Source organism: Megascapheus bottae, chromosome 9, assembly GCF_031878675.1.
Source record: "Megascapheus bottae isolate mThoBot1 chromosome 9, mThoBot2.hap1, whole genome shotgun sequence".
NCBI classification, from domain to species: Eukaryota; Metazoa; Chordata; class Mammalia; order Rodentia; family Geomyidae; genus Megascapheus; species Megascapheus bottae.
In genome coordinates, this window is record NC_143517.1 from 30,413,605 (window position 1) to 30,485,693 (window position 72,089).

Below are 72,089 nucleotides of genomic sequence, written 5' to 3' on the forward strand. Positions count from 1 at the left end.
CTCAAAAGTATGCATTGAAAAAAAGTATGCATTGTATATCTGCTATGAATTTTACTGATATTTAACCCTCTTGCATCAAGCAATTCACAAACATCAAAAATATCTACTGCAGATTTTACACTATCAATTGATTTTCAAAATGTGTTTTATTGGGGTTTTTGTTGTCTTAAATCAATAGTCAGTCTGTTGCTATATTTGAGGAGTGAATGTACTTCCTGGTACATGCTTCCCACACTCTCCATTTACATTCATAACAGTATGAAAGCGAATCCACGAAATTAGTGAAGGCCTAGCTCAGAACTTCACTCATTCCACATAAAGCTCTTTATGACTTAGATACTGAAAGAAGATTTCTTCAAAAATTTTGCAGCTTATGATGTAATTGATAGACAGCTCTTTGTTTCTTTCCTTCTTTCTTTCTCTCTGTCACTTCCTTCCTTCTTTCCTTCCTTTTTTCCTTCCTTCCTTCTTTCCTTTTTTCCTTGCATTGTTTCTGAGCTTTTTTTGTTCAAGGCTAGCCCTCTACCACTTGAGCCATATTTTCACTTTCAGCTTTTTGGTGGTTAATTGGAGATAAGAGTCTCATAAACTTTCCTGCCAGACTGGCTTTAAACCTCAATCCTCAGGTCTCAGGCTAGCCTGGGTAGCTGGGATTAATTGTGTGCCCACTGGTGCCTGGCAACACCACACACTTATTTTATATTTATTTCATTTCATGTATTTATTTGTTATTATAATATAATTTTGTGGTTATTATTGAGGTATTGTACTGAGTCATCATTTGACACCACATATTTCTAAATTTAATTTATTCTATTAACATTTTATTCATCATTTTCTTAAAACAATCAAACAATAAGTTAATCCCTGTTTCTTTTTTCATAGCCTTATTTTCATGGTACAAATGAGTCTGCAGTTGTTAGCCAAGGAGAGACGTATGACAGAACACTGTTATATAGAATATCTACAATACTTGGCAGATGATGTAGTTTCATAGTACAGTACTTGCCTAGCCAAATGTGAAATATTGAGCTCAATTTGGCAAAAAAAAAAATGGCAGGCAGGCAGGAAAGAAGAAGGGAGGGATTGAGAGAGGGAGGGAGGAAGGTAGGGAGGAAGGGAGGAAGAGAAGGAAGGAAGGGAGGGAGGAAGGAAAGAAGGAAGGAAGGAAAGAAGGGAGGAGGGAAAAAGGAAGGGAGGGAGGGAGGAAGAGAAGAACAGAGGAAGAAGGAAAGAAAGAAACATAAAGCACTTAGAATCTTAGAAGATAATGTAATTCTGGGAGAAGAAAGAATGCAATATAAGAACTTCTGTTATCTATTGAATGTGTTCAGATTTGGGCACTGCACAAATCTAAGTTTGATTCCATGGGATTTTCAAAAATTAAAGCAGAATTTACATCAATTCTCTCTGTTTTGCTTCTCCAAAGCAACTTCAAAACACCAAGACAGAGCCCAATGAGTTTCTGGCGTTTTAACTCCAGTTTGACACATTACAAATGAAATAACAGCACATGCAAATCGTGTTCAGGTTATTTGACACCATTTTAGAACTAAGTATTTTGGGAGAACAAGTAGTCCTTTTTTGGAGCATGAAACTCAGCAATTAAGTAAGTCCCTGCTTCATTAAATACCTACTGTATTAACAGCTGTGCAATTTGACTGCTTGTAAGCTTCTGGGAGCTAATGTTCTGTCTGTGATTTGAGCAGAAATGTTATTTGTGCAGATACTTTCCTGAGTAATCACGGGATTCAAGTGGGAGGAAAAAACTAAGAGTGCCTTGCAGTCAGATTTTGTAAAACTGGGAATGTTCCTGGAAAGTCAGTATAACTAATCAACCTCATTCCTTGCATTCTGTTAAAGAAGTGATGAATAAGTTTGTTAGGAAAAAAATATGGCCAAGAAAGGAGAGTACATGCCATAGACATTCCATGGGAAGAGAGCATTTTAGTTCATCTTCAACTATTGCCAGGTTACAGATGTGAGCATTAGATTTAAATAGAGAAATAATTAGTGACAGCACAAAGGTATGATCATGTTCTAGTTCTTCCAGTTTCCAGAGAAGTTATCAATGTCATCACTTAAAGAGAACAATCTAGTTGTCCTGAGACTATTTCTTCAGCACCAGGATGCAACCTGACCATTATTGATAATTATCCTCCTTCGGAGGTGATCTGTTCTATAAGGCTCTGCTGGTCCTAAGCAGTAGTTTTGGTCCTTTACTGTAATGACACTGCTGATCTGTCTTGCCTTTCCTGGAACCCATGGTGGCTGCAAAATGTTTGAAGAGAACAGCTTTGAACAATGCCAAATGCAAGGTGGAGGCTTGGCTTTTCTTCCATTTTCAGTGAATTCATGGCAGAAAAAAAAACAAACAAACAGGTTGAGAACACACTGACATAGGATAGTCTCTCTTATGAGAATAATAGCTCTAACCTTAAGGAATAGAGTTCTTATTGAGATTGCCAGTGAGGAATCTCCTATCCCTAGATCTATTCTACAGGACTGAAACTACCTTGAAGAAAGTTTAATTACTATATTTTCTCTGAAATCTCATGATCGCATGCTCCATTTAAATTCCCTTCCTTTCCCCATTGCTCATAGCTATCTGCTTCATGGCTTATTTGTAAACACCACAGGGCTCGGTCAGTTGACTGTGAAGGAAGCATCTAGAAGTGTTTGACAACTTTAGTACTGTACATCACTAACTTTTGTTGTGTGTCCTTCAAACTATACACATGTGATCTATTCATATAAACTAATGTATTTTGGAACAAAACGTTTACTTTGTTTTTATTATAGATACCCCCCAAAAAAGGAAGCCAATCTAATTTTCAGTTTTAAGGTTGGATGGAGGTAGGATATTGACAAAACACTCAGGTATTTGCAGCCTGAGAATAGCAAAGCCAGTGAGGGCTGGGCCTAGGATAGAAAAGAGTTGAGCCCCGGCCTTCCCCTCCCCTTCCTCTCCCATTTCTTCCACTCTCTTCCCTACAGTGATTGGTGCCCTGGGTTTAGATGGGTCATCTGGCTGCTGATTCACTGTTGCTGTGAAAACAGGACTGAGTTTTGACCGGAGGAAACTAGTCACCAAAGCTCAGCTGATCAGCTGAGAGATTGTGCCACCAGCCCCTGTCCTCCACTGGTGTAAGTCCTCAGGCTGATCAGGACATCAGAACTGTTCCAGAGTCAGCTGAGATCTTTTCCTCATGCTTGAGAGTGCAGAGCTATACTTCAACGTGGACCATGGCTACCTGGAAGGCCTGGTACGAGGCTGCAAAGCCAGCCTGCTCACCCAGCAAGACTACATCAACCTGGTACAGTGTGAGACACTAGAAGGTGAGTGGGACTTTCCTCACCCTTTGAAAAGAAAGGATGGTTCCCAGGAAACAAGGGAAAGGGACTAGGGTAACACCCACTAAGAGTGTTTTTTGTTCTTGTTTTTACTAGTCTTGGGGCTTGAACTCAGGGCCTGGGCATTGTCCCCGAACTTCTTTTGCTAAAGACTAGTGGTGGACCCCTTAAGCCACAGTGCCACTTCGGGCTTTTTCTGCTTATGAGGTACTGAGGCATGGAATCCAGGGCTTCATGTATGCTAAGCAAACACTCTACCACTAAGCCACATTCCCAGCCCCTTCATCTTATTCCTGGAATCCAGACTTCTGGTGGTCATGATTTAGAGAGGGAAAAACATAATCTCTACTTTCAATATCTTTTAAGTGGATTTAATATGACCATTCCTGAAGGTTACAAAATCCAATTACTTAATAGAAGCAGTGTCTGTGATAGGCACCAGTAGAAATTCAATGTTGACCTATATCTTTAAAGTTCTTATGTACACTTTGAAACATCATGGTAGGTTTTCTCAATTTTTAATGTCTCAATAAAAAGTATCAATATTTATCACAGTTTGCTAAATTCTCAGCCTGGTATGGAGGTAACCCCAGCACTCAGGAAGCTGAAATGGAAGGATCATGAGCTCCTGGCCAGCTTGGTGCAATAAGACTCAATTTCAAAACGTCAAAAGCAAAACTTTGGACCGGGAGTTTGGCCTAGTGGTAGAGTGCTTGCCTAGCATGTACAAAGACCCGGGTTCGATTCTTCAATCCACATGCATAGCAAAAAGCCAGAAATGGTGCTGTGGCTCAAGTGGTAGAGCTCTAGCCTTGAGAAAACCCAAGGACAGTGCTCAGGCCCTGAGCTCAAGCCCAGGACTAGCAAAAACCAAAAGAAAAAGCAAAACATTTCATGACTCCATTTTAAATGATTTAATTTCCTTTTCATTTTTCTCTATATACTTATGAATACAAACTGGAAAAAAAGCTTCACTACATTGTCAAGTGATCTCTGGCAAAACAAAAACAAAATGAAAATTCTGGTTTGCCTTTAACTGAAGCCTAAGCGGGGGAAAAAGTCTGGACTGTGAAGCATCCTAGCATGAATTCAAAAATTCTGCCTTTGACCTTTGCTACTTCCTAGTAGGTGACCTCAGGTCTCCAAACCTCTACGCTTCAAAGTCCTCACTTGTAAAGAAGATGTCAGCTTAGGCAACAGTTAGTGAGAAATAAAAGAGATGAACTCTCAGTAGAAGGAAATCACCTTCAAACTACATTTTGTCCCCCAAAATTTACCAAAGAGAGCACATGCATAGCAGTACTTCTATTATTAACAACAACTCTCCTGGCTCATTTTGACTTATGAAATCAAAGTAAGATACTTAAAAGCTTTTAGATTTGTTCTAGAAGAAGCCAGGAAATACTAAAGACTAAGCCTCCTAGAAAGGGTATTAGCAGACAAAAACCAGCCAGAAAAACATGTGAAGGTGACTTTGCAAACTTTCAGGATAGAGCTGAAAGGTGTCTGGCTACTTGTTTATGGTTGTGACCAGTTAGAGCCAGAGTTTGGGCCCCATTGCCCAAGCTAAGAAAAACTGTCCTATCATTAGCATTAGAAATAGCTAGACTCTTCCAGATGAGAATTCTGCTGGCTACAAACAATCATCTGTAATCATTGGAAGTTTGCTGACTAAACACTGTTAATCACATATAGAAAATCTGCATAAAGTAGAAAATAAATTTAAAAACACAGAGAAAAATCCGGGCTTTTGACAGAAGCCATTTGAACAAGCTTTATTTGGTTTTCACTCAAGCTATTAAATGAAATGAGTTGCAAATATATATACATATATATGTATATATGTATATATATATGCAACACATAAAATATCCCTGTGATGCCAAAACCAGGGTTTAGGCTTCTCACGAAACTATTCAGACAGAAACCAAGGGAAATCATAGGTAAGGCCATGCAATGAATACTAGGTAGTGAAATGATAACAAGGACAAAAAAAATTAAAAAAACAAGAATTAGAAAGTCCTCCCAACATTTTCTGCCATGGGCTTTTTATCTAAAAGAGTCTCTTCAGAGAGGGAGAAGGAAGAAAAGAAATGAATTATGTTAACACATCTGTCATCTGAATAGGCATTTGGCTGAATTTGGTCCCTTTATTTTCCATTTGGAAGAGAAGGAAAGGATTCTGAGTCTTTTTTAAGAGACCACAGAACACTATTGGAAATTTATAAGTAAGTTCACACATAGAAAATCCTGCCCCTAACAAAGCTGGGGACCATCGACCACCAAAGCCATCTCTGCCCCTGGTCAAGAATGCCTTCATGCTCTTGCCTTTCTAATATTAAGCTTTCTCATTTCCCAGCTCCACTTGAATCTATGTATAATCTGCTGTTTAAAGAATTCCCAGAAATATCCAAGTAAGCCATCAAACCATGTTTGGGTTATCATAGCTATTGGAAAAAAATAAACCTAAATAAAATAAAATGTCCTGAGGTGAGGACACAGGCTTAGAATAGTAGTGATAAAACTACAGGCTGCCAGGGATGGAGGGTACAGGGATGTCTGCCTCTTCTTCTACTAAAATGCCACCGATTCCTGTGTATACATTTAAGATGCAAAAGAGGTCGGCTTATTGATGTTATGTCAGATCTTTTTTGCTAATAAGAATGAAAAGAATGGCCCTGCTGATTATATCTAGGATGCTGGGGGTGGTCGTGGGGAAGAGGAACTGGTGACAACGAGGGGAAAGCAAAGTGTTTGTTGTTTTTGTGAATGTGACTGGAGAGACCCAGCCACTTTCGAAGCTAAATCCAGAGTTGAAAATCAATCACATTAGTTGGGATAGAAATTAAAAACTTAAAGATTTTTCTTTACTTTTACAAAAAGCATACCCAGTCATGCTAGAGAAGAGAAGAACATTGTCCATTAGACTACTCCACGCTGAAGCAGAGGCTCTCTGAAAAAGTGAAGATAACTTGGCAAAAACTGAATTGCTTTAATTTATTTTAAAGCCCTCTAGTCTTCCTTGACAAGTGTTCTGGAAGGAATGTTTTTGAAGCACTTCAAGGAGCACATTAGTGTTTCTGGTAGATTTAAAAGGAAGAAAAGAAAGGTGGTCCAGAAAAGCAGTGGGAAGTCTTAATTTCCACCATCATGCTGGGTTTTGTTCCTAAATGGGCTGTGTAGTCAGAAATGCTCAGCTTTTCCATGGCCTGACCTTGACTAAAAAGGCCTTGAGCCACAGTGACACCTCTGTGACTCACTTTCCTGGGCAGAAAAGAAGGAAGCTAGGATTCTTTTACATTTCTGTATGTATGTATGTATGTATGTACGTACGTACGTATGTAGGTGTATATATAAATATGTATATACATACATATGTATGTATGTTCGTTGGTTGTGGGACTTGATCTCAGGGCCTGGGTGTCTGCTGTTCCTGAGCTCTTTTGCTCAAGGCTAGTGCTAGAAACACTTTGAGCTACAGCCCTATTTCCTGTTTTTGAATGGTTAATTGGAGATAACAGTCTCATTAGGACTTTTCTGTCCAGGCTGGCTTTGAATCATGATCCTCAAATCTCAGCATCCTGAATAGGTAGGATTATAGTTGTCTGACTGTTTTAAAATATTAACACTGCTGGGTGGGGAGTTTGGCCTAGTGGTAGAGTGCTTGCCTAGCATGCACGAAGACCCAGGTTCAATTCCTCGGTACCATATACATAGAAAAAAAGCCAGAAGTGGTACTGAGGCTCAAGTGGTAGAGCTCTAGCCTTGAGAAAGTCCAAGGACAGGGGCCGGGAGTTTGGCCTAATGGTAGAGTGCTTGCCTGGCATGCACGAAGACCCGGGTTCAATTCCTTGGTACCCCACGTACATAGCAAAAAGCTGGAAGTGGTGCTGAGGCTCAAAGGGTAGAGTGCTAGCCTTGAGAAGGTCCAAGGACAGTGCTCAAGCCCTGAGCCCAAGCCCAGGACTGGCAAAAAAAAAAAAAAAGAAAGTCCAAGGACAGTGCTCAGGCCCTGAGTCTAAGTCCCAACTGGCAAAAAAAAAAACCCAAAAAACAAAAAAAAAATATTAACACTGCTATTTTCACACCAAAATTGGAAATATAAATAAAATTGTATGTAAATATTGTCTCCTGTGACAAAGACAAGAGGGTAAGACTAATACTTCAAGATTATCAATAAATAGTGTTTTCTGAAACATACATGGTAAAGGTTTGCATTGGCTCTCAGGATTCTGGGGGAGTTTTGCACTCTCGATTGAGTTTTCACTATAATCCTTGCCACACATTTTTGGAAGAGACTAGGGAAGATAATGCACCTCCAACTCTACTTCTCTGTAGGAATTAATTCAACAAGTGTGTGTGTGTGTGTGTGTGTGTGTGTGTGTGTGTGTGAAGCATTTTCTACCAAGTGCCAAGGAAGTAAAGGTGAGTTAAGATATAGTTCCTGCTTCAATGTAACTCTCAAACTGGATAACAGAAATATTAGAAAAATAAGAGAGCTTAAAGGAAGACCTTGGGCACTAAATACAGAAAGTTGGGCACTAGCTACAGAAATGCCAAATGCATATCTACTCAGCCTAGAAATTCTAAGTCTTTCAAAAAGAATTCCACACATGAGATGACAGAGGTCTTCACCTAGTCTTGTGAGGAGCACTGAAAGATGGAAGTAAATGAAATGATTCCTTTTACTTCAGTAAGTTATTGGACTTTTTTATAATGGAATATTCTGTAGTTAGGAAAACAAATAACAGCAGTGGCACAACAACAAGAAACAGAAAGGCCTGAGAAAGCACTCTAAGAGGGCAAAAATTGGAAGAGTTACAAATGCGTTGAGATAAGCAAGGGAGAAAACCAGTGTGGTATGATCCACTAAAAGGGTGGCTTTTAACTGGGTGCCAGTAACTGATACTAGAACTCCTAGCTTCTCAGGAGGCTAAGATCTGAAGCATACAGTTCAAAAGCAGCCCGGGCAGAAAAGGTCCCTAAGACTCTTGGTTCCAATAAATTACTTCCTTCAAAAAGCCAGAAGTGGAACTTTGGCTCAAGTGGTAGAGCTCAAGCAACCTTGAGCAAAAAGAAGCTCAAAGACAGCACCCAACCCCTGAGTTCAAGCCACAGGACTCACACCAAAACAAACAAACAAATCAACAAGGGTAGGACTTCAAATATTTTTGGTCATGGGGCTTGAACTCAGGACCTGAGTGTTCTCCCAGGACTTTTTTTGCTCAAGACTAGCCGCTAGCACTCTACCACTTAGCGCCATTTCTGGTTTTCAGACAATCTTACAAACTTTCCTTCCCCAGGCAGGCTTTGAATGGCAATCTTCAGATCTCTGTTTCCTTCATGGCCCGGACTGCAGGTGAAAGCCACCAGCACCCAGCTACATTTTTAATGTCTTCTATATGATTGTGTATCTGTAAAAAGAAATAAAAATTGTAAATGGATCCAAGAAAAGTTAAAGGTAGTGATTATCTGAGGTCAGAAGTAAGTGGCAGAGAAAGTATGTGAGTGAAAGGTGTAAGAGAAAGCTCATTTTTTACCTATGTCTATACCTACTGTTTACCATCACATTTACACATACAAATGAGAGGAAATTCCTTATTTCAGAAGACTCATGTTTCAAAGAATTTTCTCCGTAATGTTTTAGATGTTGTTTTTACCTCTACTTATAGCACTTTTTTAAACTTAAAATGAAAAACCAACCATGACTGTTCAAAAATACACTGCATAGTTTCAGAGAAGACGTACTTCCTTCTTAGCAATCTGACTGATCTCTGCTTTCTTTCAAGCATTTCTTCACAAGCCTTCTGCGTTTTTCTAAAGCTGGCCCTTCTACCACAAATTCTACCCACCATCTGTCTTTCCTGGAGAATATACACTCGCCTTTCATGCCTTCTTTCAAGCCACCTCCTCTAGGGAGGCTCTGCTACTGTGTTCCTGTGAGGGAGAACTGATGCATGCAGGTTTTGTGTTCTGTTGTAACCAGTAATGAACCCACTCCTAATCTGTGACATATGTGTAGGTGGGTGACCTTGGGATAGGCCACTTGCTTCATTTCTCTCACTGCAATAACTTAGAATCAACTCAGAAATAAATGATTCTCTCTCTCTCTCTCTCTCTCTCTCTCTCTCTCTCTCTCTCTCTCTCTCTCTCTCTCTCTCTCTCTCTCTCTCTCTCTCCCTCCTCTCTCTTCTCTGTTCCCTCTCCTTCCTCTATTCCCTCCCCTCTTCTCTTCTCCCCCCCTCCCCTCCTACCCTCTCTTACACATTAGGCAAGTGCTCTATTGAGGAGCTACCTCTCTAGCCCTATTCTTCAGGGCAGCAAAAACACCTTACTTTTCTTTCTCCTTCCCTCTAGAGCTGAAGATTGTGTTCTGTATAGTCCAAGTCTGAAAATACATTAGAAATGTCTGCATGTTTGAGTTCAAGACCTGACTTTTCTGCTTCCTTGCTCTGAGATGTTAAACTGCTTTATTACCTAAAGCAACAACTTTTTCTTATCTGATGCTTAGATAATATCTCTCTGGACTAGCTCCAGTTTAAGAGATCTGAAATACGAAGATGTTGGCACGGCTCATGCACAGAAGTGTCTCCCACCTGAACTGCATACTGCGCCGGCAAATAGGTTGAGTTCAGTACCCTGTGATGATGCAAAAAAGAAAAAATATTAAGCTTCACAAGCTGTTTGTACTCAAATATATTTTCTCAGTTTCAGATCCTCAGCTATTTTCTTGAGTGGGAAGTCTTGAGCTGTTAAGAGTTCAAGAAGAATAATGTTGCATTTCCTTATGTCTCAGGAAACACTTTTTATGGTAACTTGGCAGACTGTCTATGAACAAACCCACTTTTTTAGACATTGATAAATTCTTTTCTTTACATGATACTTTATACAAGTACACGTCAGATGCGTTATTAGATGTGACTGATTTTAACAAATCTTATTAGATTTGTATCAACTAGTTACATGTTCTATTCATAGTCTTTTGTGAATCATTGCCTTTTTGTTTAAAAAAGATGGCCTATTTTGAGCCTTTGTATAGGTACATTCCTGTTTTTGTGACAAAAGAAAAGCTTTAAAACTGTCCCAAACAGAAAAAAATGGCTATCAGAAGTATGTTTTATTTTAGTGTGAGTTACTATTACTGTATTTGTTTATTGTAAAGGTGGACATTTAGTGTTCAGTGCAGTTTTCAATAAAAAGTAATTAAAATTAAAAAAATATGAAGATGTTTTCCTTCCTCCCTCCCTCCCTCCTTCCCTCCCTCCCTCCCTCCCTCCCTTCCTTCCTTCCTTCCTTTCTTTTCTTTCTTTGCCAGTCCCAGGGCTGGGACCAGTCTTCTTCGGGCCTGGGCACTGTCCCTGCTTCTTTTACTCAAGGCTAGCACTCTATCACTTGAGCCACAGCACCTCTTATGGCTTTTTCTGCATATGCAGTACTGAGGAATTGAACCCAGGAATTCTTGAATGCTAGGCAAGCATTCAACCACTAAGCCACATCTTCAGCCCTAAAGATGTTTTCTGAAGTGTAACTCCTATGTTTTCCTAGATTTGCCTCCGAATTGCAGTGAATTTACAACCCAAATTAGATTTAGCTCTATGCTAGACTTCAGAGTTCCTGAATCCATTTCTTCCCATTTCATGGTTTAGGGCAGTGGTGCTGGGCATATGGCTCATTGATTACATTCTCCTTCAGAGACCTCAGTATTAGCAATATTCATTCTGGGAGATGCATGAAAATGAGAAAGTCAGGCACGTGCCTCTAATCTCAGCATTCGAGAGCCTGAGGCAGAGGATCTTGAATTTAAGACTAGTTTAGGATGCATAGCCAGCTAGGGTTATATAGTAAAATCATGTCTGGAAGAGCCAAAAACACTAAAAGTAAAATACAGATGTGGTTCAAAGCAAGACAAACCTTGAATAACAATGGCTGTGAAAAGGTCACTGCTGTGGAATCTGGGGAGGAGCTGTGAGGAGTAAGATATTCTAAATGTGCAGGAGAACCAATGGATCACAGAGGAAAGGGCAAAAGTTGTTAGGTGTAGAGTAATTAGCTCAGAGGCAACATTGGGCTGGAGTCAATGCTGAAGAAACAAATATTACAGTGTCCTGAAGGTCTGTTTATCAAGTTTCAAGGGAGTGCTGAAACTAACATGGAATGAGGATCAGAGTCCTTAGCCAAATACCTGCAACAAATATCTTCACTGAGTCACAGTTTCTTCAGCTGTAAAGTGGGGATGATTTGTGAGAGTTAAGAGGCAATACACATTAAAACCATTTTGACCCTGGTAAAACATTCTACAAATCCCATGAAAGCCGATTTTGGTGTGCCTAAAGCTTCAAGTGGCTCCAAGCTACGTTAACACTGTATAAGAATGAAACAGGCTTTATAGAAAGATTAAACTGGAAAGGCGCTTCTCAAGAAAAAAATTACATAAACAGTCTGAGCAAACTACTTCCACTACAGCTCTTGTTTTTGGAGATTAATTGAAGATAAGAGTCTCATGGAGCTTCCTGCTCATGCTGGCTTTGAATTGTGGTTCTCTTGAGTTGCTAGGGTTACAGGCGTGAGTGAAGGCTGGCATTTTTTGTTTGTAGACAAGTCTAAGCGGGAAGCTATGGGGAAAGAAGAATTTCTGAAAATGATCTGCCAATGATTTAATAGAAGGTGATCAAGAAGTCCTAGTTCCCTGTCCTTTAGCCACTAGCCACATGATCTCAGGTCAGCCCTTCACTCAGTGACTCAACCCTTGGAAAATGCTGGGTTACACAATCTGGACACACACACACACACACAAAACATAGCTGTGCTGTGGGATATACTTTAATATGTGTTAGAAGAGTATCATGGATCCAGGCACAGTGGCTTATGCCTATAATCCTAGCTACTCAGGAGGCTGAGATCTGAGGACTGAGGTTCAAAGCCAGCCTGGGCACTAAATTCTGTGAGACTCTTAGCTCCAATTAATCACCAGGAAACCGAAATGGCACTGTGGCTCAAGGGGTAGGGCAGTAACTTTGAACTGAAGAGCTCAGGGACAACACCCAGGCCCAGAGTTAAGTCCCACAACTGGCAAGAAAAAAAAGAAAAGAAAGTAAGAATAGGGCTGGGAGTGTTGCATAGTGGTAGGGTACTTGCCTAACATGCACAAAGACCTGGGTTCAATATCTTGAGAAAGCCCTAGGACAGTGCCCAAGCCCTGAGTTCAAGCCCCATAACTGGCAAAAAAAAAAAAAGAGTAGTATTGTAGATTTTTTTATTCTATTGCTGTTTAGGATCTATTTAATTGCTTTATTATGTGGTTCTCAGAATTTGAAGGACATTCTACTTTTTCCTTTTTCTTTTCCCTTCCTTCCTTTTTCCTTTCTTTCTTTTCTTGTTTTTTCCTTTTTTTTTTTTTTGTGCTAGTCCTGGGGCTTGAACTCATGACCTGGGTGTTGTCCCTGAGCTTTTTTTTTAATTGAAGGTTAGCTCTCTTACCACTTGAGACACAGCTCCACTTCTGCCTTTGTGTGTGTGTGTGTGTGTGTGTGTGCGTGTGTGTGTGTGTGTGTGTGTGTGTGTGTGATTAATCGAAGACAAGAATTTCACATATTCCCTGCCCTGGCTGGCTTTGACTAGCATCCTCAGATCTCAGTCTCCTAAGTAGCTAGGATTACAGATGTGAGCTACCAGATCCAGGCTTACTCCCTCACTGAAGAAAAGAAAACACACCATTTGTCACATTACTTTTCTAGATAAAACAATAAAATAAATTTAATTCTCCCAAGTACTTGATGTGAACCACCCTGGCTAGAGAAGTTCTGACCATGCTCTTTTCAAACAAGTCACCTACGTGAATGTTTGCATTTATGGTAAAGAATTGGTTTCTCACATGAGAAAGGGTATCAATATTTGTGAAGTAATGCACCTTCTATCTGATGAATATAATGTAACCCTTCTATTAATTACAATAAAAATGTATGAAAAAAAGAATTGGTTTCTCCAAAACTTATTTGATCTCAAAGTCTTATGACTGACATAACTATTTGGATAAGCATTTAGGAAATGTAGGAGAGAAAAAAATTAAGTGAACCCATTATGCAAACTTCAGAGCTATAAGCCCAGTTGTTATTATAAGTAGTCTATCCTCCTGTAAGAGCAAACTTTCAGACTCTAAGATTTTCCTACAACTTGCCCTCAAGTGTTGCTTGTATCTTCTGGTGCTGGGGAGGGATGGGAGGGAGTTTCTGTTCCATTTGCTGGCTGAGTAACTGCATGGTTCCAAGATCCTCCAGGGTGAGAATGCTTGAGATGTTTAATTTCAGGATATTACTGGCAGCTAAAAGAGTAGAAAGTTATTTAACTTAAAAGAAACATATGTCCTGGAGCAAAATACCCTGGTTTTGAAAAAAAATAGCATTTTGTGTCACTTCTGTTGGGAAATATCCGTCCTTGCTAAAAACTGTCAAATGACATTAAAAATAGAAAAAAAAACACTGAACTGCCAAAATAAAAGCCAAAACAAAACATGAGGAATAAAAGTGTCAATGTTTTAAACCAAGTTAATTAAGTAAGACTTTAAGAAAATTGACTGTGTATCAAGTAAAGAGCACAGTTTGATGTAATATCCACTTCAGATGCCTAGGAAGAATGCCAGGTCTCTGCACCTTCCTCAGCTACTCACGAGCGTCACTGATCTCAACGCCAGCAGACATCAGGAGCTCAGCCACCAGCTCCGAAAGCAGTTCTTACATCCCAGTGTCTCCTTGTCTTCAACAGAAAGACACTGTGCTTTCTTGATGACAACATATATGATTCTTTGGCTTCAATTCTTTTTTCTTAATTGTTAATTTGTGTTTCCGCAGTTCTAGAGTTTAAAATAAGGGCCTTACACTCATCCAGCATCCTGTCCCTTGCCACTTGAGCCATGCTTTCAGTCCAGTATTTTACTGGTTAATTGGACATGGAATCTCATGGATTTTTTCTGCCTGGCTTGTCTGGAACCAAGATCTTCTGATCTCAAGCCTCCTAATTAGTTGGATTACAAGAATGAGCCATCATCACCCAGCATGGAACACCATCCTACCACTCTGACAGAGTAACGTTAGGCTCATCTATGACTTAACCTCCTTCAAGAAACATTCCTAGGCCTCTTTCATCTTTCCTGGTGGAGTGTCATTTTCTCTGGTTCCATACAATGACTCTTCGTACCATTGAAGTTAATACATGGTTGGATTGGCATGTCTCTGTGTGCCTTCTCCCCACCAGATTGTGAGTTCCCTTCAGGGTGAAGAGTTCATGTCTAGTATATTGTTGAGTTTCCTGTAACAGACTATACATAACAAGTGTTTAGATGAAAAGTCTAACTAGCCCCAAGATGCTGTATTGGCTCCATAGATGTGCTAGACATTTTCAGTTTATTTTTAGATATATTTTTATGTTAGGGATAGTTCAAGGAGCTACAGATATAACTAAGATGACATACCATTTGATTAATATGCTCAAGTCTGTAAAATATCCTGTAGCAGGTAATTATTATTAAAGTAGTCGCAAATTCTGATCAGTGAAACTGAATAATTCTGTATGGGAGAATTAAAGGCTTATCAAACAAATGATAATCTGATGCTTATTAGATGACGATAAAATGCAGGTCTTAAGTGACTTTGAAATCACATAAATCTAGTTTTGAATCCTAGGCTTACATGAGTTTGATAAAGTAATTAACCTCTCTGACCACCACTATAAAAAGCCATAAGAATAATTTCTACTTCATAGGGTTGCCATGAGTATTGATTAGATAAAAGACTGTGAGCTTACACCATTTATAGTAGGAACTGTCACTGGAAACTATTATTTTGATGTTATACTCAGCCTTGTATGAATACATTATAGTAGGCCTATGTTAACTGTGGTAAGTAGAAAAGGTAAGGGAGGAGTCTGGATTAGCAGGAGTATGGATTTTAGAAAGTATGTGGTTTGTTCAGGAAGCAGTGATAATAAGGCTGGAATTTAACTCAAACCATTAACTTTTTTTCTGAATTTCTGTATTGTTTTAAAGGTGATATACAGCAAGATTGTCTTTACATACATCAGCATAATATCATCTGTTCCCTCATTCTCATCTCTTCCTTCCCTGCCCTCTCTCATAGTTCACTTTCCTGGATGGCCTGTGCAGCCAGTGTACTACACGGTTGCACTTTTTCACTGGTTTTCCTGTGACTCTGTACCCTCCCTTCACCTTCCCCCAGAATGCACAGGTGAATACACATTATGTTAGGTAAAGAATACAGAGACATGGGGGGAAAAACTTAAGGAAAAAGCCCTTTGTTTCCATATCTTTGGAGCTTGTTTCATTATATGCATTATTTTATTTTTTTTCCTTTTCAACTTTTATTGTGAAGGTGATATAAAGAGAGGTTACAGTTTTACAGAAGTCAGATAATGAATACATTTCCTTTTGAACAGTGTCATCCTCTCCCTATTCTCTCCCACTTTTTTCCTCCTGACTCCCCTCCCCCACAAGAGGCATAATTTGTTTCTGGTCTTGCTTTGATTTCTTCTTTCTTATCTTATGAGCTGGGTACAGTGGCTCACACCTGTAATCCTAGCTACTCAGAAGGCTGAGATCTGAGGATCGAGGTTCAAAGCCATCCCCGGCACTAAAGTCCGTGAGACTCTTATCTCCAATTAACCACCAGAAAACCGTAAGTGGTGGTGTGGCTCAAGGAATAGGGTAGTACCCTTGAGCAGAAGAGCTCAGGGACAAGACCAGGCACAGAGTTCAAGTCCCATGATAATAAAAAAAAAAAGAGTCCTATGAATCTACTATCCACTGCCAACATAATCACCAATTGGTTGAGTGTTTTCACTGTGATCACAAATAGCACCCTGAAGAGCACATGAGTTGTGCTTTGAAATTGTTATTAATTTTGGTGGTTTAAGTACACCATTAGAAGGGGCTGGGAGTTTGGCCTAGTGGTAGAGTGCTTGCCTATCATGCCCAAAAACCTGGGTTCAATTCCTTGGTACCACATACATAGAAAAGCCGGAAATGGTGCTGTGGTTCAAGTGGTAGAGCTCCAGCCTTAAGGAAAGCCCAGGGACAGTGCTTAGGCCCTGAGTTCAAGCCCCAGAACTGGCAAAAAAAAAACAAAAAACCCCAAAACAAAACACCATTAGGAAAGTAATTTTCATTATACTAAGATTATAACCACCTTCAGATTGATCTCTTGCTCCATCTGAAGCCTTTATGCATTATTTTATATACATCTGAAGAGACACTTGAGTATTGCACCTTTGTGATTTTCTCCTAAGATTATCCTCTTTTGTTCTCACTATATGTGAGGATCTGGAGTTCTGTGTAATTTGTCATATCCCAAGGTCTAACTTCTCTATGTCAGGGAGAACATGTACTATTTGTCTCTCTGATCTTGGCTTACCTCACTTAACATGATTTGTTCAACTTCCATCCATTTCCCTGTAAATGACATTATTATTATTATTATCATTATTATTATTATTATTATTATTATTATTTTGTTGGCTGTGGGGACTGAACTCTGGGCCTGGGCATTGTCCCTGAGCTCTTCAACTCAAGGCTCCCCCTTACCCCTTAAGCCAAAATGTCACTTCTGGTTTTCTGGTGGTTAATTGGAGACTTTAGTGCCTATATTGGCTTTGAACCACACTCCTCAGATCTCAGCCTCCTGAGTAGCTAGGATTACAGGAGTAAGCCACCGTACCTGGAAAACAACATTATTTTGTCCTTTCTAATGACTGTGTAAAATTCCACTGTATATAGGTACCATATTTTTGGATCTACTCATCTATAGTGGGGCATCTGGGTTGTTTCCATATCTTGGCTATTATGGAAAATGCAGCAACAAACATGGCTGAGCAGGTGTCCTTATCATATCCCGGGTTATGATGCTCAGGGTAGATGCCCAGGAGTGGTATGGCTGATTGGTTGGGAAGGTCTATGCTTAGTTTTTTGAGGAGCCTCCAGACTGCTTTCCAGAGTGGTTATACTAGTTTACATTCGGACCAGCAGTGTAGTAGGGTTCCTTCTTCCCCTCATCCCCACCAGCATTTGCTGTTGTTCAAATTTAAAATGTCAGCCAAGCTAACAAAGATAAGAGGGTTTCTTGGAGTGTTTTTGATTTGTATTTCCTTTATGGCCAGGAATGATGAACATTTCCTCATTGTTTCTTTGCCATTCTTAGCTCTTTTTCTGGAAAGTCTCTTCTTAGTTCCCTGACCATTTAGTAATTGCTGTATTAAGTTTGAGAAGGGTTAGTTTCTTGAGCTCCTTGTATATATTGGATATTAGGCCTTTGTCTGATAACTTTGCTGGTAAAGATCTTTCCCTAGGTAAACCATTAACATTTATAAAAGCTGCTTGATAGGGTCTAGTAGAAGTAATGCTGAATTGCAAGGGTCAGAAGTCTCCTCTTACGTTCAAGTCCAAGCTCAAGCTGTAGATAAGCCCCCAATTTAACCCTACTGATCTTCAATCTCTTCATCTACGTTGAAAGGACATTAAATCCAGCCATGATGGTTGCTGATGTTATCAGACATATTTGCCATGTTAGCTGTTCCTAGTAAAATTTTTCTTTCCCTCCAGGCACAGTGGCTCATGCCTGTAATCCTAACTACTGAGGCTTAGATCTGAGGATTACGGTTCAAAGCCAGATTGGGCACTAAAGCCCATGAGAATCTCATCTCCAGTTAACCACTAGAAAATCGAAAGTGGTGCTGTGGATCAAGGGGTAGAGCAGTAGCCTTGAGCTGAAGAGCTCAGGGACAATACCCAGACCCAGAGTTCAAGTTCCAGGACTGACCAAAAAAACATACAAACAAACAAAAATCCCTCCTCTTTCCTATCAAGTTGGGACATTCAACAAATATTTTCCTGAACAGCTCTTCCCAAGTGAGTGAGATTGTCTCAGGGAAAGCCATTTCTGGACTAGGTGTTTATTTATTGATTTTTAGCTGTGAAATAATAGCAGGTTATTTTTAGATAACTGGAAACGTTGTAAACGTGTACATTTGTATTTTCATAGGGTTCTCATTGCATTAGAGATCAAATACTAAGTCTAAATAATCTATAGACCTTATGCTAAAAGTGTAACATGGTAATATGTATTTTCTTTAAAGTTAGCACAAATGTGTGAATTTTAACCTGATTTGGGGAATTCTTGTCATTTTAGACCTGAAAATTCATCTCCAGACTACTGATTATGGCAATTTCTTAGCTAATCAAACAAGCCCTCTGACTGTTTCCAAAATTGACACAGAGATGAGGAAAAAGCTGTGCCAGGAGTTCAACTACTTCCGGAACCACTCCCTGGAGCCCCTCAGCTCCTTTTTCACCTACATGACGTAAGTAGGGGCATGAAGGAAGCTCCGGGAAGCAATTGGCCAGTGACCCCTAAGTTATCCTTGATGTAAAGCCTGACAGGGCTGAAGACATATTCATCAGTTATAGGTCTAAATAACTTCACATTTAGTGAACTCACATCCATATTCTCACATTAGTATGAAGACAGCTGGCACCAGTGGCCCAGACCTGTAACTCCTCAGGATGCTGAGACCCAAGGATCACAGTACGAAGACAGCCAGGGAAGGAAAGTCCATGAGACTCTTGCCTCCAATTAATCACAAAAAGCTAGAAGTAGAGCTGTGGCTCAAGTGGTAAAATGCTAGCCTTCAGCACAAAATCTCAGAAACAGCACCCAGGCCCAGAATTCAAGGGGAGTTGGGGGAAGGAAAAAAGATTTCAGGTATTTATAAAGATGTTATGGTAGGTAGTATAAAACAGCCTATACGTGAGGCTTTGCAAGCAGTAATGACCCCTGCAAAAATGTTTGGCATGGATAATTAATGAGGCCATTAAGGGTTCCTGAGCTGAAGGACAAAAGAGTCCTATGTGTGTTGAAGTAGAAATGTTCATCAAAATGACAGACAAGATGAATATTACTAAATGCTGGGGGCTCTGCTAAGATCATCTGCTAACATCATCTCCTTTAACCTTTCTGATGTTTCACAATTCTTACCAACAGCCTAAGAAATAAAGAAGTCCAAATTTAAATATTATAACAGCTCTTAACAGGTTGAAGAGTCATGATTTAAAATAAAGACTAATGGAAAATTTATAAAATTATTTGACTCTGATTTTGACTCCGATCAAACAGAACTGAAATTGGAAATGATAAGCAAACATCAGCTCAGTGTTAAGAAGGTCATAAAGTTGTGAGGTTCTCTGTAGATTGGGACACAGATTTCATGTAAGGGAAATTTGTCCCAAAAGTCACTGGGAAAAATTCTAGGGAGGTACATGGTCAACTGCTCCCTTTATGTGAAGAGCTCAATGCTTTAGTTTCCTAATCATAAAATCTCAGGCCAGCAAAGAAGCTCAGCATTCATTAAGCATGATATTACTTCATCAGAAACTATTTTAAATTCCACATAGTTCTAGTCATTAGTGCTATTAAAAATACACATAAGAATAAAAGACAGTTATTGCAAATGAACTATATAACTTGTGGATGGGGATGGCAGGAAAAAATTGGGAGAAAGCCAGGGAAGGGGTGACCTTATCCAAAACCAAGTGAATTCATACTCGATTAGGTAACTGTAACCTTCTGTACATCATCTTTAGAATAACAATAAAAAATTTACAGAATGAAACATTCAACAAGAATATAGATAGGAAGCCACAGGTAGAATGTGAGCACACAGTTGGAATTGGGAAGGTGATTTTGGAAGCATGGCTACTAATGGACATCATTTCCTTTACTTTCCTTACTGGGTATACATTCCAAATAAACATCTTTCAGTTTCTCTTTCTGTACCCACTAGGATAATGGTAACTGGGTATTTATTATTATAGAATCCTGTGTTCAACAATCTTATATAGAACAAGAGATTATGTTCCTGCAGAACTTAACATTTGAAAAATAAATCCAAAACCTGGCGTTCTACTGCTCTATCACTTAAGCCATGCACAAAGCCTTTGTGCGTTGATGTTGTTTTTACATAAAGTTTTCCTAATTTAGGGGTATCAATGTTTGAGAAGTAATGCACGCACTACCTGACAAATGTAACTGGAGCCCCTCTATTCATTACCCTGACAATAAAATACAATGAAAAAGTTTTCCTAATTTTTCCAGGGTAGCCTTACAACATCTTACTGCCTACACTTTTCAAGTAGCCAGAATTATAGATATGTGCCACCATTCCGAACTTAACTACTCAATGTTTCAGAAACTATTTTCTTACAAGGCACATGTAATCAGGTTTTGCATTCTCCAATTAGCCACAGATTCTAACATTCACTGTTGTCTTTCAAGTTTCCTATTTCTAGATTATATAGCAAATACCCAGACATACTCTAATCTAAATTTCCTACTAGCATGTTTACATGAGAATACTACAAAGAAGGTCTGATCTCCATTTTTAACTTAGAGAAATAGAAACTCAATGAATTAATGAAATTCTGAAGTCACAAATATAGGACAGTTGAAAAAGGTTCTACTCCAGGCCCATTAGTTGAGAAAGTTTATAATCTTGCCATAAGAAGTTCATAAGAAAACCATATATGTCTGTGGGTTTTCTCCTTCTGATATAGGCCTATATACTTTTCAGCAAGTGGTCAAATTATTCTGATATGCAGCTGATTTAAAAGCCTTGTCAGGATTCCTCTGAGTCCTGTACCAATGGCTCAGGGCTACAGTCCTAGCTACTCAGGAGGTTGAGATCTAAGGATTATGGTTTGAAACCAGTGTAAGCAGAAAAGTCTGTGAGACTTACCTCCAATTAACGTCCAAAGAGCTGGAAGTGGGGTTATGGCTCAAGTGGTAGAGCACTAGCCTTGAGTATGAAAGGTCAGGGATTGTACACAGGCCCTGAGATCAAGCTCTAGGAACTACACACACACACACACACACACACACACACACACACACACACACACACACCATCAAATACTCTCCCGAGCTGCTTTTGACAATTATCCAAATGGTTAGAGTTGTCTCCCTACTAGAAATTGGGTAGCTAGCTTCACTGTATTAAAACCCCAGGACTAGCCAAGCGCACTGGCTCATGCCTGTAATCCTAGCTACTCAGGTGGCTGAGATCTGAGGATCAAGGCTCAAAGCCAACCCAGACAATACACAGCTGAGAGTTTCTTATCTCCAATTAATCATAGGAAATGGGAAGTGGGTCTTTGGCTCAAGGGTAGGGCAGCAGCCTTGAGCTGAAGAGCTCAGGGACAGCACCCAGGCCAGAGTTCAAGCACCATGACCGCCCAACCCCCCCCCAAAAAAAACCCAGGACTGTTGAATCTATCCATGGGTGTTTTTTGTTGCTCTTGTTTGTGGATTATTTTGTTTTTGTTTTCGTTTATCTTATTTATTAGGATGCTAAGGATTAAATGTAGAGCCTTTTGCTTGCTAGGCAAGTTTTCTAACATTGAGCTATAATTCCAATATCTCACTAATTGATTACATGATTTTGAGGTAGGATCAAGCTATATAGAAAGGCCTTAAACGCAAAACCCTTTCTCTTTTCTTTGCCTCCTGGATACTGTGGCGATAAGCAAATGTTACCACCCATCCCAATTTATGTTTTGTTCTACCACATTGTCCTGAGGTGATTTGTGACCTATAGAAACAGCTGAATGTTCTCTACTTTATTAAATAATTTGTGTCTACAACAAAAGATGTACAGATTGGAAGATGTCCTACAACTCTGGAACCATTTTTAACATTTTCTTTTCAGAATTTTTTTTTAGCAAAGTACATTATCTATCTAGAACTCAGAAATGTGTATCAAGTAAAATTAATTCCTGTCCTATTTGAAAATACCCATAACAATATTATAGCAATGACTAAGTCAACCCTAAGAGAGGCAGACTAAATTTAAACTGATGTAACAAATATAATCTTTAGCATGACACATTTTATATGATATCATTATTGTACATGAGAAACTTATTTTGAAAATCTGGAACAGATATTTTTAAATACCTAATGGCAGGAAGATCTGAAAGTTTTGTATACTATAATTACACACAGTGTTAGGAAACAAAGGAATGAATCCAACAGCATTTTAATGAAGATGTTTAATATAGTCCTGGATTATTTCTCTCTCTCCTTCCTACCCACTTCCCCCCAGAGCATTTTAACTATTATCTTTTTTTGAAATTAGCCTCTCATGCATTCAAATTATCCTACCTCTCGGGCTATAAAATTTCTGAACCTGATTGAAGAATATAATCTGACATACTTAATATGGTAGATGTGCCTATCTGCAGCTTCAGCAGTTGTTGATTAAACCCCTCATGTTTAAGAATATTTGGACAGTAAGCTAGGCATGGAGGTTTACGCCTGTCATCTTAGCTACAATCTGTGGATTGTAGTTCAAAGCCAGCCCAGGAAGGAAAGTTTGTGAGATTCTTCTTTTTTTTTTTAAGTGTTTCTTCTTTAAAATTTTTATTGTAATTAATAGAAGGGTTATATTATATTCACCAGATAGAAGGTACATTTCTTAACAATCATTGCTACCCCTTCTCATGTTTTTACCCCCATTTCCCTCCCCGCTCCCTCTCCCCTCATCTTGTTTTCCACCCTTCCCTATCAAACAACATGAGATTCTTGTCTCCACTGAACTACCAAAACAGACAAAAGTAGAGAAGTAGCTCAAATGCTATCTGCTAGCTTTCAGCAAAAAAGCAGCTCAGGGATAGCATTCAAGTCTTGAGTTCAATCCTCAGGACTGGCACCAAACAAATAAGAAATAAGAATATTTGGAAAATAATACATCTGCACTGGTCTTAAACAAACATCTTTGTTGTCATGACTCCCTAGGTTACATGGCAGAACATTTACACTGAGTTTCATTATATTGACATGTTTTAAAGCACATGGGAGGAGGCAGATACTACAGCATTATCGTAAAAAATCAACTTGGGCATCCAGAGATTGGGGTTTCAATAGGGACTTATGGAAGTGATAACCTCTATGGATTACTAAAATGAGGAGTGTTAGGTTAAGCACTTAAGATTATTTGGAAGTAGAAGTTAAGGGCCACACACTGAAGAACTATTAAAAGTTTCACTTATAAAGGCTAATGAAAGTGATTATTAAACAGCATGTACAGGACAGACCATGCTGGGTGTTCAGGAGACATCAACTTAGAACTCTGAGTGCTAAAACTGGGGAAGTCGTTGGCACCCTGGCATGTCTTCATCCTACCTGGGAATCAAGATGACTTTTTGCTGACTATGAGTTTTTGCTCCCCAGAAACAAGCACATATGTCTGCAAAAATAATCAAGCAATGGCTTTTACTGAAACCTGGGTGTTTAACCAGAGGAACTCTGACAGCTTGGGCAAGTGACTCTCACCTAGCAGGAAAGATTTTAAGTTTGGAGATAATAACTCACCTCAGATGTGGTTGGAGCATAGGCTAGGAGGAAAGCACAACCTTCATGGATAGCTGTACAGTCCAGACCTTAAGTATAAGATAAAAAAGAAAAAATAGCTAGTGGGGAAACATTACTTCTCAGATTTCTTTTTTTTCTTTTCAATTTTTTATTTGGAGATGCCAACAGTGGAGAAATTACAGTTACATAAGTCAGGCAAAGACTATATTTCCACCAGCTCCCATTTCCAGTATTTCGCTCACATCCCACCCACAAGTTGTATAGTTCATTCTCAGTGTCATATACACTGAGTATGGCTGCATTTGTTCACTCTTGGTCCCTCTATTTATGTGCACAGAAATGGTTGCTTATTTTCTTTGTGTGTTCCAGTGCGAAGTCTTTTCTGTAAGTGGGCACAAATGATGCAGGAAGCTGGTCATGCCTCAGCTCAGACCTGTGGAAATGCTTTCTGTGTGAACATGTCTGCACCCAATCAAAGCCAGCAGAGAAGAGAAAACTCTGGCTTAGTTAGTTGCTGTTGGGTTGCTAAGACCAAATGAAGTCAGCAAAATTACTGGCTAAGGACTGTAGCTATTAAGAGGATGAATGTAGAAGAGTAAGACAGTAAGCAAGGCCAAAATGGGCATGCTCTTGTCAATTTTCTGTCCAGCCATCAATCATCCACCAGGGGGAGCAATTGATCTCGTAACCTGTAGTAGCCCTTCCCCAACAATTGCTCAGTTTAAACAAGATTTCAGGCTGTTTCAATACCCTTCATTTTTAGAATGGAGACTAAAGTCTACCCTGGTACAGATCCAGATATCTATTACCCAGATATCTATTGCCTTAATTTTCTTTAATTGAAAAGAAGCAGTTTTGAAAAGATGTATTTTTTTAACCTTTTTATTAATATTTATTTGATACTATAAGCCACTACCTTTATGGTTACTTTACATATTTTAATCAGTTAACTCTCACAACAACTTGACTGGATGCTAAAATAGATAATATTAGAAATAAGGAAGTAGATTAAGGACTCACATGTCAAAGCCCAGTGGTAACCCAAGTGTAATATATATTGGCCCAATTTCTTTCTATATGAAAAAGTTTCAAATGTAAGTATGTGTGTCTATATAGAGACACAGATGTTTTATATATAAGTACAAATAGAAATATATAGTTGGCTTTATTGCTTCTTTAGGAACTGTGATCACTGGGCACTGGTGGCTTATGTTTGTAATCCTAGCTCCTTAGGAGACTGAGGACTGAGGATCATGTTTTGAAGCCAGAATGGGCTGGAAAGTCCATGAGACTCTCATCTCCAATTAACCACCAGAAAACCAGAAGTGGAGTTCACCAGAAGTAGTGCTCAAAGTGGTAGAGCACTAACCTTGAGCAAAAGTGCTAAGGGACAGTACTTAGTCCCTGAGTTCAAGTCCCATAACTGACAAAAAAAAAAAAAGAACTAGGGTCATGTTTCATGGATTGATGAATCTATTGTAAGTTTTCCACATAAGGCATAAAACTCTGGCTTATATAATGAATCTAATATGTACCATTATGTTATTGTGTTGAGTATTTCATAATTTATTCATTCCCTTTCATCCTTTGAATTTTTTGTTTTATTTCACTTTTCATTGTTTTTTAGTTTGTTTTCTCTTGTTTTCTCCTGCTAGGAATGGGATTTAAACTCAAGGCTTCACACTCTTGCTTGGCTCTTTCTTACTCATGGTTGGCACTCTACCACAGGAATTAGTCTCCAGATTGGGCTTTTTCTGATTATTTTGGAGACAAAGTCTCTTAAGACTTTTTTTCCCCAGCTGGTTTTGAACACGATCTAGATCTCACCCTCCTGAGTAGTTAGGGTTATGGTTATAAGCCTTTTGGTGTGTAGCTTTTTTCTTTATTAGTTTCTCTCTTTTCTTTTTTCTTTCTTTCTCTCTTTTCATTTTTCTTTCCCTTTTTCTGTGCCAATACTAGCTCTTGCACTCAGGGCCTGTACACTGTCGCTGAATTCTTTTGCTCAAGGGTTGCACACAACCACTTGAACCACAGTGCCACTCCTGGCTTTTTCAGTGGTTAATTGGTAGATAAGAGTCTTTGGGACTTTCCTTTCTGGGCTTTCTTCAGACTTTGATACTCAGACTTCAGCCTCCTGGATAGTTAGACATTATTTCTGAGATAAGTTCTCAAAATTGACATTGGACTCACGATCCTGCACCTCAGCCTCCTGCATGCTGGGGTTATAGGTATACATCACCTCACCTAATTTAGGTTGCTTCATTTCTTTGCTGTTTTAGGTAATGATGCAACCCAAATATCACTAAACACAGAGTTAAGTTTGTTGCATTGTGCTAATTGTAATTTTTTTTCAGGATGAAAGTATCCCCTGAAAGAAATTGCTTTGTCAAAGGACACGAAGGTTTTAGATTTTTAATAGAGTGCTCTCCATAACTTAGAGCAAAGTCCTGTTTTTCTCCTAACCTCTCCACTGGAATTTTTCTTCCCTTTGTCTGAAAAAAAAAAGTAGAATTATCCAAAACTTGTGATATATGGTATTTCAAATACAATACAAATGAGATACTAGCTTAGCATCAGTGGCTCCCACATATAATTCTACTCAGGAGGCTGAGATCTGAGGATCCAGACTCAAAGCCAGCCCAGACCTCAAAGTCTGAGATTCCTATCTCTAAATAACCAAACAACAACAAAATGTCAGAAGTGAAGCTATGGCTCAAATGGTAGAGTGTTAGCTTTACACACAAAAGCTCAGGGAGAGCCCCCCAGGCTTTGAGTTCAAGCCTTAAGACTGGCCAAAAAAAAGGAGATTCCGTTACTCCTAACCTTGTGGAGAACAGCCTGTGGTAGACACGGCATGTTAAATAACAAGAACTATTACCTTACTGGTGTTTTTCTCTGAATTACTAGAATATATCATACCCAGTTAGAAGACAGAGTGTTTCTTTTTAAGATACTTTAGTAATTTTCCTAGATGGAAAAACTGCAGATGATATTAGAAATGGATAGCAGAAGTCCTAGGACTTCCATGTAGCCAGTTATTTTCTTTATTTCTATTCACCCAAAGGTAATTCATCTGTGTATAAACATAGAGAAAGGTTTATCAATAAAAAAAATCATTGTATCCCTGCACTGTAGGCCTTTATGAGTCCCTAAAAATGCATTTGATAAAGCTTCCAGCTTCACAATCAATAAAGATGATTATTCAACTATACATAACTATTTGAAATGAACATGTGAAATGATTCATCCAAAAGCACACAGTTGAAGGTGGCAGAACTAAACAGTTCAGAATTCAGGCTTGGCTTAGTGGTAGAGTGTTTGCCTAGCATGCATGAAGCCCTGGGTTCAATTCTTCATTATCATATAAACGGAAAAAGCTGGAAGTTGGCACTATGGCTCAAGTAGTAGAGCACTAATCTTAAGGAAAAGATGCTTAGGGACAGTGCCTAGGTGCTGAGTTCAAGTCTCACGACTGGCAAAACTTTTTAAAAATGGAAAAGCTTCAGAGTTCAGGCCTTATTTCCTTATTTCTAAAAAGACTCAGGGACAGCATGTGAGCCCTGTGTTTAAGCCCCAGGACTGGCGTGCATGACACACAGACAGACAGACAGACACAGACACACACGCACACACACACACATACACACACACACACACACACACACACCAGAATATAGTATTTAAACATTTGTGAATGAATATGTTTAATTATTCTTTATAGTCTCTACTGCCCCTACCAATGTTGAAAATGAATTTTACCCCAGGATTAACAATACAAATACAGGAGGAGAGGTTACCTGTCACTGGTGTCATTAATTAGGATTAAGGAAAAGTATGAATTTGGATAAGGCCTTAAGAGATGAAAAGAATTTCAACTCTTAGCATATTTAGGTATCTGGCAAAGAATAAGAACAAACACACCAATGTAGAAAACCAATCCTGAAAGGGACAGAGAAATCTGAGGAATGTTCAATGCCAACAGATGGCAAACTTTAAACACTAAAGTGTTTGAAGACTCCCTGCTACCAAGGGCTTGAAAATTGCCCAGTGATCAGCTAAAATGTATTCATAAGGACAATGCTGATTACTGAGCAACTTTTAAGTTTTGTGTGTGTGTGTGTGTGTGTGTGTGTGTGTGTGTGTGTGAGAGAGAGAGAGAGAGAGAGAGAGAGAGAGAGAGAGAGAGAGAGAGAGTTCTAAGAAAAATGTACGAGGCAGCAAAATTGTTTTATAAAATAAAATTTCACTTCCTCTACTGAAAAGCACAAGAAAAGAGAAGCTTCAGAGAAATAAGTGTCATGCAAAAAAATGCAGGGTGTGTATGGAGACACAACGAAGCTCAGCAGATGATTCAGCAAGGAGTGCAGAAGAGCAGGGCTTCTCCACATGAGCAAGTGGGGTTCGTGCTGAGTGTTACAAACCCTTCATGTTCTACAGTGAGAAGCAATGTGATTAAAAAAAAATTGTATTTGAGGGGGCCGGGAGTTTGGCCTAGTGGTAGAGTGCTTGCCTGGCATGCACGAAGATCCAGGTTCGATTCCTCGGCACCACATACATGGAAAAGAAAAAAAAAGCCAGAAGTGGTGCTGAAGCTCAAGTGGTAGAGCTCTAGCCTTGAGAAAGTCCAAGGACAGTGCCCAGACCCTGAGCTCAAGCCCAGGACTGGCAAAAAAAAAATTGTATTTGAAAAGTAAGCCATTGGGGAAGTATTTCTAATATGGCCCTTTCTGGCATGTCACAAGAAATCATTGGTGGACTTGGATTATGGGGGAACGTTGTCTTTCCTGAGAAGTTGAATTGAGGAATAAAACAAAATATAAAAAGTGGACCAAACACATTTCCTAGACCTCCTGATGAAAAATTACTCCAGAATCTACATCCTTTATCCCTATGTCTGTTTTTCCCACATTTACAAATGTGACCTGGTCAACCTAACAATGAGTTCTGCTCACTTAAAGCAAAGTTGAATCATGACTGTAGAGACTGAGATGCAGTAGATTCTCCAGACAGAGGGCTGTTGGTGGGGCCTGAGAGGTAAAGAGGAGTCGGCAGCAATCAAGGTCTGATTGAAGGAAGACAATCAGGACTAAGCCGTAGGTTAGTCAGGATGCTTTCAGACAATGAATCTGTCATAATCACCAAGCTGTTTGCTATTCATCTGAAACCAAATGAAGAAGAGTGAGTCATGAAGTGCCTCTCATAACTCCTTAAATACGAAAGTGACTGTCATTTGCAATTATTTAGCAAGCACTGTGTTGCATTTCTTTTTATGGTTTTATTTTTTATTATGGAGCATTGATTGTACAAAATGATGTTTCCTTTTTTACACACGTGCAGATAATGTGCTTTGATCATATTGTTTTGAAATGAGTCATTCCCAAAGAGTTAGACAACACTGAACTTTAAGAAATGAAGGTTTCTTAAAGAAAACATCATAGTGGCCACAGAAAGACACATAGGCTCCAGCATGTAAAACCAGCACCAGGAGGCTGAAGCAAAAGGTTCACAAGCCTGAGGCCAGCTTTGCCTCAAAACAAAAAGATCCAGAATAGTAATAGGCTTTCAAAATATGTGTATATCAAACCTGGGAACAAATCTCCTAATAAGTAATGAGATCAATGGACCAGAATGTTCCAGTCTTTCACATGACTGCACTACACAACTCTTCATCACCCCCTACACACCACCCCCTTTTGAAAGGCTCATTTTAGCTGCAACTAAATGCAAAACCAGGGAGGACCTAGAAAAGAATATAAACACATTGTCACATTATAGCTCATGTAGTTTGTAACATCTTCTCAGCATGCAAGAAAAATCTCTCCACCATGCCAGCTGTATTCTGTGTTTTCCTGGGGGGTTCTAGTCATAATGCCAACCTTTCAAAGCTGAACAAATATTTTTCTCCTTCAACGGAGGAGAGGAGGTGCTCGTTAAACTGGTTTTGAAGTGGTGGAACTGAGCTTAGCATCAGGTTTATCTGCTCTAAAAATCCAGGCTCCCTCTACTGTGACATCTCATGTTGATTTTACAAACTGTCTTTGTATGCATGATTTGGTTGAATTTGCACAGTGACCCTGTAAAGTCTTCCCATCTCAGCCCAAGTTAGTATCTATGCTGAATTGTTCTATTACCTTTTATTTGCTCATTTCCTCATGTTTGTTTCTACTCCATCCTGCCACAGAAACCTTGGTGATTGCTCAAGCCAATGGATAGTTGCCAGCCCTTTCTGACTCTGTGAAGCTGTTACAGTTGCTGATAATTCTTTTCTCATTTATTTTGAGGGGCCTTTTTCTTTTCACCATTCTGACTAAATCTCACTTGATCTAAGACTCCTGTCTGACCCTAAGAACTTTCCTGAGGTCTACCCTATTCTTTTATCTAAAGTGAACATTTTATGTTTTCTGTGCTGGGAGTTGAACCTGAAGCTTTGTATATCTAAGCACTCCATCACTGAGCCCATCCCCAGCCCATACAGATTTCAAAAGCATTTCAATGATTTTACCTTCACCACATCTGGAAAAGTAATCCAAGAACAATTAATAAAGGACCTTGTGTATGTATGGGATGAGAAGGAAGTCACTGATATATTTTTAGAAACTAAGACAGTGATGTGGCCTATAAAAACAGATTACACAGAAAGAGAAATAGATTAGGGCCACTCAGGTTTTGGTATTGTGTGATAAAAGTGCCAGTGGGGACTGGGTACTGTGGCTCACGCCTGTAATCCTAGCTACTCTGGAGGCTGAGATCCGAGGATCAAGGTTCAAAAGCCAGCCCAGGCACAAAAGGACTTGAGACTCTTATCTCCAGTTAACCCCTAGCAAACAGGAAATGGGGCTTGGATCAAGAGTAAAGTGGTAGCCGCTAGCTGAAGAGCTCAGGGACAGCGCCCAGGCTGAGTTCAAGCCCCATGACTCACAAAAAAAAGGGGGTCTGTGGGGAAATTAAGTACTCACATTCACCAAAAGGAAGTAGAGAAATATGGAACAGGGTTGAGAAATGTAGTTTGGGGTGGAGTATTTGCCAGCAATAAATAAATAGATAAGAACATAATTTAAGGCTTCTGAAACAAACATTGATTAGAGCTGGGGATTTGCAAATAGTTTGCTTCTGTAGAGTGGAAGAATAGCCTGCTATTGACATTGAAGTTCCAAAATATTTATTTACAGAAGGAAGTTCTAAAACAGAAAATTATAGTGCTATGTTGTTTGTGCATTTAGAAACTTAGCCCCAAATTTGGTAATTACCATATGGAAAACATATTTTAGCTTATTCCAATATCCTTAAACAAGTTTAAATGAAGAGAAAGAACAGCGCTAAAGATCAGAGGGAAACACTAAAAATTGTGCCTGATTTAAGATGTTGTTACCTGAAATTTGCAAAGGAGCCCAAGTTACTATGGCTTTGCGGGGGGAGGGGGATGAGTAATGGTTGTTTATGAACTAGTTTCAGTGTTGTGTAGGTATTTGAAACACTCTGAAGAAGTGATGGACCCTTATACAAGGGACCTCAGAGCGTGGCCCTGGCGACTCATGCCTACAATCTTAGCTATTCAGGAGGCTGAGTTCTGAGAATCAAGGTTTGGAGCCAGATTGGGCAGACAAAAAGAAAATGACACTACTTTCTCCAGTTAGACAGCAAAAACACAGAAGTAGAGGTGAGACTCAAGTGGTAATATACTAGCTGTGAGCAGCCAGGAAAGGTGCTGAGTGAGAATGCGAGGTCCAAACTTCAAGCTTCAGCTTGACAGCAGGTTAGAGCAATGATCTGAATCAAAGTAGGGTTTTTTTTTCCTGTGATAAGCAGAAGGGTTACAGTTACATCAGTAAGGTAATGAGTACATTTCTTGTGAAACAGTGTTATCCCTCCCTCCTTTTCTCAGGCTTTCTCTGGCCCCTGGCCCCCCCACCCCACCAGGTTGTAAAGTGCATTTCCGACATAGTGTCTAGTAAGTATCACTGTTACATTAGTTCACCCTTTGTCCTTCCTCTCCTTCCCTTCTCTGAGTCTCCTTCCCTTCCCCAAACCAGAAAAAAAGACCAAGGGTACCAGAATCCAAAACAGGGACAAGGCATAACCCACAGGAAAAAAATGCAAGAAAAAAAAAGGAATAACAGCAAACAGTACAACACTCTCTTATTTCCATATTTTGAGGTTCATTTTCATTAGCATCATTTTGTATGATCAGATGTACGTAACTTTAAGCTATTGTGATCCTCTGCTAGAATCATCCTGGACATATTCTGGTTATTACAAATGAGGGAAACCATGGAGCCTATGTTTCTTTGAGTCTGGCTTACTTAATATTTACTTAACATTTTCTGAATCAAGGTTTTTTTATTCCTCTTAATTACAAAGTGGGGATAATTGTCTTTATGGCATTGATCTTCTGGGAGACTTGAGTAGAAACATGCGCATCACCCCTACTGCACAGCAAGTTCCTCTGAAAGATTTAACAGTTGTATCTAATTTTTTGAAACAGAGCTTGCTATATAACCCAAACAGGCTTTAAACTCAGAATCCTCCCACCTCAGCTCTCAAATGCCAGGTACTCTTTCATCCCCAGGTCCAGCCTAGAATATATGTTCTTAGAACCTAAATTTTTAATCAATGTGTGAGAAGTAATGCACCTACTATCTGATGAATGTAACTGTAACCCCTCTATACATTACCTCAATAGTAAAAAATAAAATGAAAAAAAGAACTTAAATTTTTTAAAATTAGCTAGCTTATTCAGACAGTTTTACATGACTTCAGGATTTTTACAGTTGCCAAATATCAGAGTTATAGAGTAAAACATTTAAAGAAAATTTAAAATAAGAGCATGTATAAATCATGAATAAGTAAAAAAAATTATCCTCATGAAATAGGCACTAATCCTGGCTCTGTCACTACTTATGAACAAAATGATTTAAAACTTGAGGAGTTTGAACTCAATCAATAATCTGGTTCCTTAAAACTCAAAACATAACTTAAATACCATCAGCAATTATTTCATTCTTTACCATCCTATGCAGGCCTTGAAGATCTATAAAGCTAACAAGTGGAGAAAGTCAATTATTCTGTGGATATGTTGTCTCTTTGCCTCAACAGTCAGAAATACAGAATGTTTTCTTCACATCAGTGCTTAGGCTGTATTACAGATTCAACCAGTCAGTGTTTAATTCAGTGAGATTCTCAAGATTTCTTGTGGATTTGGATAAAATAATATGATACCTTCATTCTACTACATAAGGACCACTCCACTAGCCAAAGCTCACTTAATTTTAGTTAGCTGAATTTTCCCCCCAAAATATAAGCTCTTCTAGGGCATTGTTCCTCACTCACAGCTTAAAATAAAAAGCTTCAGCCACGCTCATGGTGGCTCATGCTGTAACTCTAGCTACTCAGTAGGCTAAGATTTGAGGATCACAGTTCAAAGCCAGTCCAAGAAGGAAAGACTAAGACTCTTATCTCCCAGATAATCACCAAACAGCCAGAAGTGGAGCTATGGTTCAAGAGGTAGAGAACTAGCCTTGATTGAAAAAGCTGAGGGACACCACTCAGGGTCTGAAATCAAATCCCATGACCAGCACAAAACAAACAAACAAAATAAAGAGTTTCAGAGTCTAAAAAAATATATAACCACACATTTTTTTTCTGTAAAATAATAGTTTTTTTTTTTCTAATGGGAGAATGTGTACTTGATCTCTGTTTTGTACCACTGAAAGCTTCTTCATGCTGTTTCCCTCATGGCTGAGTCTTCTTCTTAACCAGGTGCAGTTACATGATAGACAATGTGATTCTACTGATGAATGGGGCTCTGCAAAAGAAATCAGTGAAAGAAATTCTGCCCAAGTGCCACCCACTTGGCCGCTTCACAGAAATGGAGGCAGTGAGCATAGCCGACAACACCTCAGACCTCTTCAATGCCGTGCTGGTTGAAACACCATTAGGTATGAATTTCTATGCATAGAATACCCGCCTGTGAGATTAGAGTCATTAGAAATTGCACCTGAACCCATGAATTTTTCCAGTGAATGCAGTTTCCTCCGGTGAGGACTCCTGGCTGTGAAACAGACATTAGGAAGCATCCAATTTCATTTCCTCACTTTTCAGCTACACACAAGTTAAACCAACCTGCTCAGGGTCACCTATGAACCATTTGTAGCAGAGATGAGCTGGGGCTTACCTCCCTGCCTCGAAAGCCTCATACTTTCTCCAGGGCCAATGAATGATAACCAATGAAGGACAGAACTTATCATTTCCTAAAATATTAATTTTCTAGGTCGGTTTTATGTACTTAATTTCTTGCCCTTTTATGTTTTAAATTTCTGTTCAAATAGTGTTGTTTCCAGTAAGCATTTTGTTTTAGGAGGTTTAGCAGTGTCATTTTTTTTTCTAAGATGCTCACGAGTGTCTATCCAATGAATGGAAGCAATGAAATGAATGCTAATTATAATTTAGCCCTGGTAATAATTATATTCTTCAAAGTCCTAAAGGGATAAGTCTGGCATTGTCTATCTATTCTTGTTAGGACATTTGAAGTAATAGTTTGCCATTGATCCAATCATTAAAACACTTTGCCTTATCCACATAAACAAACTGACTAATGTCTGATATACTTCCAGTGGTGTCACTCCTTTGGACAACTAACTTACAGATTAGCAAAATAAATACCAGGAGGCTGGAATGTGTGTTGTAAAGGAGAGTGAGAGCAAAAGGAGGGAGGCAAGGCTGGGAATGTGGCTGTGGTAGTCTTGACTAGCATGCGTGAAGCCCAGGCTTTAATTCCTCAGGAGAAGAAAAGGCTGGAAGTGGCTCTGTGTCTCAAGTGGTAGAGCACTGGCCTTGAGCAAAACAAGCTCACAGATAGCACTCAGCACCTGAGTTCAAGCCCCAGGATTGGATTAAAAAAAAAAAAAGGAGGATAAAGGAATGGAGAGAGGAATGGTGGGTGAATATAGTCATAATATTCAAAGGACATATGTGAAAATGGTAATGTCTTAACCTGAAGGAATAAGTGGGTTGAGATAATGATAAAAATTATAACATTTATCAAGATGCATTGTACTCATAAACTGCCATAAACCTCTGTATAACTACCTAACTACAACAGTAACAATAATAATAATAACACACATGGAGAGGTGTGCTAGAGATTTGGCAGAGCCTACAACCCCAGATAAAATACTGGCCTTGTAAAACAGACATTTTTTATTAAAGAACTTATTAACATTGATTTTTACATCATATTTCAAATGATAAGTTTAACAAACAAATGTTCAAGAAGGGAATCTCTATAGACAATCACTGGGACTTAGTATTTAGTACTTAATCCAAATTAGGCTAAGGGTTTGTATGTCATAGAAACATATTAATTTATGAAATAAAACATTATGTCTATAGAGTCATAGGTTTTTATATCTATATAGTTATGTTTATATTTCCATTACCATATCCATAGCATTGGGTATGCAGATATTGAGTCCTTGCTCTTGTACTCTTTGGATTTAATAGCCACATATTAAGGATACCATGCGCCTTTTGTTCCTTTGATCTTGACTTGTCTCACTCAACATGATTTGCTCTAGATTCAGCCACTTCCCTGCGAATGCCATTATTTTATCTTGTCTGTTGGCTATGTAGAATTCCATTGTATATATATACCACATTTTCTGTATCCATTCATCTGCAGTAGGGCATCTGGATTGTTTCCATTGCCTGGCTATTGTGAATAGTGCAGAGATGAACATAGCTGAGCAGGTATCCTTATCATATCTTGGGTCATGTTGTTCAGGGTAGATGCCCAGAAGTGGTATGGCTGGATCGTAGGGAAGGTCAATTTTCAGTTCTTTAAGAAACCTCCACACTGCTTTCCAGAGTGGCTGAACTAGTTTACATTCCCACCAGCAGTGTAGTAGGGTTCCTTTTTCACCACAACCCTGCCACAACTGTCATTGTCTGAGTTCAAAATCTTGGCCATTCTTTAAAACAGACATTTTTTAAAGATGAAAGAAAAAGTTTGTGTCACCTTGAATGGCCCGTGGCTCTGCCTGGTTCCAGTATGGTAATTTGAGGAAATTCTACTCACCTAGCATTCTTCATCTCAGAAAGAATTCTATCTTATGATAATAGAGTTTTGAAAACTAAATATAAATGTACTTTCAGTACAAGTCAATACCTGATATAAGTTTGATGGCAGATGGTAAACATTGCTCTTAGATGATATGAGTTATGCAGGAAGGGTTTCATGAAGTAAGCTTTAAGTAAATATATCCAAAGTATCTTAAGAATTAAATAAGTTAAAGTATACTCAATGTCTGGTGTAGCAAGCAGTAGCTAGGGCTCTCAGAGTAAGGCATAATGAATAACAACTCCCATCACCATGATTATAACTCTTGTTTTTGATTCATATGTTTTGTGTTATAATTTTGACTTACAGCTCCATTCTTTCAAGACTGTATGTCTGAAAATACTCTAGATGAACTGAATATTGAATTACTGCGCAATAAACTGTACAAGGTAATGCTTTTTTCACACATTACTTTTTCTTGAGTACACAGTCTATTGTACTTGAGTTCTTTATGATTAAGGTTGCTTTGTCCATTAGCAAACTTCTGCCATTAAGAAGCTATGAAGATTTGGAATTTATCTTCTATTGATTTGTCCTAGCTCTTAGTTACAAGTATATATGTCAGCTTCCTTCAGCCAGCAAGTTTTGGGGAAGAAACAATATCTCCTTACTCTTCTGTGTTCCTTGCTCCATGTGCAATGCCCTATGTGTATAAAAGGGAGTGATTGCATGATGGTGAGAAGAAAGATAAACAAGAGAAGAGAGTCCTATCAATTTATTTAAGGCAACCAGCATGTAGTAAATTTTCTGTTATATGAAATCCATCTTTGTTGTTGGCCTTGCTATAGCTAGAGTCATTGTATCTTAATTGTTTGCCCATGGAGTACTCAATGCCATAACATAATAGCAATTAAATAATCTCACTGTCTGCTTGGTTCTTTAGAGAAACCCCAAACATTATAAGATGATCAAAATCTACCAATTTGCATTCAACACACTGAAGCACTTCTGAACATTCTCATGAGCAAATGAATGTGCACTGCCCTGCTATATGAATAGTATGTTATGACCAAATATGTGCTAATTGATCCATTGTATTATAAGACATCTCTCTTAACAAAAGCATGGTCTTGCTGGCCATTTTTGAGGAGAATTTCTGAGCAACAACTAACAGAAACCATTTCTCTCAGCAAAGTAGAAGCTCCAACTCAATGTAACAACACAATGATGACGACATTGGTGCTAAGCCCATTCCTCTGAGACTAAATTGAAGCAGGCAGAGGTCCACTAACTGGTATTAGCCAGTGTATATCCAAGTTGGAATTCACACACGGGAGGCCTTACCCTACAGCCTGCCTAATATCTCTCCACATGTGTCCCTAAGAGATGAAAAGTCAGGACCATGAGAATCACTTGTTGAGTTCAGAAAAGAACTCAACACTCCTATTAGAATTAACATTCTTGTTGGAATTCTAGCCAGAATCAACCATGTGAAAGAACTCAAGAACCATGGGAAAAAATGCTTGTGAAGTAATGATGAGTCAGGATAATTTTCTTTTTGCTTTTTATGGGGTTCTGTTTTAGTTTATGTCACATGGCTCCAGTGTGAAAGCCTCCCACAAATCTTATTATAAATTATCTCCCTGCAGGAGAAATAAATTCAGTTGCCATTAAAGTATTTAATAAACCATGAACAGCTGATCTAGAAATTTCCAAGAGGAAAATAAATTCAGTTTATTACTTTATGATTTTTCTTCTTTTCAAGTCATACCTTGAGGCATTCTATAAGTTCTGCAAGGATCATGGTGACGTCACAGCAGAGATTATGTGTCCTATTCTTCAGGTAAGAAAAACTCTTTGAACTTTTCTAGGCCACATTATTATGATTTATCATACTTTTATTTCTCTGACTCTGCTTAGATTGTTTTTTAGTGCCACTCCTGGAACTTGAACTCAGGTCCTGAGTGTGTTGCTGACCTTCTATGCACAAGGTGAGCACTCTGACTAAGCCATAGCTCCACTTCTGGCTTCTTGGTGGTTAATTTGAGAATAAAAGTCTCACCGGACTTTTGCGGTTGACCATAATCCTCAAATCTCAGCCTCCTGAGTAGCTGGAAGTACAGTCCTGAGCCACCAGAGCCTGGCCTGATCATTAAAATTTTTCAATTAAAAAGCTATTTTGGGGGGGCAGGGAGTTTGGCCTAGTGGTAGAGTGCTTGCCTAGCATGCGAGAAAACCTGGGTTTAAGCCGGTGTGGTAGCTCATGCCTGTAATCCTAGTTACTCAGGATGCTGAGATCTGAGGATTGAAGTTCAAAGCCAGCCTGGGGATTAAAGACTGTGAGACACTTATTTCCAATTCACCACTAGAAAATCAGAAATGGCACTATGGCTCCAGGGCTAGGGTGGTAACCTTGAGCTGAAGAGCTCAGGGACAGTGCCCAGGCCCAGAATCCAAGCCCCACAACTAACAACAACAACAAAAAAAGAGTCCTTGAAGTAAAAATCTGATACAGTGTAAAAATTGTCCTTATTTATTATCATGCATAAAATGAGTATTAAATAAAGAAATGATTTGTTTTCATGACATATTTAATGTCAAAAGTGAGCCAGACTCCCTGAGACATGATGGTTATATATCATCAGTAATCTGGTGAGCCTGTGAAGCTGTGTAGTAGTAGAACATTAGCTTTGATAAAAAAAAAAAAACCAAACAAAAACATTCAGGGACAGTGTCCAGACCCTGAGTACAAGCCCCAGGACCAGAAAAAAAAAGAGTAAGGTCAATTTACATACAGTAGTAATAAATAATAAGAGATCAAAGATAATAATATCAGACAAGGGAAGAAACAGGCCTCATTATGAAAAATGATGTACTGGCTAGGACATTTCACTGCAAGTAGATTTCAGCCTGAAAAGTTAGAGAGAGGAGCATAGGTACTGCAGCCAAGGGATGAAGTTCACACAAAGACAGCAAGTTGGAAAGTGCCTGCGCTGTTCAGATATCCTGTCCTATAGGTCAAAATCTGAAGGGCAGTAAGAAGCCCTTCATGTTCTCGCCTACCTTCTGTCCATCCACTTTTACAATTGCCTCCCCAGTGTTTGAGTGATGATCATCTCTCCAAAATGTCATGTTCTCCTTCATGCAGATCCTCCTTTCCCATGGCCTTTCATGTACATACCTTCCAATGATCATGTTTCTCCTGTTCATTGATCAGTTCTGAATAGCCAGGTGAGCCTGCCACACAGAAATTTTTTTTTGACCAGTCCTGGGGCTTGAACTCAGGGTATGGACACTGTCCCTGAACTTCTTTTGCTCAGGGCTAGTGCTCTACCACTTGAGCCACAGAATGACTTCCAGCTTTCTCTGTGTTTGTGATACTGAGGAATTGAACCCAGGGCTTCATGCCTGCTAGTCAAGCACTCTACCACTAAACCACATTCCCAGCCCTAAGATTTCTTATTGCCATGAAATCTCCCTCTTGTATTTCTTCTCCTATTCCTACAAGATGTAAAATTACTGACAGGAATGCTTGTATGCAGTAACCAGAGTAGTTTCCTGTGTTTCCAAATAAGGCCACTCCCTGCTTCAGACCCAGAGTCATTTCCATGACTGTCATCCAAGATTCAGAGGGTGCTCACTCTGCTGATAGGAAACACCTGCTCTAACAAAACAGTTCCAGTAAAATCTGTTGTAAGCCTGGTTTTTTCACAAGTTGACAGTCAGAGGCATGAAAGATAGCCTAGAGCAATTCTTTTTTAGCTTTCTTACATGGAGAAACACCTTGGAATTTGTTAAACTTAAGATTCCTGTTCAGGGGATTTGGATTGTGGTCTGAGACTCTGCATTTCCTATGAGCTTTCTGGTGATGCCAAATACTAGTTACTCAGCAGGCTAAGACATGAGAAATTATGATTCAAAGCTAGAAAAAGGTCTTCAAGACTCCATGTCCAAATATTCGGCAAAAAGGAACACTGGAGGCATGTTCCAAGTGGTAAAGCACCAGCCATCAGCAAGAAAGCTGACTGAGAACACAAAGCCCTGAGTCCAAACTTCAATGTTGGCAACAGGAAAGCTACTTAGTCATTATAAGGAATATTGGGAAATATCGTAAGTCATGAACTTTCAACTGCTATGTTAGATTCAACAAACAACTAAAATAGTCTTGTGACAGACAGTGGCTGTTCAAAACCTAACAGTGAACAAGGGAAATGGGATCCTTCAAAGACAAGAGCATGTACTGAACGCAAAAGTTCAGATGTAGATTTCAGAACGATGGGAAACGTGCAAGGCAATCCGGGGACTTGGAGAAGAACGAGTGCTGAAATTCTACATATCCTAAGCACTGGAAACTCTTACCTAGTATGTAGAGAAGATATGTAGAGAAGAAACCCCTGAAATCAGTCATCCAAAAACAGAGTGATGAGAGTAGGATGGATAACTGAAAAAATAAAACTGCAGAGAACAAAGAAATAGAAAAGAAACCTGAAAAAGACATGGTTTAGAGGAAATACAGGGGCAAAGCTTGGCATATATGGGAGTGCAGCCCTACCTATGGTTCAGCACAAAGAAGACAGGACTTGAATGTCTTGACAAACTTGATGGTCATATACATTACAAGCAAGGAAATAGACCTTTCGAGGAAGATGAACTATCCTAAGCCACATAATTCTTAGCTACAGAGCTTGATTGATAAGATTGATGATTGGTTTTTGGCAGTACTGATATTTGAACTCAGGATCTCATGCCTGCTTTGGTTTGCTTGCTCAGTTGGCACTCTACTACCTCAGCCATGCTACCAGGCTGCTTTTTGCAAGTTACTTTGAGGATGAAATCATGTGTACGTTTTCTGTCTAGGCTGGCTTCAGATGATAATCCTTCTGATTTCAGCTTCTTGAGTACCTAGGATTATAGGCATGAGCCACCAGTGTTGGGCTAGAACTAATTTATTTTGATTTGTAACCTATGGCATTGCAAAAGAAAAGCAATTGTGAAAACACACACAAAAAAGATAATTAGCATAAATTTTTTGATATAAAAATTTTTAGGCCAGGAAGTCGGGCATGGGTAGCTTAGGCCTGCAATCCTAGCTACTCAGGAGACTGACATCTGAGGACTGAAGTTAAAATCCAGACTGGGCAGGAAAGTCTTATCCCCAATTAACCTCCAGAAAACTGGAAGTGGAGCTGTGGCTCAAAGTGCTAGCCTTGAGCAAAAGAGCCTAGGCCCTGAGTTCAAGCCCTATGGGCCAAATATAGATGATCGCTAGCTAGCTAGCTAGCTAGCTAGATAGATAGATAGATATGCTGGGGTATATTTCAATTCTAGGGAAATTATCTAACCTACATGAGACCATGGATTGATGCCAAGCACTACAAAAACAATACCAACATTAACATGCATGACATGTATCTTTTTTCCATCAGAACACCCCAAGGGGCATTTCTACCTACATGACCTTATTCTATCCCTGGTTGGACTGTAGTAAATATAATTGCTGTCGTTATGAACGATGCATTTGTGACACTGATAGTCTATGTGCTCCTTCCAGGATGCTTGGAAAAGAAGTTCGGTGGGTTTTCAAGGGTTCTAGGTTATCACAGTGCTACAGGATGCTCTTCTGGCCAGCAGAGTTTCTCTCTTCCAAAAAGAGACTAAGAGAACATTAATAACACATGTCTGCATCCTAGGCTGGGAAAGGAAAGCCAATTGTTTAGAAATGAATTTGTCTTCTTCAGGTGATGTTTGCAGCATTTGGCAGATAATTCAACTGCACTGATTTTATGTCTTGCAAATTTAGTTTGAGGCAGACAGACGAGCCTTTATCATCACTCTTAACTCTTTTGGCACGGAATTAAGCAAAGAAGACCGAGAGACACTCTTCCCGACCTGTGGACAGCTCTACCCTGAGGGGCTGCGCCTGTTGGCTCAAGCAGAAGACTTTGACCAGATGAAGAGAGTGGCTGATCTTTATGCAGTATGTGATTCCACCAAGTCCTCTTCCTCTCCTCCCCCACTACGCTATTTCATCCCTATGGCGGCTGTCAAAAGTTTTCACATCAAACTTACATTTCCCAGTCAAGTTGTCATGTCTGTAATGTAGCTGAAAGCTCCTTGGAAGTAGTTGATAAAGCAAATTCTCCTTAAGAGTCTAGGAGAGTGGTCTGGAAATGTGAATCCATGTCAACATTATACAAAGTGGCCTGACCTTGTACTCCAAGGGGAAAGAATTAGGGAAGAGTATTTGTATGTGGAGAATAAGGGTTCCTGCATGGGTTTTTTCGTTTCCTTTGCTGAGTAGCAGGAATTGGAAAAGGAAAAAGAGTTGCTCATGTCCTTCCTCCAGCATTTATCTGATCTTTAACAGCCCTGAGCGATCCAAATAAGTTCCACAGCTTACCCCAGATCCTGTTCCCGGGGGCTTACACAGACTTTGTGCAGGTCCTGTAGGTGACTTTTCCTGACTAGAATGACACTCATCCGTTCCTGCAGAGTTCTGATAAACCTTTATAACTTCTCACTTATAATTACACGACACTTTTCAGCATAGTATTAAAATTTGGGCTTTCTCCAGATTTCCATGCTTGAAATTTTAGGGAACATTTAGCAGCTGTTATCCCAAAGTGCCTGTGAACCCATATGGACCAAACTACAAGTTTTCACAGAACCCCAAGAACTTAAGAGGGAATGCATCTCATAAAGCATATAGTAAGAATAGAATTCATTTTGCATCTTGCCTTGGGATTCCTGAATAAGCCAATAGGTTAAAATTTCCACACATTCTTGAATTATCTTGATTTTTTTTTGTTGGTAGTGGGACTTGAACTCTGGGCCTGACCATTGTCCCTGAGTGCTTCAGCTCAAGGCTATCACCCTACCACTTGAGCCACAGTACCACTCCTGTTTTTCTGGTGGTTAATTAGAGATAAGAGTCTTACACATTTTAGTGTCCTGACTGGCTTTGAACCACGCTACTCAGATCTCAGCCTCCTGAACAGCTAGGATTACAGGCCTGAGCCACCAGGCCCAGCTTGATTTTTTTTTAATCAGGAAGAAAAATAATCATATATCCCAAAATAAATTTTAATGTACCATTTGTACACTTCTAAACAACATATCCATATACATTTATATGAAAATATCTTTAAATTGATCTCTTGTCTTTGCTTTTAAGGTGTACAAGCCCTTGTTTGAAGCTGTGGGTGGCAATGGAGGAAAGACATTGGAAGATGTTTTCTATGAGCGTGAGGTATGGCATGCGTTAAGATGCTTTTCTATTATTGTGGGATTTAAGTATTTTCTTCAGGATGTCCTCTTACCCTTGATCAATGGACCAAATGATGCTTCCAAGTCAACAGTGTATTTTTAACTTCTGTAGAGCACCAATAGTGTGGCCCACAAAGGATAGACTATATCACATGAAAATGTCCTGTGCAGACAGACAGGCACACATGGAAATGGATGAGAGATAGCTTTTTCACAGTCAGTTAACTAGAGAGCAAAACTAGGGCAGTATCACAATTGAATATTGACTCCCTTCAATGTTTGCTGCATCTTGCTCTAATGCAACTTTCCTACAAGAAGGATACACTGTGGTTATGACACATCGGCATAATTATGACCCCTAGGAATTATTCTCATGGAAGTCCACCCACAGACAGGCCAAATCATCTCCTTTCCCTAACCAGGCAGAAGGCTACTGAATCAGTTAATAGGCAGTTCTGAGCTACTGTGTTATTGAATAAACAAGATCATTTTTCTAAACAGTTAACTTTCCACAAATCCTAAGATGTTTTCTAAGTGTGTCTGTTTCTCTGAATCCATGGGCCTGTTCATCTCAATCTGATGGAAAACAGTTTAGGAACCTTCCTGTATCTGTGCTGTACACATTTTTCCAACAGCTCCAAAGTGTTTGTTATAGAAAAATTAAAATAAGATAAATTACTCATTGTATTCAGGATCATTCAGAGTTCCATGCTGCAACATCTCTCTGGAGGAATCATTTCAGAAGGTGTTCTTGGCAGCTGGGAGAAGAGGCAGCCTTGGCTTCCTGATAATTTTGCTTGAAATTTTCAGAGCTAGGTGAGGGTCTGTACTCTACTGCTTTTTGTTTTGTTTTGTTTTGTTTCTGTCCTAAATAACCAACTGGAAAAGAATGTAGGAATTGCTCAATTTCTGACTTTACTCCAGATAACAAATTCTTTTTGAAAAGAAATAATTTTGTTTACTTAACTTGTACAGAAGAAAAACAATTGAACAGAATGGAAAGTCACTGCAAACTATTCTAAAAAAGCTTTGACTATTAGGCAGTCTGAATTTTAGAAGCCTGTAACATTGCTAGAGGCAATTCAAAAAGCCTGAATATCTTTTCAAAATTTACAGCTCAAAAATACTTGAACTAAATGAGGTGATCTGACTAACTGGAAGACATATAAATATGACTACTGAGGTAGACACACAGTCCAAAAATACAGCAGGAAAGCTTCGTATCAAGAGAGCTGCTAAGATTTGAAGCCAGGCCTATGAGTCCACAGACATATATACAATAAACCCCTGTGATCTATATCTGCCAGTGTCACCCTAGGTGCTGGTGGCTCACACCTGTAATCCTAGCTACTCAGAAGGCTGAGATCAGAGGATCACAGTTCAAGGTCAGCCTGAACAGGAAAGTTTGTGAAATTCTTTTCTCCAACCAACCAACAGATAAATGCAAAATGTGGCCCCCTGGCCCCAAATGGTAAAGTGCTAGCCTGGAGCTAAAGAGCTCAGGGAAAGTGCCCAGGCCCTAAGTTTAAGCCCCACTCCTACCCCGCCCCCCCCCAAAAAAAAACCTTTAAAAGAAAGTGTTACTCTCCCTTTAGAGCTTTCCATGTTGCCTCTGTATTCCTCTATTTGACCCAGCTTGGACACTATTTAAACACAAATAAGCAGAAGCGCAACTGTAGCTTAATATTTCATATATGTTTGAAGTTGGTTGATGGTATAAATTGTTGGGGTTTTTTCTTCCTCAGGTACAAATGAATGTGCTGGCATTCAACAGGCAATTCCACTATGGAGTATTTTATGCATATGTAAAGCTGAAGGAACAAGAAATGAGAAATATTGTTTGGATCGCGGAGTGCATTTCACAGAGACATCGGACTAAAATCAACAGTTACATTCCAATTTTATAAATTAGCAGAGAGGTCTCAAATGCAGAACACCATAAATGGTAATAGGAGGCTATTAAGGAAAGTAAAAAAAGAACTGTGTTACATTATCAAGGTCATAGAAAATAAGCCACACTGCACTTAGTGAATTGTAGATCCACTGGAGATGTAATAATCTCAACTTGAATCAAAATATTTCATTATTTATGCAGTAGCTTTAAATCTTGATTCCGCATTTGTCTCAATCTTCACTGGGTCTTATATCTTAATATCAATTAACCTTATTAATGCTTTTTCTCTTCTCATTTTGTTGTGTTAGAAATCAGACCTAATAAAACAATTGCATTTTTGCTTTCTTAAACTCCTCGGTAGATTCAAATACTGTGTATCTGCCTTATTATTTTTTAACTCTGTTCCTTTCTTGCATCCACTAATTTCCAGAGCTCTGTGAAGCTAACATGGACCACATTTGATAGGAAATTTTGAATTCTTTTGTTGTTGTTGGTGGTGGTGGTGGTTGAGGGGCTTGAACTCTGGATCTGGGTGCTGTCCTTGACCTCTTCAGCTCAAGGCTACCGTCCTACCTCAGGGCCTGGGCATTGTCCCTGAGCTCTTCGGCTCAAGGCTACCATACCACCCCTTGAGCCACTTCTGGTTTTTCTAGTGGTTAATTGGAGATAAGAGTCTCATGTTCTTTAATGCCCAAGCTGGCTTTGAACCTCCATGCTCAGATTTCAGCCTCCTGAGTAGCTAGAATTACAGATGTGAGCCACTGCACCTGGCTTGCATTCCTTTCTAGAACATTTTAATGTGAAAGGCTGAAGAGAGCTACACAATTCTATTAATGCAGGTCACGTTAAGTTTGTTAGTAAAGTACTGTCTCACAATCTTCTTTAAGTTAATATATATTTCATATGTATATACTTCATATATATGTCTACCTCATATGTATTTTTACCAAGAAGAAAATAATGCCATTGTCTTTTATTCAGAAGCAAAATTCAGAGAATCTGATAGTAGAGATAGACTCTGAAAGCACCCATCCCAGAAGACCCACTTCAACACCGTCACATACAGGAGAAGGAATATTATCACAGGGGCTGACAAGGCCATCTGCCCCTCAGGAGAGAGATTAATGTGGCAGATCTTCCAGATGCTCAGAGGCATCTTACAACATTGTGGCTAGAGGCACTCTGTATGCCCAGCTAGGTCTGGGCAGAGTGGGAAAGGAGACCTATCCAGAGAAACTGGAGGGAGCCCTGCAAGAGTCCTTGTGAAGGGCAGGATGTAGTGTAGGTTTGGGTGGAGGGCATTCCCCTCCTGAAGCTGAGAGGAAGATACAAGCTGCTCTAACAGGAAGTGAAGTAGGAGAGGCTAAGGACCTGAGCTGGAGAGCATGCTAACAGACTCCCCACAAACATCAAGAAAACTAGTATTTGGAGATATTCAGGAGATAAGAAGCAACAGAACACTGCTCCTTTAACAAACAATGTTTTAAATATAAAATCTCTATCTGTTATGCTTTAAGAATTAAACATGGTGGCCAGGAATTTGGCCTAGTGCTGGAGTGCTTGCCTACTATACACAAAGTCCCGGGTTCAATCCTCAGTACCACATACATAGAAAAAAGCTGAAAGTGGTGCTGTGTCTCAAGTGGTAGAGTTCTAGCCTTGAGAAAGCCCAAGGACAATGCTCAGGCCCTGAGCTCAAGGCCCAGGACTGGCAAAAAAAAAAAAAGAAAAGAAAAGAAAAGAGAAGAAAAGAATTAAACATGGCCCAGAGCTAGTGTTTAGGCATGTAAAAATCCTAGCTACTCAGGAGGCTGAGATCTGTGGGTCATGATTAGAAGCCAGCTTGGAAAATCCATGGGACTCATCTCCAATTAATTTTACCTCCAAAAACTTGAAAGTGGACTTATAGCTCTAGCAAAATAGCTCAGGAACAGTGCCCAAATTATTAGGATCAGTATCAAAAGAAAAAAAAAAGGAGCAGTGTAGATAATTTGAAAGTTCTTTCAATGAAATAAGTATACATATAAAAAGTATGCATGCATACATACTTCTAAAATTAGTACATTTCTAAAACATAGATATCGAAAGTAAGCATATATCCAAAGTCAGTACATAACAATATATGAGTATATATGTGTGTGTGTATATATATATATCACATACATCTAAATTTAAGTGCATAAAGGAGTAAATTAATTCTTAAACAACCCAACTTTTTAATATATATTTTTATTGTAATTAATAAAAGGTTACATTATATTCACTAGATAGAAGGTGCATTACTTCACAAACATTGATACCCTTTCTCATGTCTTGGTCCCATTTCCCTCCTCCCACCCCCGCCCCTCATCTTGTTTTCCCCCCTTCCCTATTCAATTTCAAATAACCAAATATACCTATATACAATATATCAGACAACAAGGTGAAATACTGTGACAATATGAGATAGCCAAGGGACAGCAAAAGAGATGAAAGATAACATAGTACATTAAGAACAACAGTCATTCATTATATGGCTTTTGTTTCTATATCCTGGAGGTCCTTTCATTTAGTGTCATACAATATGGCCTTATGTGCCTAGGTTTTGCTCTATTGTAAATCTCTGCTAGGAGAGCCCAAGGTTTCTCTGATTATGACAAATGAGGGAAACCATTGAGCCTATGTTCCTTTGAGTCTGGCTTACTTCACTTAATATGATTTTTTTCTAAGTCTTTCCATTTCCTTATGAATGGGACAATGTCATTCTTTCTGACAGCAGCATAGAATTCCATTGTGTATAAATACCACATCTTGTTGATCCACTCATCAACTGAGGGACATCTGGGTTTATTCCATATCTTTGCTATGGTAAATAATGCTGCAATGAACATTGTTGTGCTAGTGGATTTAGTATGTCCTTGTTTCTGGATGATTGGGTAAATACCAAGTAGTGGAATTGCTGGATAATAGGGGAGCTCTATGTTTAGTCTTTTGAGGAACTGCCATACTGTTTCCATAGTGGTTGAACGAGTTTACACTCCTACCAACAGTGTAGTAGTGATCCTTCCTGGCCACATCCCCTCCAGGATCTGCTGTTATTAGATTTCTTGATCCTGGCCATTCTAACTGGAGTGAGGTGGAATCTTAGAGTTGTTTTGATTTGCATTTCTTTTTTGGCCAGAGATGTGGAGCATATCTTCATGTGTCTATAGGCCCTTCTTAATTCTTCTTTAGAGAAGACTCTCTTTAAGTCATTGGCCAATCTTTTAATGGGATGGTTGTCTCTTTGGAGATTAGTTTTGGAGTGATTCAATTCTTGGAGCTGTTGATATATTTTAGATATGAGGCCTTTGTCCATTGTATGGTTAGTGAAGATCTTCTCCCACTCTGTAGGCTTTCTAGTCGATGTGCTAGCTATGTCCTTTGCCATAAAGAAGCTCTGCAGTTTAATGCAATCCTACTTATCCAGATTTTCTCTGATTTGTTGTGTTTTGGGGTCCTTATTAAGAAAGTTTCAACCTGTGCCAAGGAGACCTAGTGTATCTCATATTCCTTCTTGTAAAGTTTTCAGTGTGTCGGCTTTTACCTCCAGGTCTTTGATCCATTTGGAGTTAATTCTAGTGCAGAGTGACAAAGAAGGATCCAACTTTAGTTGTCTGCAGGTGCTTAACCAGTTCTGCCAGCACCACTTTTGAAGAGACTATCTTTCTTCCATTCTAGTTTTTTGGCTCCCTTATCAAACATTAGGTGGCTATAGGTCTGTGGGTTAATATCTGGGTCCTCAGTTCTTTTTTTTGTTTTTTTTGCCAGTCCTGGGCTTGAGCTCAGGGCCTGAGCTCTGTCCTTGGACTTTCTCAAGGCTAGAGCTCCACTACTTGAGCCTCAGCACCACTTCTGGCTTTTTTCTATGTATGTGGTACCGAGGAATCGAACCCGGGTCTTCATGCATGCTAGGCAAGCACTTTAACCACTAGGCAAAACTCCCAGCCAATGGGTCCTCAGTTCTATTCCATTGGTCTTCAGGCCTGTTCTTGGGCCAGTACCAAGCTGTTTTGGTCACTGTAGCTCTGTAATAGAGTCCAAAGTTTGGTATTGAAATTCCTCCTGCTCTATTCTTTCTGCTAAGAAGTGTTTTTGCTATACAGGGTCTCTTATTATTCCATATGAAATTTTGGATTGCCTTTTCTATTTTTTAAAGAATGACATGGAATATTGATGAGTATTGCGTTGAATTTGTAGATAGCCCTTGGCAAGATTGCCATTTTCACTATGTTAATTCTTCCAGTCCAGGAGCATGGGAGGATTTTCCATTTCCTCAGTTCTGCTTTAATTTCCTTTTTCAGGGTTTTAAAGTTTTCATCAAAAAGGTCCTTTACATTCTTAGTTAAGGAATTCCTAGGTACTTTATTTTCTTTGAGGCTATTGCAAAAGGAGTTGCCTCATTCCTCTCACTGTTGGCATAGAGGAAGGCGCTTGATTTTTGAGGGTTAATTTTATACCCTGCTACCTTGCCAAAGTTTTGAATCAGCTCAAGCAGCTTGGGAGTGACAGCCCACCTTTTTTGTGAACCATTTTAGAAATTTTAGTGGTAGGCATTTTTAAGCATAAAGAAAAAAATACAGATCCATAGAACATAGAACCAAAAGGAAAGTGCCCAGTATCATATCCATGCTAATGGAAACTTCTACCATGTTCTGCTGGAATCTGAGAGTCTGCTGACCAAGTGCCCCTTGGACTTGACAGTACCCTCCCTGCCTTTGTCATATTTGTCCTTAATACTGGGGCTTGGAATAGGAGGCATTGGCATTTTGTATTTTTAATCTATATTGTCTACAAGGTAGGATTTCTTGATTCAAGTTTCTGGAAAAGCAGAGATCCTGATAGGAAAGGGGTGGGATTATCCCCTTCACATTACACCCATACATGGTCAAAGTAGTGGCCTTCTTGTCCCATAAGCTACAAGCTGAAGTCACTTCCTTTTCTTGTATATACACCAAGAAGATTGCAGATCCACAGTCTGTTCCCAGTTAACCAAAAGCCCAACTACTGTAAGACTGGAGAGGATGAATTTCCTTGAGACAATTTTAATATGGACCAATCACCACATAAAGGATGCAAACCTTGCAATTTGAAGAATTTCTGTTGCAGTCTCCTAGTTTTTAAATGACTGACTTTGGGATCTCAGCTCACCATGACTTAGGGCAATGATTTATGATGTATAATTCAGATCTATGAGGACATTTTGTCAGATGAGATCCAGATGTCAAGTACATAGAATCATACAAAATGTCAAAGATTTATTTCTCATTCTATGTGGATTACTTTTGTTCATTCCATAGTTTGATTTCCACAGGGCAGGCTAGATTTACTCAAGCTGCTTTTGCCTCAACTTCTCTTTGCCAGAATTATAGATAAGCACCACTATGCTTAGTTCATTCTGGTTTTATAGTTACTGATTTATTATCATCCCTTTCCCATCCTCCTTCCAACATCTCATCAGCTTCTTAAACTTCTGCCTTTATGATCTGTTACATTTAATCTTAGAACAGGGTAGTATTATGAATTATCCAGAATTCCTTGCAGCAGTTCTACCTGTCTATTCATCCAGTCGACCAGGGAATTCCCATCTTCTCTGTCTCGCCTCCTACTAGTATTGTTCTCATGGATTGTCAAAGTTCCTTTTCAACCTCTATAGGAAGAAACTTCCAAGGGAGAACCATGATTCCATATGGATCCAGATAGAGCAAGTGCAATTCTCATGGCAGTTGGAGAATATTAGAGAAAGCATTCAAACATTTCATTTGTTCTGGTGCTTTAGGAATGAGGAACTCTGAACCAGGGCAGATGGAGGTAAATCTGCGAAAGTCTGAACCAGGGTGAAGTAAAATGGTTTTGGACAATGAAGTGCCCAATCTGAATTGTTCTTCCCTGGCCAGCATAAAAAAAATGTAATATGACAGTGAGGACATTTATATATATGTATATATACATATATATATGTACAGTGAAGGAAAACTCAGTGATGATTTTAATTTGAGGTCTTTACTGTTATTAACTCTCAGCACTTAAAATACTATTAATAATGCATTAGATTCACAAATAGCACATGGGCAGCATATAACCATAGTTTCAGTCTGTTGTGTCTTCAGTTATTTTTAGGACCAGACAAATTTCTCCAATTGTATGACTCACTTTGAGTCATTTTTGCCCTATTTAGTGAATGAATGTATTAATGCATTAATCACTAATGAATGAAATCAGTAATGAATAAAATATGAATTAACGAAACTAAGTACTGTTAGGAAAAATAGCTATTACTGAAAGACTTCATTTCTTAAATACTCCATCATTTATCTACCACAGCTGGTTTGGATGTCATTTATGCATGACTAAATAGCCATAACATGTGTTTTTATATACATAAAAACAAAATGTCAGCTGGGAGTGGTGGCTCACCTTCTAATCCTATCTACTCTAGAGACTGAGATCTGAGAATCACGACTGTTCAAAGCCAGCTTGTGCACTAAAGAATGTGAGACTTTTATCTCCAATTAATCACTATAAAATGGGAAGTGGGGCTGTGGCTCAGGGGTAGGGTAGTAGCTCAGGGACAATGCTTAGGCCCAAGGGTGGTGTGGTAGCCTTGAGCTGAAGAGCTCAGGGACAGTGCACAGGCCCAGAGTTCAAGCCCCATGACCCATCAAAAAATTAAATTAAATTAAATTAAAAATATAATAAAATAAAATATAGACACTATCATCCAGTAATGCATTTCTCTACTGACTGTCCCTCAGTGACTTTCCTCTTGTTCTTTTTCTCTTCATCCATCTTGGGCTATAGTTTTCCATCACTGACCAAAAGTTTGGTCACTAGTTGAAATTCAACATGCCAAACTCCACAGCCTGGGTGACACCTGGCTGCAAAGTGTTTAGTTATATTTCGTTTATATAGTGCTGAAGATTATTCCCGGGGCCTTATTTTACCCCCACAGCTCTACCCACAGCTCAGAGCTAAGATTTTTTAAAAATAATGTTCATGTTTAGATATTTTAAAAATTCAATAGTACAATTTTGGTGAAAGGATGAACTCATTTTTGTGAACTTGCTAGAGAAGGACCCTACCACTGGAGCCTTGCTCCTCGCCCTCAATGATAGATTTCTTAAGATTTGCAGAGACATAGGACATGAGTGAGCGGGATTCCAGTCCCCAGTGCCCACAGCACATAGTTATACACAAGGATCTACTCTAAAATAAAATGGGTCTGAAAATTTTTGTTTCTAGTAGAAATATGAGAACAGATAGACAAGATCGATACATACAAATAACTAAACACATTACAGGAAACAGCACTTCATGATTCATACCATATGCTGGATGTAGTACATGAAATATCAGGTCTGTTTTAACCATGGCATTTAACATGAGTCCTCAGAGTGATTCCAGTCATTTGGGTTCACACACCCTCTAGGAAGCTAAGGAGTCCCTAAGACACATTCTCACATCCACCTAAAAATGTCATAATATACAGGAAGACTATGAACCCTTTGAAATTCATCTATGAGCAACTAGAGGTATATAGATGTCAGGTTACAGATCTCAGGAAAGGAAGAAAATCACCATGTTATAAGTAAGGAATGGGGGGGGGGGCAGTTTGGCCTAGTGGTAGAGTGCATGCCTAGCATGCAGGAAGACCCGGGTACGAGTCCTTGGTACCACATACATAGAAAAAAGCCGGAAGTGGTGCTGAGGCTCAAGTGGTAGAGCTCTAGCCTTGAGAAAGTCCACGGACAGTGCTCAGGCCCTGAGCTCAAGCCCAGGACTGGCAAATAAATAAATAAAATAAGTAATGAGTGGGAAAATATTTTAATTTGAAAAATAAAACATAAGCTCTGTTGGATATCCTGTAACTTAGAAGGAGCTGTTCCTCCAGAAGAAGACATGTGCTTCACCGAGAAGGACTCCCTACCTGATCACTCATTAAGCATGGAGCTTGTGGGTAGGTGGAGGGGTTACAGCCTCCACCAGTTTCCTCTCACCCTGAGTTGAAATAGTAACCCACACGTGGCTTCCACGTGCCACTTGTTAAAAGTCATTGATGTCCCAATCCATCCAATGCATCAGCCATGCTTCCAGGTTTTGTCAAACAAGCAGATGAAAACTTGGTAAATTAGATAAGAAATAAAGGCTTTCCTGAAGCCCGTGTCCAAAACTCAATGACCAAGCAAGAAAATTAATTTTAAGCCTTCATCTTCAATGACCTAGAAGGACATTGTGCTCCCTCACTCCCAGGGCACCTACAAATGAATCCCTTCTGTTACTTTAGTCATCATTCATTGCTAGTACCACAGGAAAGTAAGTCAAGTGGAAGAGTAAAGAGTGAGCAGGACGCATGGATGACCTGCTCAGTAAATACCATAAACCCAGGAAAAGCAGGACCATTACATGAGAAGGAAGCATACATCTTTGGGTTCGGGAAGTAACCCGTGTTATTCTGCATGAAGACATTTTTAAGCAAGACTGGTGAGAGTGTAAGTCAGCAGCATCTGGAGCGGGAAGGCGAGGTACTTGACTCTCCTGAGCCACATGTGAAGTCTCAACCGGCTAAAGACAGCAGTAACTTGAAAGCATGGAAAAGTAGCAACCAGGAGGGAAAAAAAAGATTCAATAACTAACTAACTAAAGCAGAAATCAGCCGTGAGTTCCAAGGAAGCTTCAACATAGGACTTTTCTTTTTTTAAGAAAATGGGCTCAAGGGGCCAGGAGTTTGGCCTAGTGGAAGAGTACTTGCCCAGCAGGCATGAAGACCCGGGTTCGATTCCTCAGTACCACATACATAGAAAAAAGCCAGAAGTGGTGCTGAGGCTCAAGTGGTAGAGCCCTAGCCTTGAGAAAGTCCAAGGACAGTGCTCAGGCCCTGAGCTCAAGCCCAGGACTGGCAAAAATAAAAAATGGGCTCAAGGTTACAGCCAGGACAATTGTCTACTGTCAAAGTAAATAGAAGTCCATCTCAAGGTTGAATATCAAGATATGGCTTTTTTTCTCCCATGCTTTTTCTTTTTTTTTCTTTCCATATTTGAGCTATTTTCCCCACATATTCTGCCAGTCAAATAGAACTATTGTAATAACAGAAAAAAAGTTAATTGGAGAGGGGCAGGAGTGGGGGGAGGGAAATGGGGACCAAGACATGAGAAAGGGTATCAATGTTTGTGAAGTAATGCACCTTCTATCTGGTGAATATAATGTAACCCTTCTAATAATTACAATCATAAATATATGGAAAAAGAAAAAATAATTGGAGAGAAGACTTACAACAAGAAAATAAATGCTGGGCCGGGAGTTTGGCCTAGTGGTAGAATGCTTGCCTAGCATGCACGAAGACCCGGGTTCAATTCCTTGGTACCACATACATAGGAAAAAAAAAAAAAGGCAGAAATGGTGCTGAGGCTCAAGTGGTAGAGCTCTAGCCTTGAGAAAATCCAACGACAGTGCTCAGGCCCTGAGCTCAAGCCTAGGACTGGCAAAAAAAAAAAAAAGAAAAGAAAAGAAATGCTGATTTTAAATGCAAGTCACAGGCAGCACAAAGCAGCAAGGTTGAATCTCTCCTCCAGTGCACAGGAAGGGAGGGCTACAGGTTTTTCTAAATATGCAAAGGACCTGTCAGAGCAGTTCCTTAAGTGTTCTACATGTACCTTAAGAAGGCTCATCTCAGATTTAACTAATGGCTGTTAGAAAATGGTCCCCAACCTCTGTGAATATGGTCACAGGCACAAAAGAACAGCTCTCACTTGAACTGATGTCAGTTGACATCTTTTCAGGCTTATAAAAGCACTAGAATGGGGCTTGGAGTGTGGCTCAGTGGTAGAGTGCTTGCCTAGCATGAATGAAGCCCCAAGTCCATTCCTCAGTACCACATAAAGAGAAAAAAAGCCAGAAGTGTCTGTGGCTCAAGTGGTAGGGTGTTAGCCTTGGGCAAAAGAAAATCAGAGAAAGCACCCAGGCTTTGCTATCAAGCCCCAGGACTGGCAAAACAGTTTATGCTAGTAACTGGCTGAACTAAGTTTTAGGGACCAAGTGATATTGCAAACTCAAAGTGAGAATTTAAGAGGAGGAATTTTGGGGTCCATGCTTATTGTGCTTACTAGTGCTGGTCCTGGGGCTTGAACTCAAGGCCTGGCTACTTTCGCTTTTCTTCTTTTGCTCAATGCTGGTACACCACCACTTGAGCCAAAGTTCTATTTTTGGATTTTTTGCTGGTTAATTGAAGAGAAGAGTCTCACAAAATTTCCTTCCCAGGATAGATTCAGATGAGATCACCATATCTCAGCTTCCAGAAAACTGACAATCTCTTGGTAGCTCCTGAGTCCCAATACTTTATATTTTATTTTATTGTCAGTCGTGGGCCTTGAACTCTGGGCCTGGGTGCTATCCATGAGGTCTTCAACCCCAGGCTTTTCAGCTTGAGCTTTACCACTCGAACCACAGTGCCACTTCTGGTTTTCTGATGGTTAATTGGAGATAAGAGTCTCACAGACTTTTGTGCCTGGCTGGCTTTGAACCACAATCCTCAGATCTCAGCTTCCTGAGTAGCCAGGATTACAGGCGTGTACCGCTGGTACCTGGCTAGCACATTTACTTTTTAAACCAGACTTTTTCAGCCAGCATGTCAAAGCCCACAGCTGTGTCTCATGTGGATTACAGAGAGTGGAGATACAGGCCCCGTAGGTACTGGGTGTCTAGTTTCAAGTCTTCTCTAGGCCTCATTGCTTTTTCTGCTCATCCCAAGTAGAATACACAATGTTGTGGGAAATAGGGCAGCAGAACAGTGGATGAACAGCCATGGCTCCGTCAAAGAGATATGCACCAAGGCTTACCACACCCTGTTTTTATGCTTTTATATTTTTATGGGGCTCTTTATGGGATATCTGTTCTCCACAATCTGTTCTGTGCAGAACACAAACACCTGCTCTACATAATTTGGTTGGTATGTTCATAAGAGATTAGCATTCTCCACATTCTTCTTAGCTAGGTCTTTGAACTGCCAACATTTAAAATGCAAATTTTAACAGAATATCCTCATGAATAACTTTCCTACATAAATGTCTTACTTTTTCTAATTGTAAATCAATCTAGAAAAGCTAAGAGTAGAAGTGTCAAAATTAGATGTGATACACATCTGTAACCCCAGCATGCCAGAAGCAAGGGCATGGGAATCTAAACTTTTAAAAGTCCATGCATAGCAAGAATCCAGAGTCTTCCTTATGAAAATATGACCTTAGTCATATCTATCACTTTTTCTCTTTAAGGAACTTATAGACTGCTAAGATCCCTGTGTGTGTGTGTGAGTGTGTGTGTGTGTAAGACAGACACAGAAAGAGAGAGAGAGAGAGACAGAGAGAGAGAGAGAGAGAGAGAGTGAGAGAGAGAGAGAGAGCATGCACATATGTCTGCACACCACTACTGAGGCTTGAATTCAGTGCCTTGTGCTCTCAGATATCTTTTCTTCTCAAGGCTTATGCCTTAAGCCACACTTTCTGTTCTCTCTCTTTGCTAATTAATTGGAGCTATATTAAAAAAAAGTCTCTGTCTATTTGTGCTGACTTTTTGATTATTTTTTCATATATTTTTATTGTAATTAATAGAAGGGTTACATTATATTCACCAGACAGAAGGTGCATTACTTCACATACATTGATACCCTTTCTCATAACTTGGTCCCATTTCCCTCCTCCCACCCCCGCCCCTCATCTTATTTTCCCCTCTTCCCTATTCAATTTCAAATAACCAGATATACCTATATACAATATATCAGACAACAAAGTGAAATACTGTGACAATATGAGATAGCCAAGGGACAGCGAAAGAGATGAAAGATAACATAATACATTAAGGACAACAATCACTCATTATATGGCTTTTGTTTCTATATCCTGGAGGTCCTTTCATTTAGTGTCATACAATATGGCCTTATGTATCTAGGCTTTGCTCTATTGTAAATTTCTGCTAGGAGAGCCCAAGGTTTCTCTGATTATGACAAATGAGGGAAACCACTGACTCTATGTTCCTTTGAATCTGGCTTACTTCACTTAATATGATTTTTTCTAAAGTCTTTACATTTCCTTATAAATGAGGCAATGTCATTCTTTCTGACAGCAGCATAGAATTCCATTGTGTATAAATACCACATCTTGTTGATCCACTCATCAACTGAGGGGCATCTAGGTTGGTTCCATATATTTGATATGGTAAATAATGCTGCAATGAACATCGTTGTGCTTGTTTCTGGACGATTGGATAAATGCCAAGTAGTGGAATTGCTGGGTCATAGGGGAGCTCTTTGTTTAGTCTTTTGAGGAACTGCCATAATGCTTTCTATAGTGGTTGAATGAGTTTACACTCCCACCAACAGTGTAGTAGTGATCCCTCCTGGCTACATCCCCTCCAGCACCTGTTGTTATTAGATTTCTTGATCCTGGCCATTCTAACTGGAGTGAAGTGGAATCTTAGAGTTGTTTTGATTTGCATTTCTTTTATGTCCAGAGATGTGGAGCATTTCTTCATGTGTCTATAGGCCATTCTTATTTCTTCTTCAGAGAAGATTTTCTTTAAGTTGTTGGCCCATCTTTTAATGGGATGGTTGTTTCTTTGGAGATTAGTTTTGGAGTGATTCAATTTTTTTTAGCTTCATGCTGACTTTTAACCTCAGTCCTCAACTCTCACCTTGCTCAGTAATTAGGTCTTCAAGTATGCATCACCAGTAGCTGCCTTTTAAGTTCTTTGTTTCTATGAAAAATGACAAGAATCCTACTAAGCTAGCTTGAACTTTTTTTATTAAATTCGTTGTCTTATGTCTTGAAGATGTAAAGGTCTTAGGAACTAGATCCAGATTTTCAAAAGTGTCATTAAAAACTATCAATTTCTGCCCATGCACTGTTAGAGAGATTGACAGCAGGCCTATCTGACATCCTACCCAGCAGAGCCACAAAAATATTCTGAGCTTGCTGGTAAGTAGGCTACCAGGGCACTGCAGGTAATCCTTTCTAATTATAATAACTATAACTTTTTCTACTAATATGTGAGAAATTGGGGGATAGTTATTTAAATGATATGCTAATGACTTATCATTTATTGAATAGTGCAAACACTATTACATCTAGTTATTCATGCAGTATGTATTTGAATATTTACTGAATATCAGATTATTGTGTGTGTGTGTGTGTGTGTGTGTGTGTGTCAGTGTCTGTGTGTCTGTGTGTGTACAGATTGTGGGTCTTGAACTCAGGGCCTGGGTACTGTTCCTGATCTTTTTTGCTCAAGGCTAGCACTCTACCACTTTGAGCCACTACTCTACTTCTGGTTTGCTGGTGGCTCATTGGAGATGAGAGTCTCACCAAAATTCTAGCTAATCAGGAATTTATTAGGATTTTAAGTTTTATCATGAAATCTTCTTTTCCTTTAGCCATATGCAAAACCCATCAATAAGTTCTACCAGCTGGGCGCCAGTGGCTCACAACTGTAATCCTAGCTCCTTGAGTAAAAACATTTAGGAACATTGCTCCCAAAACTGACAATTTTTTTTAAGTTGTCCCAGTTCTACTAACAATATTTAAACACTTGTATTATCTTTAAGTAATTATGTACGGGACTTGTCATTCACAAAAGCAACTGATGATTATATCATGTCTTGATCAATGTTTCTCCTTTCTATGTTCTTATCCATCCTGTTCAACCTACTCCATCACTTTTCTTCATTTTGTAGAATATACATTGAATTTTAACTACACTCTCCCTCCCTTTTTTTCATTCCTCTATTCTACTCCCCTTAATCATCTTCCAACCCTTTCAAGTAACAAAAGTTTGGGGCTATGTACCAGTGCTGAGCTTGAACTTAGGTCCTCTTTCACTCAGCATTTTAGTCATGACTGTCTGGTGTTCTATTTGAGCTGCATCTCTAGTTCTAGCTTTTTGCTGGTTACTAGAGATAAAAGTCTAAAAGTTTTGTCTGCACAGGCTGACTTTGAACCTCAGTCTTCAGGTCTACATTTCTTGTTTTTGTTTTTTTTTCCCAGTCCTGGGCTTGAGCTCAGGGCCTGAGCACTGTCCTTGGACTTTCTCAAGGCTAGAGCTCTACCACGTGAGCCTCAGCACCACTTCCAGCTTTTTTCTATGTATATGGTACCGAGGAATTGAACCCAGGTCTTTGTGCATGCTAGGCAAGCACTCTACCACTAGGCCAAACTCCCAGCCCATCGGGTCTACATTTCTGTAGTATCTAGAATTACAGGCCTGACTTGCTGGCCAGCCAACTGAAGTATTTAAGCCAGCATCTAAGATTAGACCTAAATATAAACCTTTTTCTCATTTTTTTGTCTGTACTCTCTTTTTTCAACCCATTATCCTCTGTGTAACTGGGAGAGCTTTTATAAACAAAGGAACATTTTACCCCTTTATTGAAAATTCTCCTAAGGTATCTCATTACGTTTGAAATAAAATCAGCTGCTCATCACAACTGACAAGGACCGTAAGGCACAGGTCTTAATTTATTTTTCTTCTACAATGAACATCCCATGTCATACCCTCTGTTCAATTTGGCCTTTTCTTTTTCTTTTTTTGTAGTTGCATTTTATTGTTGGGGTAATGTATGGAGGGGTTACAGTCACGTTTGTCAGATAGTGGGTACATTACTTCTCAAATATTGATACTCTTGAACTCTGATCCTCATTTGGGGGCCATATGTGTTTTCTTGTCTCATGTGTTCATCTTTTCCCACTGGATACTCATATGGATGGCTCTTTCATCCTTTCCAGTTTCGACATTACCATGTTGCCATGTTTCCTAATTTCAGGGAGTAACTTTCAAATACTGAGAACTGTGCAAACCACTAGCACATAGCATTATTTCACACCACCTCCTCAAAAAGGTTTTTAGGAGTTACCTAGTATTCATTCTCTTAAAACACCCTGTTTTTTATCTCATAGCTTTAATCACACTTTGTTCCTCTAAATTTGTTTATTTCTTTTGGAACAAGAGTCCTCTCTATTCAACTAAGTTTCAGGAGAATATAAAATTTACCTCTTTGGTTACTATGTATATTTAGTATTTGCCACAGAACATAGCATGTGCCACTACATGTCTTTAAGGAATAAATGGACAAATTCTGCTATCTATAGTGTAAGCACATGTGTGTGCGTGTATCATATATACTTTAATATCAAGTTGATATCAGCTATAATCGCATATGTGTGCACACAAGTGTGTGTGTGTGTGTATGTATGTGTTTTCTTTTGGTGATCAGGAATAGAGATGCCAAAACAGCTGAAAGATGGCCACTGCCTTACTCAGCGAATACACAGAAACGCACTCAAAGCTATGGGACCTGCCGTCTCCTTCAAATATGAATCTCAGGAGCCTATGGCAATATTGGGTGCAAACTGGGTACCTAGCACGTGCTTGTTGGGTGAATAAACCTACATCTGGGGAAATTACCACATCAGCACCCCCATTTTACCCCTGCTTTGCGTGGATAAACTGATTCCGGACCTGCATGAGGCCCGCATTCACAGAGAGAGGCAGAACAACCAGATCGCCATTCTTCGTCTGCAATAACACTTGGCAGAGTCCTACCAGGCAGAAGCCAAGCCAATTCCATCTCAGACATTATACATCAGCCAACAACTACTTCATTAGGCAGATGCTTCTACCCACAGTCTAAAAATACAGGTGTCTACAGTAGACAAATCCAAAGGGTAAGAATTCACTGAGATTGCTTCCTGGTGCTCCCCAAACACTAAGACAAACTTAGGCAGTAACTCTCAATCCAATTCTCCTCCCTGCTCAAACACTTACTATCTACCTTCTCATTCACTGGAATCTAAACTATACAAAAGAACTGGTGATTTCCCTCATTTGCAGGAGTCTATTAAAAGACAAAAGCATTCAGAGGTAATTGTCAAGTGAGATTTGCTCTGCCTTGTACTGTTTATTTATTCAACTAATTATATTAGCCCTCCTTCCAAGAGTTCTAGGCATGTAGATTAGAGCAGAAGCGCACAGAAGTCTCCATTTCAGTGATGAAAATTAATGAGCATTTTGTGAGGGAAAAAGATAAATGATGTAAAAAGGAGGAGTTATAAATTAGCTCAAAACATTTGCAAATGCCACTTAAAGATAATTCCAAATTCTCTGGCTTTTCTAAGCCCATTGTCTATGTACCAGCAACAAGCGCATGGAGTCAAAAACAAGCTCATGGAGTCAAAAACAGAAGAGCACTCCAGCTACCATTAAGCTGACAAAATGCATACCAAGGTTCTCATAAATAATTGTTTGGGAAGTCTCACATGTACTCTACACTCATAGTATGCTCTTCTGATTATTAGGTAGTAGTTCCTCATCTACCTCAAACAAATAATCTTCTTCACTTAAATGTAGAATCCTTAGGGAGGGAGAGAGAGACATTCCATAATAGGTTCCTTCAGCCTAGCTGAAATTAAGAGGCAATGTTCAAACACAAACTAAAGCCACAGATTCTTATGAAATCTCAGGAGTTGTGCAATTCTCTTTTGAGGTAAGGAAGGCTCACATGTGCTCACCACACACAAATTCTGTATTCCTCAGTGGCATGCACTTTACCCAGGCACTTAACCAAATAACCAAATGTACCTCCTGTGTATCATTCCAAAATAAGAGTTCCAAGAGATACTTCCTAAATAAACCACTTGAATGTCCTAATACCAAACAAATTTTTGGATGATCTGTGAAATACAGGCCTAGATTAAGGAGAGTCGTGAAAAGTGAAGGCTGTTTGGAGATACTGCTCATAACATATTGCTCTTTTTTTTCTTTCTTTTTTCTTTGCTAGTCCCAGGACTTGAACTCAGGGACTACGCACCATCCTTGGGCTTTTTCAAGGCTAGAGTTCTGCCACTTGAACCACAGCAACCACTCCTGGCTTTTTCTCTGAAATGGAACCAAGGAATCAAACCTGGATCTTCGTGTTTGCTAGGCAAGCACCCTTACTACTAGGCCAAGACTCCCAGTCCCAATTTATTGCTCCTCTGACTGTGGGTATTTACTGACTTTCTAGACCTGTGGGTATTTAAGGACTTACTAGACCTTACTTCAAAAGCATGGAGAAATATTTGTAGACAAGGACTACCTCAAAGACTTTTGCTGGTTTTGTAATTCATGGAGATGGAAGTTTGAAAGGTGAAAGTTGTGAATAATTGAACTCCTTTCCCATAGTCAACTGTTGGGATAATGGAAAATTATGCCATCTCCAACATGGCTGTCCCTTTTCAACTCATGATTGCTCCAAAATCTATTGCATTCACTTTGCAGGGCACAGCCCAGACAATAAAGTCCCTATGAATAAATGTTATGTAGATTTCTGGGTATGAAGTAACATTTGCAGTCTAAGAAATTAACAGATGCAGAAAGCAAGTCTGCAATTCAAAGGGATTCCAGCCTCTCTTCTCTAATTTCCCTAGCTTTCACTTAGCTTTTTTTTTTTTAATTTAAGGCTGCCACTTGACCAGTTGAATTACATTTCTACTTCTGGCTTCTTGGGGTTAACTGGAGATAAGAGTATATTAAATATTTTTGCCCCAGCTGGCTTGACACCTTGATCCTCAGATCTTCGCCTCCTAAATAGTTAGGATTATAGTACCTGGCAAGTAGTTTCCCCATCTGTGAAAGGGAATACACCCAGAAAGTGAACACAGGATTTTGTTTATCTTAGCATCCCAGTTAGTTTGTATCACAATGCTTGCTCAAAATAAAACAAAATGGCTTTTAAAATAAAACAAATTATAGTTTTAATATTGGATATTGGTATATTTAGATTTAGGTTAAAATACTTTTTTTTCCTTTTTTTCTTTTTCTTTTCTATGCAAGTCCTGAAGTTTGAACTCAAGGCTTAGATGCTGTCTCTGAACTTCTTGTGCTCAAGGCAAGCCCCACCACTTGAGCCACAGCTCCACTTCTGCCTTTGTTTGAGTTGTTTATTGAAGGGAAGAGTCTCACAGACTTTCCTGTCCAGTCTGGCTTTGAACTGACAGCCTCTGATTTCAGTCTCTTGAATAGCTAGAATTGTAGCCCGGGGAACTGGGCTATAATCTTTTTACTTTAGTTTCTAATGAATGGAGAGCATCTTCCACCTCTACCCACAGAACACTGCAAGATTTTTTCGTTTCCTTTGTTACCAAAGCACAACCTCCTTTCTCCAATCCCTTGGAGTAGTTCCTGAACTTCCCAAGCAATAATTCTAGTTCCTCCCTCACCAACTTCCTTCCTCTTTCTTCTCCCAAGACCTTTCTGGCAGTGTCTGCTGAATAACAGCTGAGCTCTTAGTCACATCCGCATCTACTTTATTTACTGGGACTCCTTGCTTCTCTTGTAGGTCACTCTCCACTGCCCCCACACACACACCATGCCTCCATGTTGAATAAATCCTTTTAGAAATTTAAATAAATATCCTCTACCTCTCTTAAACAGAGGCTTCTACACAAGATATAAACTCTTATAAATGAATTGGAATGTTTCCCCACCCCAAATAGTAGTCCATGGATAGTCAAGGAATATTAAACTGAATGTAATTATTTGCCTTTCTTTGAAATGACTCCAGACATGTACTAGTATTGCAGTCTTAGGCATGTGTTCTGTGTGGTTTTTTTTCCTTGCCCTTGTTTTATCTTCCAGGTAACAGAACTATCAGTGTAACAGTTACTTCTCTTTATATAACTTATTGGCCATCTACTTAGATTTAGAAGTAAGCAGAGAGTTTAGCACCTTCTTTTCTGATGTTGCTTTGAATTTCCAGCAAGGCTCTTGACTTGAGAGATTCTGCCCTACTTCCTGAGAGAGCTGAGATTACTTTGTTAAATAGCCTCTGATTATGTGAATGATTTTTATAATATTATCATTGTTGACAGGATGTAGAACAGCTGAATCAGCAGGCTGAAATGTCCTCGAAATCAGTACTAAATAATGTCTTGTGATGATACATAGAGACCTTGGGTGCTGGAAATGCTGGTTGCCAAACTGCATTACAAAACCAAGCCTTTAATACCCTCTGATTATTAAGTATTACACTGAATACGTATGATAACAAAACAGTAGAAGATATTCTCTTCTCAGTGTTCTGCCAAATCTCAGCTTGAATGTAATACTCTGGCTGAACACATCTTCCCTCTCTGTTTTATCTGGATAAATTTCGTTTTTCTGGCTTCCTGTCTTATAAGGTAATGTTTATAAAAAGGCCATAATTTATAACCCCTCATCTTTGGGTAGAAGGAATGTCACTGTGTACTGTTAAGATAATCAGTAAGTAAACCTAGCTCTCACTGCTAGCTATAATAAAACTATCAGATATTACACATCAGACTATGTCATTTAATTGGCATTGAGAAGAAGTGAACCCAGGAACAATGAAATATCTAGTAATGGCTAAAGCCAACACTATTTGCTAAGTGAACATGGCATTTTAAATTTAAATTTGAAATTATATTTATATTTATTGTTATTATTCTTTATTGTGAGTTGGTTTATTTAAGACAGTTTAATTATGCAGTCCAGGCTGACCTCAAATTTTCAATCGTCTTGTCTGAGCCTCCCAAGTGCCAAGATTTTAGGTATGTACCTCTATACCCTGCTGGAAAAGTCATCTGTAAAGGAAAATGATATATGCTTTTGTGTGGGGGAGGGGAGTAAACATTAAAAAGGACTCTCAAAAAGAAAAAAATGTATTCAAATTGAATTCTTGTGGTTTATGGAAAAGATTATTGTAAATTTGTCTGCCTTTGTTTCTGCTAAATCTAATCTCTTAGCAATCTATATGAAATTTGTACGCTCAAAGAACTTCATTGTGGTGTTTATGAGAACTTAATCATTAATCTGCAGAACAGAAAACCAGCCAACAGTACAATACACTTACAATTTTGTTTCAGTTATGATTCTTTTATTCGCAAGCAAAAGATCTCTTACTCATCCAAGTGAAACAGAGGAGCATGTTATAAAAAAAAATCAAAGGAAGAGCAGGATGTAGAGCCTTTGAAGAGAATGGAAATGGGAGCAAATCCAGGGAAATCATCAGGGCTGGTTGCTCATGTGCCTTCTCTGCAGGACACTCATGTCAAATGACTTGGCACTGAGAACTTGTTCTTTCTGCACCTCTCAATTTATTTTCAAACGCTAGGGAAGAAAGAGCCTGACTATTGGCCCAGCCAACCTTAGCATCTCTGCCCTTGGGTTAATAAATAACCAATGCTAAGGTTAGGGGAAAGAACATAAAAGGAAACTCAACACTAACAGGCCCATTCAGAAAAACCATTGAATAGTAAACAGCAATCCTAATTTGAATTTATTATCATTGGTGAACTCATAACTAAGCTCTAGATTCATATAGCTATAAGTTGAACTCTGATTTTCCTAGAGTGTAGCTTTTCTAGATAAATAATTTTGATTTTTTTTTTGGAGGTCATGGGGCATGAACTCTGGGCCTGGGCATTATCCCTGAGCTCTTCAGCTCAATGCTACCACCCTACCCCTTGAACCACAGCACAACTTTTGGTTTTCTAGTGGTTAATTGTAGCTAAGAGTCTCTAGGTCATTAGTGCCCGGGATGGCTTTGAACCATAATCCTCAGATCTCAGTCTCCTGAGTAGGTAGGATTATAGATGTGAGCCACTGTGCCTGGCTAATTTCAATATTTTAAGTAACTCCAGGATGCCATGAAGATGACAATATTCCAGGTATAAGGATACAAGCTTTCAATCACATAGGTAATGAAGTATGGAGTGATTAACATGGTCTGGGATTGTAGTTTAATGGTAGAGTGCTTGTATAGCATGCATAAAGCCCTGGAATTCGATCCCTCAGTATGACATAGTGGCTCAAGTTGTTGGGTGTTAGCCTTGAGCAAAAGAAGCTCAGGGACAGTGCCCAGGCCCCAAGTTCAAGCACCAGGACTAGCTAAATAAATAAATTAATAAATATAGTGATTATCATCAGCTGATAAGAGATTATAGAAGCTTTGGAGAAAATTGTCAATCTATATACACCAGAAGGGTTTTTCAAAGAAAACTTTTCAAGAGGAAGTCTGTTTAGAATGAGTTTCAAAGGATAAGTGGGATTTTTCTATGAAGTAGGAGGAAAGCCAAGCAGTAGAAAAAATACATTTCAAAGCATATAATAACTACAGAGAGAAAGAGCACAGTTCATTGGTGAGCTATGAAGATTTCACCGTAGTTGGCATTTTAGAATCTGAAGACAATACTGAAAATGAGTCTGGAGAGAGAGGCCATTAAAGTGAATGGACTTGATGTGTTAGACAGTGGATGCGTTTTGTGCAATTGATGACTTGAAAACGTGACATGATGACAGTTAGTTTGAAATGATCATTTGGGGAGCAATATGGAAAAGAGTTTGCTGCTTCCGTGGAACATCAAAGGGATTTGCAGGGAAACTCAGACTTCTGGCTCAGGCAGCAGATTGATTAGAGAAATCACTAACTGAGTCAAATAGAAGATTGAAGGATATTGAAACCATCCAGAGGCTAAATGCATTCATGGATTTACAGTCAGGAAATGGGATTAAAAATAGACTCTTCTATTTCTTTTCTTTAATTGTATTTTATTGTGGGGATAATGTATATAGACTCTCGTATTTCTGAGTCAACAATACAACACAGTGGTTCAAAATTGGAAACTGATGACATTTCTATAAATGTAGAATAGACTAAGCACAGAGTGATAAAAGGATCCCTGAAGACAAAATTAAGAGATGGAGCTCGGCACGCTGGCTCATGCCTGTAATCCTAGCTACTTAGGAGGCTGAGATTTGAGGATCACAGTTCAAAGCCAGACTGGGCGAGACTCTCATCTCTAAGCACTAGAAATCGGGAAATGGAGCTGTGGCTCAAGGGGTAGGGCAGTAGCCTTGAGCTGAAGAGCTTAGAGACAGCACTCAGGCCCATAGTTCAAGCCTCATTATCCATCAAATAAATAAATAAGAAAGAAAGAAAGAAAGAGATGGATCAAGGAAAAGAAAATTGAGTGGAAAATCAAGAGCAATAGGAAGAAGATCAATAGAGAAAACAAGGGATACATTAGTTTCAAGACAAAAGTGTGCACCAGATAGGATTTGATTTAGTGATTTAGACTTAGCAATTAATTTAGACTAGATATAGAGTTAAACAGCTAATCCTAGTATGGGGTTGAATTATCATCTAGTTCTTTTTGGGGGTGTGGCTTGAACTCTGGGCCTGGGCACTGTTTCTAAGCTCTTCAGCTCCAGGCTACTGCCCTACACCTAGAGCCACAGCCCTACTTTCCATTTTCTAGTGATTAATTGGAAATAAAGAGTCTCCTGTTCTTTATTGCCCGGGCGGGCGTTGAACCTCCATGCTCAGATCTCAGTCTCCTGAGTAGCCAGGATTATAAGCATGAGATACCACACCGGCTTCCTCTGGTTCTTTTTAAACTCACTTTGCTTTTTTTTTTTTTCCAGAATAAGGAGATCTGCTGAAAGAAAAGACCACCAATTTGTTCAGAGACTCTTACTCACCAGTTTACAAAAGCTTTCTACTGCCAGCTGATTGTCAAAATTTAGAGTCATTACCACATCTGACATCAACAGAGGCTGGGAAATACCGATCATATTCTAGGCAGCCATCATTCTGGTCAGCCATAATTCCAGCTGGAAATAAGACTCTGATTTTGTGAAGGAAAGAGGGAATATGAACAATGGGAAACAACTGGAAGTATCTTTCATGCCAGAACCAGAACAAAAGAATAACACTGAAGAGCATTAAATGTCGTTGAATTCAGCAGCAGCAGATTTAGCACATGTAGTTTCTTGCAGTGGTGAGACCAAATCTCAGATATAAAGAAAAATGAAGGTGAGTATGAATTTCACTTTCAATGGGATGGAACTGTGGAAAGTTCGGTGAGAGGTAAAACCACAGCAAGCTCAGACTTTCACAAGAGTGGATCTCAGAGGAGTAGGGGCCATAAAGAAACTGAAACAGAGACCAGCTATCTTAAGGATGAGAACTGAGCTGCCACAGGCTTCTCCTGGACATTTCCTCTTCTCTGCTCCTCTCAAAGCCAATCAGTCTACCTAGGATGGAATGAGGAGGGATAACACCTTTCTTATATGACCCGACTCATTCCCCAGTGGTAAGAGTTACTTGGAAGAGGTTAAATCTCACTCAACTTGTTCACATAACCCAACCTCATGGACTACTGGAAGGAAAGAAGAGTGAAATATTCCTATCATATTTATCATCTAAAGATTTTTGGATTTCATGCTAGAGAAAAATGGAGCCATTTTCATTTCAATAATTATATCAATTATAAGAAAGCAAAAATATACTGGCTCCTTTTTACCCAGGAAATTGTGCCTACAAGAAGAAAGTGGATTTTTGTGTTTGTCTAACATTATATCTTCAGTGCCTGAGAGTGCCTGGTATGTAATTGTGTCTCAGTAAGTACCTGTTCTCATTTCAAAATAATACTATGCTTGTGCTAAGACCTTGAAAATAATCAGAGCATGCACAGATATGATTATATTAAAACATGTTTCTTGAGCACATTAGTTTTTATTTTTTATTAACTATTTCTATTTGCCAGTTAAGGTGATGATAGGATTAATGTTTTACATAAATGTTCTCTAAAATGTTCATACCTAAATCAAGGCACTACAACAGACTTGAATTGGATAAGAACTTTATTATTATAACAACTTTATGTCTGAATACATGAGGGTGGTATTTATAATAGCTTCTGTGAAATTTCTTCTTTCCTGTTTTGAAAGCTAGCTTTCCAGACATTCACACTTCATCTTTATAGGCTGTTCTGGGTAAAACCTAATATTAAACTCTTTTCTCTCATAATATAATTGTTTAACTTCTCAGAACACTTCTGGAAAATCCTTCCAGTAACTTCTAATGAAGTAAAAATTGCACCAGCAGCCTATATCTATTGGCGGAATTTTCCTTACATATGGAAGAGAGTATGTTCATGACTATTTTTCTATTGTTTCTTTTAACTTGTCCTTAAATGCAAATCAAATTTAATTTAGCATGTGAATTACATATAGCAATAGTTTCTGCAAACATTTTTCTCCTGATGTTTCTATTTTTCGATATTACTCCATCTAAATTTAGCGAGATTAAGATGCTCCATCATGGAATAGTGAAATTGTTTTTCTTTACTATAATCATTTATTGCTTTTAAAAACACTTTACAGTAATACTTTCCAGCCACTGGTGGTTAATGGCTGTAATTCTAGCTAATCGGGAGGCTGAGATCTGAGGAATGCAGTTTGAAGCCAGTCCACACAGGAAAAATTGTGAAACTCTTTTTTTTTTTTTTTTTGCCAGTCCTGGGCTTGAGCACTGTCCTTAGACTTTCTCAAGGCTAGCACTCTACCACTTTAGCCACAGCACCACTTCTGGCTTTTTTCTAAGTATGTGGTACTGAGGAATCGAACCCGGGTCTTCGTGCATGCTAGGCAAGCACTCTACCACTAGGCCAAACTCCCGGTCCCAATTATGAAACTCTTATCTCCTATGAGCCACCCAAAAGCCAGATGTGGAGCTGCAGCTCAAGAGGTAGACCACTAGCCTTAAGCAAAGAATCTCAGGGACAGCAGGAAGGCCCTGAGTTCAAGCTCCAAGATCACTACCAACAAACAAACAAAAAATAATCCAAACTTTCATACCAGTTAAAACTGGATAGATAAATGACCTTTTAAAAAATTAATTCTAAGGATTTAATCAAGCCCACATGGTTCCAGATCTGAATTATCTACATAAAGATATCACAGGACCAAAAATAATATATAAAATATTCACATCATGGGGTCAACTCTTATTCTGTGATTTAGTCAGTCTCCATGGATTTTCTTATTCTTGTGTCTAGATGTCATCTGGCAATGTGATGTCCCTGAGTTGTAAAGTTGCACATTTGTATATCACTCTCCTAAATTTCATTCCATGGCTACCATTCTGAACATGTTTTTTTCCAGTTCATTAATGAATCATTGTTCTAGTTATATGCTCATTCCCTGTTTGTATACAATATCTGCTGTAATTAGTTGGGCTCTAAGTCTAACAGAAGTATACAGTTGCCTCATAGGTGCATCTGATCACTGCAGATAGCAAGCCGATAATTTAGATTAAAAGTAACTATTATTTTTTTTAATGACAAAACAGTTTGTGGCTTTTTTTGTCAATCATGAGACTTGAACTCTGGGCCTGGAGCTGTCCCTGAGCTCTTCCACTCAAGGCTACCACCTTACCTCTTGAGCCACAGTGTCACTTCTGGATTTCTGGACTACGGGCATGAGCCACCATGCCTGGCTGGCACTTTGTAGCTTTTGTTTGAATTTTCTATGTACTGCAGCTGACTTACTATGTTTATATATTTATATAAACATAGTATATAGTATATATGTTTGTCTTTTACTTTTGAGTCAAACATTATAATTTAAACAATAATGATGTTGCTCTGTTCAAATGTAGGTTTATTCCTTGTGTGTGTGTGTGTCTGTGCTAGTATTAACACTTTAACCCAGGGGTTGGGTGCTGTCCCTTATGGGTTTTTTTGCTCCAAGTTGGCACTCTAACACTTGAACCACAGCTCCACTTCTGGTTTTTGGTAGTTAATTGATGATACGAGTCTCATAGACTTTTCTTCTGGGGCTGGTTTTGAATTGAAATCCTCAGATCTCAGCTTCCTGAGTAGCTAGGATTACAATAATGAGTCACCAGAGCCAGACTCAGAATTTTTTCTTCCTATAAGATTTATAAATTATATATATACAATTCTAGATACTATTGTTGTATAATTGTCTTAATTTAGCTTCGATTTTATGTCAGTATTTTATTCTATTATTTGATTATAAGACATTTAGTTGTTTTGTTTTATTTTTTGTTGCATATTTTGTCTTTCTTTTTTGTTTTGTACTTTTGGGACCTGAACTCAGGACTCTGAGTTTGTAGAAGAAGCACCTTACCATGAGCCATGCCTTCAGTCCACAAGATGTTTATAATTGCTCCCTCAATGTCATCAAGCAGGAAAGATAAGTCAGAAAAGCAAATTATGGCCATGAGATGAATGACTTAATGTAAAATCACTATATATAAAAACTTTTAAAGATTCTGTCTAATATACCTCTAGTGCTTACTTTAGTCTCACTCATTCTCCATTCTTGGCTGACCCTGTCAGATTAGATCAACTTTTATCATTAAATATTCTTGTACCACAAATTACCTTTATTCCAACTTGTATTTGTTTTGAAACTAGTGCATTACTATCTATATTTCCCTATAGATTATAAACTCAGTGACAGCAGGTATTGCCCTTATGAACTGACTTTAAGAAAGAGAACCTTAAATGTTGCGATTTGAAAAGGCTACAGGTCTATTTCTCTTTCACATAACAACCCTGAGCTGAGCAGTTGAGAGTTCATAGGATGCTCCTCAACGCATAGCTTCTACCTCCCAGGCAACAGCTGTCAACTTTTGCTCTATCCCTGTCAATAAAGAAAAGCAAAGAGCCCAGAGAAATTCAGTAATTTACAAAATGATCTCCCTAAAATGACAAATGCTAATCTGTATCCACATTGTATTAATTGCAACTTAGTCACCAAACTGCATGTAAGAAAACCTAGGAAATGTACACTTTGCTGGCCAATCACTAACACTAGAGAGGAACAAGAGGACATTGTGAGAGTAGGAGTATATGTCTGCTACTAAATCTGTGTCTGTATCTGTGGACCCTACCACAGTGCCTGCTCCATAGCAAGCTCTCAGTCAGTACTTATTGGATGCATAGATGAAAGGGAGTTCTCATTTGCATATCCATCACTAGCTTTCACCCATATTTTATACTAATCTCTTTATTCTCCCAACCAGAAATAAGTATAATTGAAAAGAGCAAGAGGCCCAAGAAGCATATGGAATTGTGAGAATGGACATTCCTGGAGTCCAGGAAACAGCTTTCTTGCCAACTTGAAGCTGATGTGATTGATACTATACATATCAATAATTCATTCTTATTGATTTCCATGTATAAAACATTGATTTTTTTCTGAGACAGGATCTTCCTATGCAACTCAA

The 72,089-nt window shown here is 39.1% G+C and overlaps 1 protein-coding gene across 1 annotated transcript; it reads left to right on the forward strand.

Moving 5' to 3' along the window:
- The first annotated feature begins 3,114 nt into the window (after nucleotides 1–3,114).
- Atp6v0d2 (ATPase H+ transporting V0 subunit d2) lies at nucleotides 3,115–45,342 on the forward strand. The gene is made up of 8 exons (XM_090338694.1): nucleotides 3,115–3,339; nucleotides 18,543–18,714; nucleotides 33,534–33,712; nucleotides 36,202–36,281; nucleotides 37,598–37,675; nucleotides 41,633–41,809; nucleotides 43,007–43,081; nucleotides 44,844–45,342. Exons 1-8 carry the CDS (start codon nucleotides 3,210–3,212, stop codon nucleotides 45,003–45,005), a joined length of 1,053 nt encoding a protein of 350 aa, XP_090194820.1. The 5' UTR covers nucleotides 3,115–3,209; the 3' UTR covers nucleotides 45,006–45,342.
- Nucleotides 45,343–72,089: the final 26,747 nt, after the last annotated feature.

Excerpts from the sequence above, each read along its gene's own strand:
- Atp6v0d2 (XM_090338694.1), top strand. The coding sequence starts at position 3,210 with ATGCTTGAGAGTGCAGAGCTATACTTCAACGTGGACCATGGCTACCTG. Across the intron at positions 3,340-18,542 it reads ACAGTGTGAGACACTAGAAG|ACCTGAAAATTCATCTCCAG; the intron begins GTGAGTGGGACT and ends TTGTCATTTTAG. Across the intron at positions 18,715-33,533 it reads TCCTTTTTCACCTACATGAC|GTGCAGTTACATGATAGACA; the intron begins GTAAGTAGGGGC and ends CTTCTTAACCAG.